Source organism: Schistocerca cancellata, chromosome 2 (genome assembly GCF_023864275.1).
Source record: "Schistocerca cancellata isolate TAMUIC-IGC-003103 chromosome 2, iqSchCanc2.1, whole genome shotgun sequence".
In the NCBI taxonomy this organism is placed as follows: Eukaryota; Metazoa; Arthropoda; class Insecta; order Orthoptera; family Acrididae; genus Schistocerca; species Schistocerca cancellata.
Window position 1 is genome coordinate 942,969,268 of NC_064627.1, and position 72,089 is coordinate 943,041,356.

Genomic DNA, 72,089 nt, shown 5'->3' on the forward strand with positions numbered 1-72,089 from the left:
ATAGGTGACACCTGCTCCTGTCTCCCAACCCTTGCTCAGAGTTTAACGCCCGTCCCAGGCTATTAAGCACACATTAAGTTAGCGTCTTTAGATAGCAGGAGATTCACGTGGGAGCACACGTGAGTGCAAAATACAATGTGTAACCAAAAGCTATGGCCACATTGTCAGGAACAATTCCTCCGACGTAGAGAAGGAAGATACGTTATACATTATACAATCATGAATCCGCAGTTCCTTACCCAACGATAAACATGTTTTACTGCCTCACACAGGCCGATGATTGTCAAGCGCCACTAGCACTAAGTGAGTGAAGTGTCTTCTCAGTTCGAGTTTGGAATCAGTCAAATGCAGGAGGACCCCTGAGATACGTGCTGTGCCGTATCGGCTAAGTGAATCCTTCCATCGTGGGTTCACCCTCAGCAAAACATTACGAGAATTCCACTGCTAAATGCAGAGGAGAGAGCAGATAGGTGGAAAGAATACATTGGAAGCGTCTATGAGGTGGAATGATATTTCTGAAAAGTTTTTTTTTTTTAAAAAAAAGGAAAAAGGTTTACTGTGCGCCGTATTTTCCCGTTCTCGTCAACCGCGCCGGCCACAGATGACAGCAAGGATTGTGTGTGGTGACCACTGTTACAGCGTGTGACTTAATACTTAAAATTCTAACCTGCGACGAGATCAATCGTAATTCTAAGTGTGTCGAAAATGAATATATAAGTCAAACAGTGTAAAATATTTTAACACTGCGAAACACTGTATCAATGTAAAACATGTTGGGCAGCCACATACTGATTAGAAACGACTACTGAAGCAGCCAAATCCTATTAGCAGTTGTCTATTAGGCCATGGTCACTTCAAAATTGAAGCTAGGCTGCTGTTTCGGTTAATAACAATCGACGTCATATTAGTCTGTAGTGTTTCAGACCGGAAACATTTTATTTCCATGTCAGAAATCAATTTCTACACATGTTACAAATGGAGCAGGTTCTCATGTAGCACTCTCCAGACAGTCACGTGATCAACATTACTTGTTGCAGCTAACTGCCTTACGTCGACACTAGAGTTGTCGTCAACTACCAGAAGAAGTTCCTCCAACACGTAAGGGTCCTCGTCTTTCTAGACCTCGCGCAGTCGCGAGTAGTAGGCTTAAACATACCATGATCAGTAAGATGACGTTCAGTTGCTTTAAACGCCATCCTGTGGGGGCACTGTCGTTCTGGAAATCATTTCCGACACAAAAACCGAGAGTTCCCGGGTTCGATTCCCGGCGGGGTCAGGGATTTTCTCTGCCTCGTGATGACTGGGTGTTGTGTGCTTTCCTTAGGTTAGTTAGGTTTAAGTAGTTCTAAGTTCTAGGGGACTGATGACCATAGATGTTAAGTCCCATAGTGCTCAGAGCCACAATAACCGAGGGCCACGGCCATTACCATCTGCTGGGGGAAATGGGCATCTGAACACTTCGCACTTGAACACACTTCCACTTCATTGTACCGAAGTCCGCGATAAAGACTGAAGAGTTGATGCTATGTAATTTACGCCAATAGAGCAATGACGTTAGTCACATGTAAACTCAACCAATGAAATGAGCCACACGTTAAGATTACCTTCGCTCACTTGGAACAAAAAACACTGGGGGTGAACCAACGAATTACAATTTACTGTTCATTCTAACCAAACGTAGCTAATTTGATGTATGAAAACGTTTCATGTAACGCCGGTGCGTTCTGTTCCTTTGTGTTACCCAAAATTAAGTCGATTATGAAGAGTAGTAGAAAATGAGTTTGTGACATTTCTGGTTTTGGAGCGATAAGATTTCATATCTACATTCAGTATGTAGTTTAGATGAGATTGCATGACGTAAGAAGTGGTGTGAGAGGCAGACAACCGATGCTAAGTGAGTACCAATTCCATGAGAAATTGCGCCATTGCTGTGGAATGATAATCTGATTGGCTGATGACACAGAAGCCAGGGCGTCAAACCTCATAGATATATTTATTAATCAATATACACTCCTGGAAACTGAAATAAGAACACCGTGAATTCATTGTCCCAGGAAGGGGAAACTTTATTGACACATTCCTGGGGTCAGATACATCACATGATCACACTGACAGAACCACAGGCACATAGACACAGGCAACAGAGCATGCACAATGTCGGCACTAGTACAGTGTATATCCACCTTTCGCAGCAATGCAGGCTGCTATTCTCCCATTCTGCCGACCACTGGCGACAACATCGATGTACTGTGGAGACCTCACGCCCCACGTGTTGAGCGATTCGGCGGTACGTCCACCCGGCCTCCCGCATGCCCACTATGCACCCTCGCTGAAAGTCCGTCAACTGCCCATACGGTTCACGTCCACGCTGTCGCGGCATGCTACCAGTGTTAAAGACTGCGATGGAGCTCCGTATGCCACGGCAAACTGGCTGACACTGACGGCGACGGTGCACAAATGCTGCGCAGCTAGCGCCATTCGACGGCCAACACTGCGGTTCCTGGTGTGTCCGCTGTGCCGTGCGTGTGATCATTGCTTGTACAGCCCTCTCGCAGTGTCCGGAGCAAATATGGTGGGTCTGACACACCGGTGTCAATGTGTTCTTTTTTCCATTTCCAGGAGTGTATATTATAACAGTAAGTGTACAATGTGCGTGCCGCTAAAACTCAGAAACGGGTCCCGGTACGATCAAGGGATGGTAGCCGTCATCCCCCATCCATGGACAAGGTTCCCGTTTTTAACTAAAGGGCGCGCTTTTGAAGATATAAGGGCTGGGAAAGTTCGCCCCATAGAAATTTCTAGTACATTCCAGAACATTCAAGAGCGTTCGACAACATTCTAAAACATTCGAGAGTATTCGAGAGCGTTCCACAACATTCCAGAATGTTTCGGAATGTTAACACAACGATCCGGGATGTTCTGAAATGTTCGGGAATAGTCTAGAACATTCGGGAAGAATCCAGAACGTTCTGGAACACCCCGGAATATACCACATCCTTCAGGAACATTCCAGAGCACGCTTGAATGTTCTGGAATGTTCTGGAACGTTGTGGATCATTCGAAGCCTTTTTGATATGTTCTGTAATTCGCCACTGTCGGGGTTATCCAATGGTAAGTGTATATAAAGCAATAACCATCGTCGATGCGAACGTCTGTTTCTTATCGGTGACGAAGCGAGAAACCGAGAAAGCAGTGCAGTGAGTGAATAAAAACAAACGGTGAAGTGTGAGTAGTCGAAGTGATACAATGACTGGACATAAATCGAAAATAAAGTTCGAAAAATATGTAAAGTGTACTTAGTGCATTTGTTAATAAAAAGTTTATCTTATTTATGTTTTAGCCAATGGCCAAACTTAAAAGAGGAGGACATTTGCCAGTTCTGAAGCAACAAAAACAGCAGCGAAAAAGCGAAATAGACGAAGAGCGCAAAGCACTGTTAAGTTCCCAACGAACGACAATGAGCACCGTGAGAAGCAAAGAAACCGAAGAACGAAATGAACTGATTGAAGAATCAACAATTGCAACATTAACTTATAATAAGAGACTGCGAACTCGACCAGCTATGGAAACATCACCCTACGAGTAGCGCGGACGAGGACAAGTTAACAGTACAGTGTAACAAATGAAACATTCCACTACGACCCGACTAAAGAATACAGGGTGTTACAAAAAGGTACGGCCAAACTTTCAGGAAACATTCCTTACACACAAATAAAGAAAAGATGTTATGTGGACATGTGTCCGGTAACGCTTAATTTCCATGTTAGAGCTCGTTTTAGTTTCGTCAGTATGTACTGTACATCCTCGATTCACCGCCAGTTGGCCCAATTGAAGGAAGGTAATGTTGACTTCGGTGCTTGTGTTGACATGCGACTCATTACTCTACAGTACTAGCATCAAGCACATCAGTACGTAGCATCAACAGGTTAGTGTTCATCACGAACGTGGTTTTGCAGTCTGCAATGTTTACAAATGCGGAGTTGGCAAATGCCCATTTGTTGTATGGATTAGCACGGGGAAACAGCCGTGGCGCGGTACGTTTGTATCGAGACAGATTTCCAGAACGAAGGTGTCCCGACAGGAAGACGTTCGAAGCAATTGATCGGCGTCTTAGGGAGCACGGAACATTCCACCCTATGACTCGCGACTGGGGAAGACCTAGAACGACGAGGACACCTGCAATGGACGAGGCAATTCTTCGTGCAGTTGACGATAACGCTAATGTCAGCGTCAAAGAAGTTGCTGCTGTACAAGGTAACGTTGACCACGTCACTATATGGAGAGTGCTACGGGAGAACTAATTGTTTCCGTACCATGTACAGCGTGTGCAGACACGATCAGCAGCTGATTGGCCTCCACTGGTACACTTCTGCGAATGGTTTATCCAACAATGTGTCAATCCTCATTTCAGTGTACATGTTCTCTTTACGGACTAGGCTTCATTCCAACGTGATCAAATTGTAAATTTTCACAATCAACATGTGTGGGCTGACAAGAATCCGCACGCAATTGTGCAATCACGTCATCAACACAGATTTTCTGTGAACGTTTGGGCAGGCATTGTTGGTGATGTCTTGATTGGGCCCCATGTTCTTCCACCTACGCTCAATGGAACACGTTATCATGATTTCATACGGGATACTCTATCTGTGCTGCTAGAACATGTGCCTTTACAAGTACAACACAACATGTGGTTCATGCACGATGGAGCTCCTGCACATTTCAGTCGACGTGTTTGTACGCTTCTCAACAACAGATTCGGTGATCGATGGATTGGTAGAGGAGGACCAATTCCATGGCTTCCACGCTCTCCTGACCTCAACCCTCTTGACTTTCATTTATGGGGGCATTTGAAAGCTCTTGTCTACGTAACCCCGGTATCAAATGTAGAGACTCTTCGTGCTCTTATTGTGGACGGCTGTGATACAATACGCCATTCTCCAGGGCTGCATCAGCGCGTCAGGGATTCCATGCGACGGAGGGTGGATGCATGTATCCTCGTTAACGGAGGACATTTTGAACATTTCCTGTAACAAAGTGTTTGAAGTCACTCTGGTACGCTCTGTTGCTGTGTGTTTCCATTCCATGATTAATGTGATTTGAAGAGAAGTAACAAAATGAGCTCTAACATGGAAAGTAAGCGTTGCAGGACACATGTCCACATAACATATTTTCTTTATTTGTGTGTGAAGAATGTTTCCTGAGAGTTCGGCCGTACCTTTTTGTAACACCCTGTATATCAAGCACAAACACGTTGTAATTGGAAAAACGGACGACATCTACCAATTCTGAAAAGCGAAAAGATCCAGTAGAGAAACACTAGTATTCCGTTGCATGAATGGAAAAATTCGATTATCACCCTGGAAGCACCTCCGCAGGAATTTTTACATTATATGACCAGGGAAACTTCAGAATCAAAACACGTTTACCCTAATGTAAAAGCTTCGTACCAACTGTGCGGAACGGATCCATTCGCGAAAAAATTACTACATGCCAACGTTTCTACTTACTATACGTGGAACACGACAGGAAAAATCTTTCAACGACGAAAACAAGGAATTCCAGTAGACGTTGATCAGAAAATCATGAAAACTGGCACACTAGGCTGAGTCCGAGTTTACACCCTACATCCCGAACAACACCGAAGGTTTCGGTCTCTGGGTGCTACACGAAACACGGGGACCAACAGGTTTCACAGTTGACGGTTATCTATGCGCGACGTACTGAGAAACATGTCAACGCTTAGGACTACTGTAAAACGGGAACCACTAGGAATTAACACTACAAAAGACCTAAGTCGCAGCCTCAGCTGAAAAATGAGAGACTTATTCGTCATTATTCTAACAACATGTAACTCATCGAATCCAAAGCACCTGTGGGACTCCCTTAAAGACAGTAAGAGTGATGACATACTGTACCAAATCCGACAAGCTCATCCTGAACTCACCGTCGAATTCAACGAGGACATCTTCAATGAAACACTCATTCGCCTAAAAGATAAATGTTAAGCAATAAACAACCAGACCATAGCATCAAGAGAAGATGCTATCAGTGTGCTAAGCTTTGAAATTACAAAGGAAAAAAGCTACAACATCACCGACCTACTTCAGTGCATTCTCACAACAAACCACTCATCAAAGATTATCAAAAGGAAATTTATAACGTTATAATGGAGCGGATCGACCACAACAATGGTCCGAAGCGACAATAACACTTGAGGAATTATTTACTTGGACGCACCAGACGGCACAGGGGAAACGTTTCTAATTAATGTATCGCCTGAGGAAATACGTGCTAAACAACACATCGCACTTGTACTGGCATCATTCGGCATTGCAGCCACACTTTTGGGAGGAGAACGAACTCCCCATTCCGCCATACAACTACCGTTGGATGTAGCCGAAGAACAATTCCCGAAAGGAAAAACTCAACAGCATCTGGAGGGGCGAACCTCTAAAGCAAGCTGAAATTATCTTCTGCGGCGGATGCATAATGACACCAAAAAAAAAAATCACTCAAACATATGGACAGAACATTAGAAGACTTGTGAGGAAACTCTGAAGTGATGGAAGGAGATCTGCTCATACTCTCAGGAGATTGTTCACAAACACTTTCAGTTGTCCCCAAGTCACACAAGCAGACGAAATCAATGCATGCTTCAAAAAATCACATCTCTCATCACACACGCAAATACTGAGACTAACAAAAAAAAATGAGATTTCGACCATCGAAAGATGAAACAGCAGCACATTTTGCTCAACAACTTTTACAAATAGGCGAAGGTACACAGACCAGACGACCGGTCCCTTTGAACTCAACACCGATTTCTGCAACATAGCCACTGCTGAAAGCGAACTAATCGACCAAATTTATCCAAACATTGTTCACAATTGTACCAAACCGGACTGACTATTTGAAAGGCAATTTTGGCACTTAAAAATAATATTGTCGATGATATCAACTTTATATTCAAAAGAAAATTCCCGGTGAAGAGGGAATACACTAATCGATCGACACGATGCTAAACGTTGAAGGAAGTGTGAACTACCCTACAGAATTTCTGAACACTTTGCAAGTACCAGGAATGCCATTACACTGCATTTGACTTAAAATTGTATCTCCGATCATACTGCTCAGAAATCTCAACTCACCAAAACTATGTAACAGAACAGGGTTGATCGTTATTGAATATCATCAAAGCCGAACTTATGACTGGAAAGTACAAAGAACACAGACTTTTCATCCCCAGGATATCACTGATCTCTTCTGAACTGCCATTCCAATTTAAAAGACTGCAAGATCCTATCAGCTTAGCCTATATTTTTACAGTTAACAAAGTGCAAGGACAAACTTTAAAATATTGCGGCATCAGCCTCAAAGACTCCTGCTTCTCTAACGGTTAACTATGTGTAACTTGCTGTAGAGTAGGAATTTCAAAAAATTTGTACATATGTACCCTCGATAACAAAATGAAAAATGTTGGTTACAAAGAAGAATTGTAAACAGTTAGAATATGTTTTTGATTAAAAAAAATTTGCCTGTTATATTTTAACAAGTATTGTAAAAAGTTCTTTTTCTTTCTTTTAGTGTTCAACCCTGAGGTTGGTTTGCAGCAGAGCGCCATTCCTCTCTTCTGTCTGCCTTCCTTTTCATTTCCACGTATGTGTTACATCCAACGTCATTCATGATCTGATGCATGTGAGATATCCTTGGTCGCCCCCGCCGATTCCTTCCCTCAATAGCTCCTTCTGCTATTGTTCCAATGATGTTGTTGTGTCGTAGGATGTGCCCTACAAGTTTGTCTCTTCTTGTTTGGATGTGCTTCCACAGGGATCTGGTTTCCTGTACTCTTCTAAGCACCTCTCATTTGTTACTTTGTCTTTCCAGCTGATCTTGATCATCCTTCTATAGCACCACATCTCCAGGGCCTCTAGCCGTCTTCTCTCTTCTCTTCCAATTGTCCAAGTTTCACATCCGTATAGGGCCACACTCCAAACGAATCCTCTTCATGATACGTTTTGTAAATATTTTTTAAAAAAGTTTTTACCTTTTATGCTTTAAAGTTTATCCTTCTATTCCAACCACCACAAAATCTCGTATCAACTACCTGAGCGTAGCCAGGTACCCCAGCTAATATTTGATAAAGCATAATTCAGATTTAATTGTCTATCTGGTTGAATACACTCAATAGGAAACTATAGTGCACTTACTTCAAGTCTCATTTTTATAGAATTTTTTTTATTAGCATTATACTAACGATATTCAGACGAAGTACTTTGCCCAACTTCGGCTCCAACTACAAGTTCATTATGAGGCGAAGTCATTCGGACTGTCAGCTGAGTCAGAAACACGGAGTTGAACGGTATGGCTCACGTAACAGGCCGCACAATTAAGATCTCGGATACACCCCATATAAAACTGTATTCAGATATCACGAGTCTGCGTGCAAACCAGGGAAGGACAAAGCAAAATTGTCCATTATCTTTGTAACCATATTTTCTACAACGTATTTAGTATTATAGACTTACCACTGAGTCTGACTTGCAGTGTGAAACATGTGCCTTAGTAGGCACCTATTAGCTAAACGTCTTGTTAGCAGTTTCCAGCCTTAACTGCTTCATGTGTTATGAATACACAGAAAGCACACACACGCACACGCACACAGCTAAGATGGGCACAGAAAACACCTCCCCCCCCCCCCCCCACACACACACACGGCTAAGATGGGCACAGAAGACACACACACACACACACACACACACACACACACACACACACACAAAGATGAAATGCAAACAAAATCTCTGGTGAACAAATGCACACTGATTGGGCTGGGACACACAACATACCAGAATCTCACTGTGTTTTGGTGAGGTGAAAAGTGTTTTACTACGTTATTTGTGGAAAATACTTGTTATAGTTACGTGTGCATCACAACACCTCAGTATGACGCGGAGAATGGAAGTGCTTGCCACACGAAAACGTAAGTAAAAACGAGTATAGGCGCGAAAACATCGCGGCAAACTAAATTACATTCTAGAAGATAGGTTAACTCCCAGCGAAAAACTTTCTCATCAACATCGTTTGGTTGCAGATGACAAGCTACCTGTAGTAATTAACACACAAGTGATCCAGAAAATTCATACACTCCAAATGTAAAGGTATTTACAAAAAGAAACGATCTGTTGTTTGAACTAAAGATGCACATAATTTTATAATCATTTAACAAAAATGTTCACATTGCAGAATAAATAAAAACGAAAACACACTGATGATGGCACAGTGGTGCCGAAACATGTTTGGGTACTGAGAAAAACGGCGTTTTGCATAACTGGCGGGCCTCACATCCAACAATGGAGGGAAATCGATTGCAGTGTGTGCGATATTGTTTAAACAATTTAGACAATGTGTGAAATATTGTTATTTAAACAGTTTACGCTACTCAAGGTGGTGTGTAGAATGTAGTTTATTTATTTAGTTAAAGAATCTGTCAGGCAATTGACTGCAGTGTATGGAATACAGTTTATTTGAACAATTTACAGGATACAAGATTGTGTATGGAATATGGTTTATTTAATGACTTTGTCAGGACATTGATCGCATTATGAGGTATTTAAACAATTGCGGCGTTTTTTTACTCTGAAAGCGCTTGGAAGCGCTGAGTACGCTTAGTTTATATCTGATGCTGGAGTCAGGGATTTTAAAGCTCTTATTATTTATTTTCCTCACCTATTGCAACTCACTGCTGTCTCAGCACAGACAGAAAAGTGAGAACAATTACATATCTAAAAGTTCATGACATATTTCGAAACAAACGGTTACTTTTTGCAGGCGGACAAATTATTAGAATCTCAGCAGAATACTATTTTGTACAGATCGAGAAACATACAGCAATCATATTGCACTGGCAGTTAAACCCTGCGAAAGTGGTTTCAGATCATAAACAGAATGAATAGTAGGCACCATTTGGGTCCTCCCGTGCATGTCGTCAGGGCACCGCAAAAAGAAGTCAGACCCACAGAATGACCTAAATACACATCGCGTTACCAAATACCACCGACCACAGACCACATATCGGCCTCCTTTGATCTTGCGGCCCCCATACAAATCATCAAGTGGCGGCATTCTGTTGACTGGAAAATTCCAAACTCGCTTCCTGTCTCCGTCTTTCTCAAGAGGCCACTCCCTGATTCTCTGTGTGAATCAACATCGGGAAATATGCAGACGGAGGTTTGCATCCCTCCTCAGAATACAGTGTTCCTATTGGCTACTGCTGGACACAAAGGGAGAGATGATACAGTTTCGGTACCAAAAATAGAGTGAAATAACCCATTTGCACAACACTTTAAAATTGATTGTTAGCAATTTACAGCAGTCAAATAGATTGATTGAAACACTCACCCCCATCTTACGATGATACTTCTTCATAAAAAGCATATTTTTAACGTTTGAGAATCACACACAAACATTATGCAAATCAAGTTATGAAATTTCCACGACAAAAGGATCGTAGAGCTACATACATCTGAGATCTTGTATGCACCAACGTTTGAGACCGCAAACACCCTCCTTCAGAACAACGCTCAACTAAACATACCTCATCTAAAACAAAACAAAAACCTACCAATCACACAAACTAGCGACTGGGAGGCGTGTGCCTTGCTACAGCGTAGCACCCTTCTGCACCAGCCGGGAGGGACATCAACACTCCTTCTGAATGTAGTGGAGAGAGGAAGATTCTACTGCATGATAGAATAGAGACAACAACAAATACCACTGCGAGACAGAGTCCATTGCGACGTACTGAGAAGCACTAAGCACAACATACTCAAACCGCGGTCCAATAGGTAGTAATAAGCTATTCACTGCTAAATGTCAGAGATCGCCAGCAATTGGGAATCTGACGTCTTCATTGCGTTTTTAAAAAGCGCTATATAACCCCTAAGCTGCTTCTCTAACACTACATTTGGAAGAAGGAGAAGAAGGAACGGCTACTGCATGAGAGGGTAGAGATAACGGCAAATACCGCTGCACGAAAGAGCCCACAGCGGTGTATTGAGAGTATTAAAAACAACTCATCGAAACCACGAGCCAGTCTATAATACACTACTGGCATTAAAATTGCTACACCACGAAGATGACGTGATAAAGGCGCGAAATTTAATCGACAGGAATAAGATGCTGTGATACGCAAATGATTAGCTTTTCAGAGCATTCACACACGTTTGGCGTCGGTGGCGACACCTACAACGTGCTGACATGAAGAAAGTTTCCAACCGATTTCTCATACACAAACAGCAGTTGACCGGCGTTGCTTGGTGAAACGTTCTTGTGATGCCTCGTGTAAGGAGGAGAAATGCGTACCATCACGTTTCCGACTTTGATAAAGGTCGGATTGTAGCCTACCCCGATTGCGGTTTATCGTGTCGCGACATTGCTGCTCGCGTTGGTCGAGATCCAATGACTGTTAGCAGAATATGGAATCGGTGGATTCAGTAGGGTAATACGGAACGTCGTGCTGGATCCCAACGGCCTCGTATCACTAGTAGTCGAGATTACAGGCAACTTATCCGCATGGCTGTAACGGATCGTGCAGCCACGTCTAGATCCCTGAGTCAGTAGATGGGGACGTTTGCAAGACAACAATCATCTGCACGAACAGTTCGACAACGTTTGCAGAAGCAAACTGTGATGCTTATTACAGCACATCGGTAGTATCTTTTGCGTCCCATCCGCCCACAGATACACTGTTGGTTGACTGAAATCGCTTGTTAGAGATGGACAAAGAGCCTTGGTGGAGGGGTAACTCCTTCTGGGGACGGCTTATAGCGAAATAGTGATCGTGTATGTGGTGTCACCGCCAGACACCACACTTGCTAGGTGGTAGCCTTTAAATCGGCCGCGGTCCGTTAGTATACGTCGGACCCGCGTTGCGCCACTATCAGTGATTGCAGACCAAGCGCCGCCACACGGCAGGTCAAGAGAGACTTCCTAGCACTCGCCCCAGTTGTACAACCGACTTTGCTAGCGATGGTTCACTGACAAAATACGCTCTCATTTGCCGAGACGATAGTTAGCATAGCCTTCAGCTACGTCATTTGCTACGACCTAGCAAGGCGCCATGTTCAGTTACTATTGATATTGTGAATAATGTACAGTCAAGAGCGACGTTCACCATTTATGGATTAAAGTTAAGTATTCCACCAGCTACGTCCGTTTTTCTAAATTCTAATTTCCTTGTCCTGTTCCAGACCTCACGCCAGCCTGCGTGAGCTAAAACGCGTGCCTTTCGGCTTCCTCTAATAACCCGCTGTTGGCTCTCCTGCCAACCCACAACAGTGTACATGTCTGCAATATCATGGATCAATCAAAACGGAACACTGAGCCATGAACTATCCCATCACTGTGAAAGATGAACATAAATGTAGAGGTCATCAACCACCTTTAGACAGCAGTTTGGAATTGCTCCACAATCCTGCAAAACTCTTCTAGTTTCCTTATGTTGTGACTGACTTTTATTTCAGTCATCCAGAATGTGTGTTGTGGGAGCAGCAGCAACATGATTTACACCGTGTGATGTCCAGTTTTCTGTGAGACCCAACGGGCTTTTGTCAAAGTTTCGAGAACATACCTTCACCGAAGAGTCAAGCAGTATATTGCTCCCTCCTACGTATATCTCGCGAAGAGACCATGAGGATAAAATCAGAGAGATTAGAGCCCACACAGAGGCATATCGACAGTCCTTCTTTCCACGAACAATACGAGACTGGAATAGAAGGGAGAACCGATAGAGGTACTCAAGGTACCCTCCGCCGCGCACCGTCAGGTGGCTTGCGGAGTATGGATGTAGATGTAGATGTAGATCTAAACATGTTGATGTCAGTTTAGAACCTAACACAGACCTCGAAGTCATGGCGGAAAAAACAAAAGTGAATGGCGGTGTACAAAGCATGTTACAGCAGGAAAAAAAACAGTGCATCAAACAACTAAACAGGGAACCTCTCTTGCAATCGATAGTCTGTGAGATATGGTCCTCCCACAGTACAGGTAATGAAACTTTACATTGATGTGTGCAAGCGACTTCAATCCCTGGCCACCCGCTCCCGTGGATGAATACGTGTATATTTAATAGGATCACTACGTATGCTCGATGCCGATGGCGTTTTGTTTTCCATATATTGGGAGTGAGAGTTGAGGTAAAAATCTTACCAAGTTCTCTGTCGGCTGAAGTTAGCGCAGCTTTTATAGTTCGTAGTTTTTTCCCCTATTGGATGGTACAAAATGAAGATGATAGAATGTTTGTGTGACAGGCGTGAATGTATCCTGAGGGACCAAATCTCGTTTAGACTGCAGTACCTGTATGTAGTTTGGAAATGCATTCCAATGCAGTGGCAAAATCCTCATCCTTCTTCCGCTTCCTGTATGATGCGGAGTATTCTAATTTTCCCAATAAGAAACATCACCGTAACTGTTCGTACTGTCTTTACCCCATGCTGCAGGAGAAAGCTTCGTTTTGGCGCTTACCTACACACCGTACACTGTTGGCACAGCTACGACAACATGTTCGCATTTTCATTCATTGGTCGAAACATGGCCCTGTCGCATTAATTAAGCTTATCCTGGTTCTACACCAGTCACACAAGATGGCAGATATAGCGCTCTCCGACTTCTGCTCAGTTCTGGCTTAAATTGGGACGATCATATGGATGAATGTGCAGATCTGGCGGGGAGAGACTGAGGAGCAGTTACAAAATGCATAGGAACTATTTAAGACTACGTTTGAGTTTTGCTGTAGCAGACAGGTTCGAAAAGGTCACTCGTTTCAGAACATGAGAGTGGCACGAATATTATTCACCAGGGGCTGTAATCATTAAAAGATGTCTCCATAGGATCCAACGCAAGTATGTGGTTGAATGGAGAGACTTGATTCCACATCGCAGGCAGCGTTTCTACCAGAAAGCGTTATACTATGAGCAATTCTTCTGTGTGCCTGTAGAATCTTTATGCGTAATGTCTGTTGCTGGCGATAGAATCCTTCTGTGGTCAGCTTCAGATATCGCTTCTCAATAGTTTTCCTCGAGAAGAGCATCGTCTTCCCTCCAGGGATTCCCATTTCAACTACTTGGTGAGTGTAATCCTACTATTGGAGAAGAAAAATTACTCGCCATGCAAAGTGACTCTCATGATCATTTTAATTAATCACCCTATCAATCTGATGTCAGTGACACGCCGCCTAGCGGGCGTAGGCGATGGGGAGGGCACCATGGATATGATTGTTCACTTGGCGCTTTTTTTGTTGCAGCGATATCTTTTAACGATATTTCAACTTTCCACATTTACAGGGAGAGACAACCATCGTAATAAAATCTGATGTGTTACCGAATTTATAAATTGATATGTAGTATAAAACTTATATTTACAACTGCTCTGTGCTGTCAGCTGAAGATAATTCATATGTGGAGAGGCGTTTGGTTACCTTAAGAGAGAGTTATCGTAAGAGAGAATTCGAAAGTGAGGAGGCGTCCTATGACAGTGGTAGATCTTAGCATTCCATCATGAGCCAAAAATGAGTTTAATATTCTAGTCCTGTATTGCTTGACGTGACAAATAAGGGAAGATATTTTTCTACCTAACGAAAGAACACTTAGAGTGAATATAGCCTATGACGTAGTCCTGTATAGGATTTTCACAACAAGTAACGATACTTTAGCGACGTGAAACGCGTGTATTGTCCGATTTCTTCTATCTTCGAAAATAACTCGTATAAACGGTAGAAATATACATTTCGTGTAAGAAATTCGAGGTTGACCATACTGTCAACAACATCGTTGCCTCGCATTGTGTGAAGTAGATTTCCTAAACTGGTGGGTCTATGGCAGGGCGGAATTGTTTAGACTTACTGTATACATCCAGGCTGCAGGAGCTTGTTTTGCAGCGCACCGCAGCTGTTTGCAAGTGCAGTTACAAGTCGGCAACCGGAAGTAACGGATTATCTCAGCCTTCGATGTGTACAAAGAATGCCCCTACCTGCCTGATCTTGCCCGCGGCAGCGAGGACTGCCGAAGAAACCAGTGTGCTGGTTGACCACGACAGAAACGGATGTGCGTGTGTTACGTCAGAGAAGATTTACAATTATGGATGTTTGATCTCGAGGTATTGATAACACCCGAATTCGTACCACTCCAATAATCCCCAGATGTCCTCCATGGCCTCCTCTGGCATACATGTGCGTCCACGACTGCGGCTGCGGCCGCACTGTTTCAGTGACCTCTTTATGCAGTGCTGGCAGTGTACATCGGGAAGCGCGTATTGTGTGTGGGTGTCCGGAAGGTGAGTACGTGGGATGTGCGAGTGTTTTCAGCTGTCTCTGACTTCTAACCCTGACAGCTTATTGCCAGGGACTGGATCATGGTTTAAGTGCGCCTTGTTCAGTGCTTCTCAGTATATCGCAGTGGTCTCTGTCTTGCAGTGGTACCTGCTGTTATCTCAATTCTATAATGCTATAGATACTTCCTCTCACCATCTGAGTGTAGTGAATCACTTTAGGAATTCTATAGTGCTTGAAAAAACCATTCGCGACGTCAGATTCCCGATTTATAGAGATCTCTGACATCTACCCATGACAACTTGTTACTATGGACTGGATTGTGGTTTGAATATGTTGTGTTTAGTGCTCTCAATACACTGCAGTGGGCTCTGTCTCCCAATGGTACTTGCTGTTGCCTCTACCCTATTATGCAGTAGACGTTCCTCGTTTTCCTTCTTCCGAATATTGCGGAGAGAACCAATTAAGGAATCCTCTAGTTCTTACAAAACCCAGTCGTTTTTCCAATAGTTGTATTGTGCGCATGCATGCAGATGGGGTGTGAGTCTCCTTCCTGGCCAGTGCGGACTGGGGCTACGCTGTAGACAGAAAACGGCGTGCGCCTCGCAATCGTGGGATCGGTAGGATTCCTTTCCCTTTTTTTCATAAGAAATGTTTAGTGGAACGTTGTGATGGAGGAGGGGTTTTGTGGTCTCAAACGTTGGTTCATACAAAACCTCGGGTATATTTACTGTTATGATCTCTTTGTGGTGGAAATTTCATTACTTGATTCGCGTAATGTTTGTGTGTGATACTCAAACATTGAAAATGTGTTTAATGACGAATAAGGATCAACACAAGGTCGAGGTGAGTGTTTTAAGCAATCTATTTGACGGCTGAAAATTGTTAAACAATCAAAAAAATGGGTCTGAGCACTAAGGGGCTTAACTGCTGAGGTCATCAGTCCCCTAGAACTTAGAACTACTTAAACCTAACTAACCTAAGGACACCACACACATCCATGCCCGAGGCAGCATTCGAACCTGAGACCGTAGGGGCCGCGCGGTTCCAGACTGTAGTGCCTAGAACCGCTCGGCCGCTCTGGCCGGCGTTAAACAATCAATTTGAAAGTGTTGTGAAATTGGGTTATTTCACTCTATTTCTGATATCGAAACTGTATCAGCTCTCCCTTTGTGTCCAGCAGTAGCCAATAGGTACACTGTATTCTCAGGTGAGATGGAAACCTCTGTATGCATAGCCTGCCGAAGTGGCCGTGCGGTTAAAGGCGCTGCAGTCTGGAACCGTAAGACCGCTACGGTCGCAGGTTCGAATCCTGCCTCGGGCATGGATGTTTGTGATGTCCTTAGGTTAGTTAGGTTTAACTAGTTCTAAGTTCTAGGGGACTAATGACCTCAGCAGTTGAGTCCCATAGCGCTCAGAGCCATTTGAACCGTTTCAATCTGTATGCATATTTCCGGACGTTGGTTGCCACAATCAAGGAGTAGCTCCTTGAGAATGACAGAGACAGCAAGCGAGTCTCGAATTTGCCAATCAATGGAGTGCCGACACTTAATGTTTTGTTTGGGTAGGTCAATATGTGGTCTATGGTCGGTGGTATTTAGTAACGTGATCTGTAATTTGGACTTTGAGTGGCTTTCAGTTTCTTTGCGGTGCTCTGACGATAGAGATATGCACAGGAGGCACCAAACAGCGGCTACTATACCGCACTTCATTCCATTCATGATCTGTAGACCACTTTTGCAGGATTTAACTGTCAGTGCAATATGACTGCTCAGTGTTTCTCGATCTGTAAAAAATAGTATACCTCTGAGATTCTAGTAATTTGTCTATCTTCAGAAAATGACAGTGGGTTTCAATGTATGTCATGAACTTTTAGATATGTAATTGTTCTTACTTTTCTGTAAGTGTACTTCGAAAAGTGAGGAAAATAAATAATAATAGCCTTAACATCCCTGACTCTGGCAGCAGATATAAACTAAGCCTTCTCAGTGTTTCCAAGTGCGATCAGAATAAATAAGAGCAGCAATTGTTTAAATATCTCATACTGCGATTGATTTCCTGAAAAAGTCTTTAAATAAATAATATTTCATACACTATCTCGTATCCTGTAAATTGTTTAAATAAACAGAATTCCATACACTGCAATTAATTTCCAAACCAATTCTTTAACCAAATAAATAAATAATATTCCAGACACCGCCTTGTATCGTGTAAATTTTGTAAATAAACAATTTTCTACACGTTGTCTAAATTGTTTAAACAATATTCCATTTACTGCAATCGATTGCGTTCCAAATGACAGACCAACTGAGTCTTTTTTCTGCCGATTTTCGGAAGAGGGAGCAGAGGGGGAGAACTGGGTGGTTTCCCAGAGGGTGGATTTAATTAATCGATCGATTCAATTAATTAGGCAATCAAATTGATATGAAAAGTGTGCTTGTACCGGCGAGGCGAATTCCCTGAGGGGTGTGGGAGTAAGAGGAGGAGGGGAAGGGAGGGGGAGCCATGGGGGAGCATCAGGTTAAGGGCCTGTCAGTCAAAAGGAACGATTTTCATCAGGGGGCCATAAATTGTCGATCTTAATCCTCTTAGGTAACAATAAGTTAAGAAACTGTCAATCAAAAGAGAACAATAGGTTCGCCCCTGAATGAATACATTCACCTGATATTGGCAACCAACAATGTGTGCTGACTCCGGTCTTGTCCCACTGCTTCTGTAAGCTCTAACATGAAATATCGGAACAGAAGTGACACGAAGCATTTTAGGTGTGGTGCTACAGCCGATTGTTGAAAATTAGATAAACTGATAAGTTGAGGATGAAGACATTTCCACAGAATCGGCGAGGGAAGGAATGTGTGGAAAACACTGACAAGCGAACGGACAGGATTACAGGACGTCTGTTAAGATATCAGGGAAAAACTTTCATGGTACTAGAGGAAACTGTAGAGGGTAGAGGAAGACAGAGACTGGAATACATCCAGAAAATAATTAAGGATGTCAGTTGAAAGTGCTACTCTGAGAAGAAAACCTTGTTACAGGAAAGGAATTTGTAGTGGGCAGCAACATAGCTTTCAGAATACTGATGACTAAAAAAAGCTCTAAGATGGAAATAAAGCGTTTCCAGACCCATGTCCATGTAACATACTTTATTCATCTGTGTGTGAGTAATGTTTCCAGAAAGCTTGGCTATACGTTATTATTACTTCCTATCTGTCTTGTTTGAGGACAGTTTCATGTTCATTTGTGTGGTAGTCCGACACATCACAGTAGGTCACTGTCGGGAACTATGTTACGTGCAGATGTCAAGAGTGACGTTGGTGGCCGATGGCCGAAAATTATTCGGACAGTGAACTGTAAATAATGCGAGCTCAAGGTATTACCTATGAACAAAGTTTACATCTACATGATTACTCTACAGGTCACACTAACGTGCCTAGCAGAGGATTCTTCAAACCACCTTCTGACTATTTCTCTGCTGCTCCACTCCCTGATAGTACTTGGGAAAACTGAACACTTAAATCTTACAGGTGAGCCCTGATTTCTGTTATTCTATTACGATGGTCGTTTTCCCCTATGTAATATGGCGACAGTAATATATTTTTGGGCTCAGAACAGAAAGTTGGTGATTGAAATTTCGTGAAAACATTTCGCCGCAGTGAAAGATGCCTTGGTTAAAATGACTGCCACCCCAACTCCCTTATCATATCAGCTACAATCTATCCCCTATTTCGCGATAATACAAAACGAGTTACCCTTTTTTGGATAGTTTCGAAGTCTTCCTTCAATCCTATGCGGTAAGGATCCCATTTCACATACCAGTACTAGCAGAAGACGGACAAGCATTCTCTTGACGGTCACTTTAGTACAGCTTTGCATATTCCAAATGCTCTGTCACAAAGTCAGACTTGCTTTAAACAGCAACATGTGCAGTGTTCAAAATCAAAGTCCAGATCCAGAAAAATGAGGTGACAGTCGTATTCGAATATCACTATAGCTCAAGTTTCAATGGCACGATTCTCACTGTCGATTCGGCAGACGGATACAGTGTTTATTTCTTTCAGCGGAATTACGACCATCCCTATCTGACGTGTTTTCTGCGACTTCCATGGTTGCTTCCACCACAAGCAGAACCATCTGCTTCACAGATACTATGGCTGCCACTGTCTAAGTCGGTTTCCATATCTTTGAAATGACCTGGTATTCTACTATTAACACTGAGATGGTAGCCAGAAGGAGGAGGGAACCCTGAAATCAGGATGGTTAAACAGCAGTTCGATGCATATCCTCGCGAATACGAAGCCAGTATCTTAAACCCTGAAACACATTGCTCTGTAAATACTGAATAGTGCAACGAAATAATATATAGGATGTGAAGTGCAGTATTTTGTATCCATCCTAATACTGATTTGCACCTTTAGATTACTGGTCTAGAACGCATAATATATGTGATATAAATATATTTACAGTCAATATATATGTATTTAGACTGTGTGATGGTGTTTTAGACATCAATTTGACGTAAGCATTGCACTTTCCGGTGTTGCTGGCACATTTTTGCTGATATTTTAGATCTGGAAAGAAGAAGGTGATGTTCGACAAGCGTCGTAAATGAACATAACTCGTGTCAACGTTCTGTGTTACTGTCTTTGTTATCAGACTAGTTTTGGATGTGTTAATAACATTGTTTCCTCTTGTTGACAAGTACACAGTAACCTGTAGTGTTCAATCACGTTTTACAATGCAGCATGCATGTCATATTACGCAGACTGGATGAGGCACTTGTTGAAAGATCCGTCAGAGAGTCCAGTCTTGGCTATGCCTGCCTGTCTGCCTTGTGACTCTTGACAACAATTTAGCTGTGAAAATAATTAATCTGAAGCTTTGTTCTAACTAGGCGCAGTCAAGTGCCATTGTACGTAATTTTTTTTGATAAGCATGTGAAACGTCCCCTTAGAAAAATTATTCAATTACTGTGCTGATAAATCTCTTACATTATTTGATTTTCAAACAGCTGAGCAAAACTGAACGTACTCAGACATTTCGCTCTTTACCTATTCTGATCAACAAAAAACTGACACACAATATTTTTTAGCGCAACGCAATCTGACTTTCAATAATCCCTACAAAAGAATGGCCCTGACTAACATTAACCTATACCTTTCACAAATCACTTACCTCACAAAAATCTTCGTTACTCGAACTACTGCAATACAGCGAGCGCCACTACTGCCAGCTAAAGAAAAGATTCAAACTACTGAAGGCACTAACTACTGATAGGCATAATTAGCAAATGAAAGATTTTGATAGAGAACAAACAATGTATTTACCTTAATAGTGTTCTAAAGTCATTATATATATATATATATATATATATATATATATATATATAGCAGTTCATGACATCCATTCTTACAAATGTACCGTTTCTGATGGACACACGTCCAGATCATCCGCTCTCAAAAATTCGCCATCTCACTACCCCACATCCACCAGTGCTGGGGGCTCACCTCCAACTGCGACTGCGCAACGCTACGCGCTGTTAACAGCCAACAGCCCAGCACTACAATAGCGAATATTACAACAATGCCACCCAGCCACAGACTGCACGCAGCACAGCCAGTGATTTTCATACAGAGCGCTATGTGGCGTTACCAATATAAAAACCTAAACAGCCTACTTACACATGGCGCAAAAAGGAAGTAGAGCATTTGAATACTTTTGGACACCTTATAAAGTAGTATGAAACATGGAAGTTACTCCCTTTACAAAATTTTTGGAGAAAACGTTTTTGTCTGTAATGTGTAAGGAATTTATTTTGTTTGTTTACTGAAACTATATTTTGATTGGGTTGCCTCATTTTAATACTACACAATGTTGGGTTTGTGTTTTCCTGTCCATTATTGAATGAAAGAACGGAAGACGATGAAATTCGAACTTACATACGCCAAACTCATTGGGAGTAGCACCAAGGGGATAACTGATCACAGTACCCTGGGTAGAGGTTTCTTAAGCATCCATGAACATTGGCGCATGCTCCCGTGTTCCGTAACTTTCCTCCACTTGGTTACCAAACACTGGTGATTAAAGTTGTTTTCTATTACCATGATTGGAACCACTACTCCGATCGACATGCAGTCGTCTGCTTCAATCTCCAGTCACTTCTGTTACAAAGGTGGATGGTTTTTAGGCTAGGTGATACAGATAGTACACCTTTGCGCCTATGACAAGTGGAAGGAAATTAGATCTGCTACATTGGTTGGTAATACGAGTATTGATATTGGCATAATAACCTTGTCTGTTTCGATCGACGTATTTGAACTGAGTCACCGCACACTTTTCAATACCCAAAATCAAGTTATTAAAATACTGGGAGGTCTAAGTGTAGGCTGTTCTCATCAGGAAAATCTACCGGCTACCAGACTCATCTCATATCCTAGCTGAGTCCATCCACAAAGAAAAAACAGAGACTCCTCCTCTGTTACTGCTATCAGTCTCTGGAGAAAGCTGTCCTGCACGCTGCATACAGTTCAGTGCCCTGTTGTATTTAAGAAAAAGCTGAGGCACTTCCTTTTGTCCATCTCATAACTTCTGCCTAGGAAATCTCTGTATATAAAAGGCAATGTCCTAACTGACTGACTCGTCATCCACCAGCCTACACCCCTAAGGATAGAAAGTTGAAATATAGACAGCGTGTTCATCTTATAACGTAGGCGTCGTCTAAGAAGGGCAGACAATACGGTCAACGTGAGCGAAGCAGACGGCACTACGCTAGTTACCCTGTAAGACCAGTTTCTTTCTGTGAAACGTTATAGAAAATACTTCCATCCTCTCCCAGTGACTCTTCGTTTTCTTTTCGTTTTCTCAGTCAGGCGCGCCACTTGTCATAACATCTCTCCATTGCCCTTGTTCTGTTCATCATCTCGCTCTTCCTCTCCCTACCCTACTCTTTATCTTACGTCCCTTTCTTCCCATTGTTGTTGTTATGTTCTTCAGTCCTGAGACTGGTTTGATGCAGCTCTCCATGCTACCCTATCCTGTGCAAGCTTCTTCATCTCCCAGTACCTACTGCAACCCACATCCTTCTGAATCTGCTTAGTGTATTCATCTCTTGGTCTCCCTCTACGATTTGTACCCTCCACGCTGCCCTCCAATGCTAAATTTGTGTTCCCTTAATGCCTCAGAACATGTCCTACTAACCGGTCCCTTCTTTTCGTCAAGTTGTGCCACATACTCCTCTTCTCCCCAGTTCTTTTCAATAATTCATCATTAGTTATGTGATCTACCCATCTAATCGTCAGCATTCTTCTGTAGCACCACATTTCGAAAGCTTCTATTCTCTTCTTGTCCAAACTATTTACCGTCCATGTTTCACTTCCATACATGGCTACACTCCATACAAATACTTTCAGAAACGACTTCCTGACACTTAAATCTACTCGATGTTAAGAAATTTCTCTTCTTCAGAAACGCTTTCCTTGCCATTGCCAGTCTGCATTTTCTATCTTCTCTACTTCGACCACCATCAGTTATTTTGCTCCCCAAATAGCAAAACTCCTTTACTACTTTAAGTGTCTCATTTCCTAATCTAATTCCCTCAGCACCCGACTTAATTCGACCAAATTCAATTATCCTCGTTTTGCTTTTGTTGATGTTCATCTTATATCCACCTTTCAAGACACTGCCCATTCCGTTCAACTGCTCTTCCAAGTCCTTTGCTGTCTCTGACAGAATTACAATGTCATCGGCGAACCTCAAAGTTTTTATTTCTTCTCCATGGATTTTAATACCGACTCCGAATTTTTCTTTTGTTTCCTTTACTGCTGGCTCAATATACAGATTGAATAACAACGGGGAGAGGCTACAACCCTGTCTCACTCCCTTCCCAACCACTGCCTCCCTTTCATGCCCCTCGACTCTTATAACTGCCATCTGGTTTCCGTACAAATTGTAAATAGCCTTTCGCTCCCTGTATTTTACCCCTGCCACCTTCAGAATTTGAAAGAGAGTATTCCAGTCAATATTGTCAAAAGCTTTCTCTAAGTCTACAAATGCTAGTAACGCCTCACGTGTTCCAACATTTCTACGGAATCCAAACTGATCTTCCCCGAGGTTGGCTTCTACCAGTTTTTCCATTCGTCTGTAAAGAATTCGTGTTAGTATTTTGCAGCTGTGGCTTATTAAACTGATAGTTCGGTAATTTTCACATCTGTCAACACCTGCTTTCTTTGGGATTGGAATTATTATATTCTTCTTGAAGTCTGAGGGTATTGCGCCTGTTTCAAACATCTTGCTCACCAGATGGTAGAGTTTTGTCAGGACTGGCTCTCCCAAGGCCTTCAGTAGTTCTAATGGAATGTTTTCTACTCCTGGGGCCTTGTTTCGACTCAGGTCTTTCAGTGCTCTGTCAAACTCTTCACGCAGTATAATATCTCCCATTTCATCTTCGTCTACACCCTGTTCCATTTCCATATTATTGTCCTCAAGCACATCGCCCTTGTACAGACCCTCTGTATACTCCTTCCACCTTTCTGCTTTCCCATCTTTGCTTAGAACTGGGTTTCCATCTGAGCTCTTGATGTTCATACAAGTGGTTCTCTTTTCTCCAAAGGTCTCTTTAATTTTCCTGTAGGCAGTATCTATCTTACCCCTAGTGAGATAAGCCTCTACATCCTTACATTTGTCCTCTAGCCATCCCTGCTTAGCCATTTTGCACTTCCTGACTATCTCATTTTTGAGACGTCTGTATTCCTTTTTGCCTGCTTCATTTACTGCATTTTTATATTTTCTCTTTTCATCAATGAAATTCAGTATTTCTTCTGTTACCCAAGGATTTCTACTAGCCCTCGTCTTTTTACCTACTTGATCCTCTGCTGCCTTCACTACTTCATCCCTCAGAGCTATCCATTCTTCTTCTACTGTACTTCTTTCCCCCTTTCCTGTCAATTGTTTCCTTATGCTCTCCCTGAAGTTCTGTACAACCTCTGGTTCTTTCAGTTTATCCAGGTCCCATCTCCTTAAATTCCCACCTTTTTGCAGTTTCTTCAGTTTTAACCTACAGGTCATAACCAATAGATTGTGGTCAGAGTCCACATCTGCCACTGGAAATGTCTTACAATTTAAAACCTGGTTCCTAAAGCTCTGTCTTACCATTATATAATCTATCTGATACCTTCTAGTATCTCCAGGATTCTTCCATGTATATAACCTTCTTTCATGATTCTTCAACCAAGTGTTAGCTATGATTTTCTTCCCATACCCTCACTTTAAATCTATCTTCTGCAGTCTGTAGCCTCACTTTAAATATATCTTCTGCAGTCTGTCTTTGTTCTTTCACTTTTTCTTACTTTCCTTCTAGAATTAGCATTGCTTTCAAATATGTATGTTGTATTTAGTTCCCTTGTTAAATCAAAAACTTTTTATAGCACGTGTGTTGCAAGTAACATAATCTAAAATTTATAGAGTGTCTCCTTAGATGTAACAGATGGACTGGTGGCCTAATGTTGTCCAGACAAAAAAATCAGTAAATAAAAACAAACGATCAAGTGTGAGTACGACTCGGGCTCTGAGGATTGCTTGCAAAATTAATTTTGTATCATCCAAAGGTTTTCATAAGAGGGTTTGCAACTGTCTAAACATGTGACATGAATGGCGGCATCTTTTGACTGCGCTGACTTACAAGCTTACATTTTTTACACCGCAAAGGCACTGTAGATCATAGTACTTGTCATAAATTTAAGCTTCATACCTCTACCTGTTCCTGAGAAAGTGGGGTCTAAGTAGACAGCCAGACGGAAGCACCACAGAATATTCCCATAAGGGTTCCATCTTTATATACTGAGGTAATGTTAGAATATTATTTCTCAAATGACTTTTATTGATTAAAAAAAAAAAAAAAGAAAAAGAAATCGTTTCATTTAAAGTTAGAGAAAATTTCCAGTCGGTTTTTCAGATATGATGAGCAACTACATGCTAACATTTCCGCCTTCTTTAAAACAGATTAGCAACTGAAGCAACTATGGATGGAACGCAAATTAGTTATTACTAGCCATTTGAACGTGCGAGATGGATCAAACAAGTACCTGTATATCATGAAGAGAGTGACACGCTAACTTAAAAGAGTACTAAACTAAGGCCGCGCTGTACAAAGCGTATACTGTCTCCAGAAACACGAAATAATATGTGCTTTTCCAGAAAGATGGCCTGAGTTTCGACACGCTATTGCGAAGATACTGCTACGAAGGCTAGAGAATAATTTATGTGTTTACGCCGAGTTTAGTTATTTATAGTGCACAGCGGAAGAAAACTTGATTTATGCCGGATTACGTTGTGTGGTGGTCATAGATACACACTAACGCAAACTAAAACAACGAGGTTGAACGCACAAGGAATATTTCGTAAATGTCAATTCTCGTACATTCTGGTGCCTCATGTATTCAGTAATTCACACATAAAAGTAAAAAAAAAATTAAATAAATCGGTCAAGTTGTGTGTATGACGAGAGACTACCTTAACGGATGTACTGAAGTTCAACGATTACATTCTCTGCTATGTAACAAGTCGGTATGACAAATTTCACAGAAACATTATGAGCTGTAGAGAGCACAGAAACTATTCAATCAAAAGGAAATGCCTTAACTGATTCTGAGACGAACCCAGTTTGAAGCTTATTAACACTATCTGTCCCGTTCTATTAAATCAATGCAGTGAAGCGTTCTGTTGTTTTGTCTTACTCGTGGCCACATCAGAGTTCTTTGCAGTCAAATATAAGTGGCAGTTCCTATTACTCCATATCAATAATTACATCGAAAAATACAAACTCAAACTACAGGGAACTTTTATAAGTAATAATGTGCACCATGTAGGCACTACATATATATTTTTATTTTGCAGGCCTATTTCGCTTTGTCGCTCTATATTGAATTGGCAATTTTGTGCAGGTGGTGCCCACAGCCCGAATGTTCTTGAAAAATACCATATTTCAGACCTGTCAAGGGCTGGCCGGCCAGAGTGGCCGTGCGGTTCTGGGCGCTACAGTCTGGAGCCGCGTGACCGCTACGGTCGCAGGTTCGAATACTGCCTCGGGCATGGATGTGTGTGATGTCCTTAGGTTGGTTAGGTTTAAGTAGTTCTAAGTTCTAGGGGACTGATGACCGCAGCAGTTAAGTCCCATAGTGCTCAGAGCCATTTGAACCATTTTTTTGTCAAGGGCTGCTGATAAATAAATATTTATAAGCTATCGGTTTCGATCGCTTGGTCTTAAGCAGACGTCAGAAAACTATGTACCACAGCCTGTGTAGCAACATCCTTACTATGCCGCAAAATAAAATTAACAATGTCCAGAGTCACAGGCATCAATGCATTTTACTGTCGACAACCTAAAGCAGTTTATGATTGGCGTCAGTGACACAGGATTGTGTTTATTTTACTTGTTGCCATAGTAAGAACATTGGCATAAAGTCTGCCGTAAATAATTTCATGATACCTCAAGATGATGCGAGAATCGAAACTGGTAGCCAGCAAAGATTTATTTCATCTCTTGCCGTTTCTGAAATATGACTCTTTTTGTAAAAGTCGTTTGGAGTTGTATGAGTATATATGTACAATTTCGAAGCATTTCCCATCTACAACCATAAAAATGAGTTCATTCACCATGAGAGATGCTAAATGATGAAAGAATATGAGAAAAATGTACACCAATATCCAATTCGAAAATACTCAGGTACATACCGTAGAACCGTTAAGATTAACAGAAACGCTAAAAACAGCAAATGTAAAAGATAACGTTCTAACCTTACTTAAGTACCATCCGAACATTGCTTTACTAAATCTTTCAGAATAGCATTATTTTCAGTAGTACTATTATTAAAACTCGACTTGCAGCTTCGCATACATACTGCAGTATAAGTACCACTCATTCATTTATCGTACCTCTTAGCGCGTCCAACTATACGCCAAAACGGTGCGAGGGGCTTTCAATAAGTAATGCAGCACTTCCTCCTCAGCCAATTTCAGTTTTGAAAAATGCGGAATATGCTGTAGAATATAGTGGAATATTCCGATTCAGCCCCTACAGTTTCACGAAGTACCGACAGATGGCACCGCTATATGTAGCCCTGAAAATGGCGTCTGTAACGGAAATGTATTCCAACTAGAGCGCTGTCACTGAGTTTCTTTTGGCGGAAACCAGACCATTCACAATATTGATACGCGCTTGCAGAATGTCTATAGAGACCTGGCAGTGAACAAAAGCACAGTGAGTTGTTGGGTGAGGCGTGTCGTCAACGCAACAAGTTTGCGCAAACTTGTCCGGTCTCTCGTGTGCAGGCGGGCCGCACACGACTGTGACTTCTGACATGCTGGAACGTCCGGACACTCTCTTCGACAGATCACAATCAAATGTTCAAATGTGTGTGAAATCTTATGGGACTTAACTGCTAAGGTCATCAGTCCCTAAGCTTACACACTACTTAACCTAAACTATCCTAAGGACAAACACACACACACACCCATGCCTGAGGGAGGACTCGAACCTCCGCCGGGACCACCCGTACAGTCCACGACCGCAGCGCCTGAGACCGCTCGGCTAATCCCGCGCGGCGGATCACAATCAAATAACTTGCTGCTCAACTGGGTGCCTCTGTTGATAGTGCTGACACGGGTGTGTACCCGCTGAGTTCCTCGCTGCGTAACAGAATACCATAATGAGTAACGAAGGACCATAAGTCCGGAACGGCTTGCGCATTACGATGCTGATCGTGACAATTTTTGTCGAACATTGTCACAAGTGATGAAACATAGGTTTATCTTTCCGAACCGGAAACTAAACGGCAATCCATGGAGTGGCTATATACCATCTCTTTTCCTAAGCAAGAGGTTCAAAGTCGCAATCTCAACCAGTAAAGTCATGGCGACGGGCTTCTGCAATTCTGGAGGCATTATTCTGTTTGATATCCCCCCACACAGTGCACTTTCTGAGTTGCAGTACGTGGATAATGGGGAGATAATTGATGCGGAAAGACGTTCGCTCTGACATCGACCAGCAGATTGGTACGATGCAAGCTTACGCGCCCTCCCCCCCTTCCCCCCCACCCCCACCCCCACCCAGTAAGATCGAGTAAGGCCGTCGCATTGAACAGAGATTATGTTATTATGTTGAAAAATAGTTTTTTGTTGCCAAAAGACTTAAGAATAATGTGATGTATTGCAATCTTGATTAAAACCTGCCTGCTTTCAGAAAAAACTGTGTATCATAAATTATTGAACGCCCCTCATGACGACCGACCATCACGAGACTGAATGCATCTGGTGGCTCTGTGGGCATGTGAAACGGCAAGGACACTGTATAAGAGTAACAGAAACGATTGGGGTATCACTTTAGCTATGATGCGGTCCGCAAAGTGAGAAATTTACCGACGTAAACGACTTTGACAAACGGCAGACTGTTACGGCCAGACGCCAAGAACTGAGCATTTCGGAAATTGCGAAGCTAATCGTGAACCACTGTTCGAGCAGCTATGAATAGGGATTGGAGGACAGTGTGATGATGATGTTGTTTTGTGGGGCGCTCAATATCGTGGTCATCAGCGCCCGTCAAGTTACAATCGTTCCATTTCTAGTCTCGCCACTGCCGGAATCACGATGAAGACAACACAAATACCCAGTCCCCGGGCGAAGAAAATCTTCGAACCGGCCGGGAATCGAACCTGGGATCCCGAGGCAGCAACGCTAGCCACTAGACTACGAGCTGCAGACTTGAAGGACAGTGAAAACCACGAGTATGTGCCAAGGTGTTGGATGTACACACCTCATCACAGGTTGAGGAAACTCAGTAAAACAGGATGGAGTGCTATCTGTGGTACACCTGCTCCAGAGTACAAAGCCGGTGCAGACACATGTTTTGGAGCACACTGTTCTGCCGCACTTTACTGAACATGAGCCCCCACAGCAGACTGCCACTGCAGTCTGCGTTCACTAACAACATTGCCAATTACGACTGCAGTGGGAACGGTATCATCGAGAGTGACCAGTGGATCAGTGGAAACGTGTCGCCTGGCCGTATTAATCACGTTTATTGCTACTCCGGGTCGACTGTTCTGTCCAAGTACGTCAACTAGGCGAACAGCTTCTCGATACATGCGCCACATCACGCATGCAGGCAGTTTGTGCATTCACGTGGTCGTCCATGAAACAAGTGCTAGTAATCGAAGGTACCATGCAGCTGTCGACAGCGAGAACTTTATTGCAGACCCTCATGCTTGGTGCTTCTTCACCGATAGCAAAGGCATCTTCCAACAGGATAAATTTTAGTGTCAAAACCCTAGAATCGTGCTACAGTGGTTTGAGGAATATGATAATGAATTTGGCTAACAAAACCTTGTGATCTGAACCCAATGATGCACATCTGGACGCTATCGGGCACTATACCCGCGACGGGTAACCACCGACCAGTGAATCACGGGAACTGTGAACTGCGCGCAGCCATTTGCTGCTACAGACCTTCAGAAAAGTACTGTGTACTTGTCGGATCCACGTCGCACGGTATCACAGCTGTATTGCGTTGCAAATGTGGACCAACTCTCTAATAAGCAAGTGATCGTAATATCCTGGCTCATGAGTGTATAAGGTGTGGTGTCACCGCCAGATATCACACTTACTAGGTGGTAGCCTTTAAATCGGTGGCGGTCCGTTAGTATACGTCGGACCCGCGTGTCGCCACTATCAGTGATTGCAGACCGAGCGCCGCCACACGGCAGGTCTAGAGAGACTCCCTAGCACTCGCCCCGGTTGTACAGCCGACTTTGCCAGCGATGTTTCACTGTCTACATACGCTCTCATTTGCAGAGACGACATTTTAGCATATCCTTCAGCTACGTCATTTGCTACTGCCTAGCAAGGCGCCATATTCAGTTACTACGAATGTATTCTGAACAGATAATATTGTGAATCATGTACTGTCAAGAGCGACGTTCATCATTAATGGATTAAAGTTAAGTATGAAACTAATTGCGTCCGCTTTCTGAATTCTCATTCCCGGTCATGTTTCAGACCTCACGTCAATATAGTTCTTCCCTCCTCACGCCAGCCTGCTTGAGCTAAAACGCGTGCATTTCGGCCTCCACTAGTAACACGGTGTTGGCTCTTCTGCCAACACAAGGAGTGATCAAAAAGTTTCTGTTCAAAGGCCGTACAGTCCATAATCGGTATGACAGTTAGGAAAACTTGCAGTGAACATCGAGGCAATCATCCCACTGACGCACCAGGTTGAAGATACACGTTTCGGAAAAGCACCGAGAGACACTGCCCGCCTGTTGCGCCTTTTCTTTCGACAGGAATCGTCGACCGTTTAGCACCTTTTGAAAGCGACCGAAGGCGTGATATTCACACGGGAGTGATCAGGGGTGGTCGAGTGTTTCCCTGTTGAGTTGGCGGAACTTCCGCGTTACGACCTTTGCGATATGGGAACGTGCGTTATCATGAAGCAGCAACATCCCTTGTAGCATTTTCACCGACGTTTAGCCTTTATTACATGCCGTAATTTCTCCAGCGTTATGCAGTACCGTTCCCCAATCATAGAGACACCAGGTTTCTTGAGATCAATAAGCAGTGGACCTGTGTAATCGAAGAACAGGGTGAGCATCACAGCAGATGGATGGCTGTTGAACTTCTTGGGAAGAGGCGACGATGCATGATACCATTCAAATCCTTCTACTCACCGACGGATGCCCACCAGTGTTTATTTTTTGGCAGCCAAGAAAAAAATAACAGCACATTGGTCCTGTTTGTACGAATTTGGTAATAACGTCACCGTATTTCACATTTTCGCTTTTACTGCACGCTCGTCGGAAAGACACGAATGCAACATTAATCCCTTGCCTATATTTCGGTGCTTATGTATTCTCATCAGAGTCGCACTACTTTGCATATGCGCTGCAGCAACGCCCTCATACCGAAACGTTTTGATCGCCCTTGTAATTCGTACTGTAATGTGAGAGTGAGCGACGCTCGGAGACAACATTTATAACTCTGGGGTTGGATTTACACTACAGACCATTAAAATTGCTACACCAAGAAGAAATGCAGATGATAAACGGTTATTCATTGGACAAATATATTATGCTAGAACTGACGTGTAATTACATTTTCACGCAATTTGGGTGCACAGATCCTGAGAAAGCAATACGCAGAACAACCACCTCTAGCCATAATAACGGCCTTGGTACGCCCTGGGCATTCAGTCAAACAGAGCTTGAATGGCGTGTACAGGAAGCTTCAACACGATACCACAGTTCATCAAGAGCAGTGACTGGCGTATTGTGACGAGCCAGTTGCTCGACCACCATTGACCAGACGTCTTCAATTAGTGAGAGATCTGGAGAATGTGCTGGCCAGGCCAGCAGTCGAACATTTTCTGTATCCAGAAACACCCGTACAGGACCTGCAACATGCGGTCGTGCATTGTCCTGCTCAAATGTAGGGTTTCGCAGGGATCGAATGAAGGGTGGAGCCACGAGTCGTAACACATCTGAAATGTGACGTCCACTGTTGAAAGTGCCGTCAATGCGAACAAGAGGTGACCGAGACGTGTAACCAATGGCACTCCATACCATCACGCTGGATGATACGCCAGTACGGCGATGACTAATACACGCTTTCAATGTGCGTTCACCGCGAGTCGCCAAACACGGATGCGACCATCATGATGCTGTAAACAGAAAAAATGACGTTTTGCCATTCGTGCACCCAGGTTCGTCGTTGAGTACACCATTGTAGGCGCTTCTGTCTGTGATGCAGCGTCAAGGGTAACCGCAGCCATGGTTTCCGAGCGATAGTCCATGCTGCTGCGAATGTCGTGGAACTGTTCGTGCAGATGGTTGTTGTCTTGCAGACGTCTCCATGCCTTGACTCAGGGATCGAGACGTGACTGCACGATCCGTTACAGCCATGCGGATAAGATGCCTGTCATCTCGACTGCTAGAGATACGAGGCCGTTGGGATCCAGAACGACGTTCCGTATTACCCTCCTGAACCCACCGATTCCATATTCTGCTAACAGTCATTGGATCTCGACCAACGCGAGCAGCAATGTCGCGATACGATAAACAACAATCGCGATAGGCTACAATCCGACTTTTATGAAAGTCGGGAACGTGATGGTACGCATTTCTCCTCCTTACACGAGGCATCACAACAACTTTTCACCAGGCAACGCCGGTCAACTGCTGTTTGTGTATGAGGAATCGGTTGGAAACTTTCCTCATGTCAGCACGTTGTAGGTGTCGCCACCGGCGCCAACCTTGTGTGACTGTTCTGAAAAGTTAATCATTTGCGTATCACAGCATCTTCTTCCTGTCGGTTAAATTTCGCGTCTGTAGCACGTCATCTTCGTGGTGTAGCAGTTTTAATGGCCGGTAGTGTATACAATACCACGCACAACGCAGTGCTATGCGTTGTGTAGAATACTTTCTAAATGAAACAGAGACATATCATTACCGTACGTGAAGGATATTCCAAACGACGTGTGAGAGGAAAATGTGTACACTTATTCATATTTAGTCCTGCCAGGCATCTCTCCGATTTCAAAACGTCCGTCACAGTCTTTGACTGTACCTCAACTCAGTTTGTCGTAACGGAAGATAATGTGTACAAGTGTTTACGGGTGTACTGCATACCCGGCACGTTACTATCCCACCAGATCTCCAACGTGTACAACATATACGAAAATTCACAAAACCAAAAACGAAGTAAATTGAGCACTCCATTCGACTGCACAGCCCTACACTGCTTACCTCAGTCAAGATAAGCATTAGGTAAAACAGATTAGTCACCCTCAGGATACATCATGCTAAAACCACCTAACATCACCTCTATTTTTGATAATGGCCTAAGTTCGATGAGGAAGAGTCTGAAAATATCTCCATATATATGAAGTCCTAATTGAACATTTGATGCCGCTGAGGTACCAAATTGCGTGGATGCTGAGTTAGTCCCTCTTTTAGCTATAACCTACCGTAGATCTCTCTAAGTAAAAACCGTGCCTAGTAGTTGAATGAAAGCACAGGTCACTCCCTATAAAAAATGTGTAACATAAAACTACCGTCCAATATGCTTGACATCCATTCGTTATAGAATCTTACACCATACTTTTAATACGAATGTAGCGAAGTAACTCGTACAGATTGACCTACTACGTGCCAACTAGCATGTACTTCGAAAACATCGACCTTGTGAAACCCAACTTACAGATTTCTCACATAACATCTTTTAAGCAGTCAGGTAGATGCAGTACTCCTCGATTTCCGAAAATCGTTTGACTCAGTATTACATCTACGCTTATTGCCAAAGGTACGATGTAAATGTCGTGTGACGAGGGCCTCCCGTCGGTTAGAGCGTTCGCCGGGTGCAAGTCTTTCGATTTGACGCCCTTCTGCGCCTTGTTCGTCGATAGGGATGAAATGAGGACAACACAACACACAGTCCCTGAGAGGAGAAAATCTCCCACCCAGTTGGGAATCGAGCCCGGGCCGTTCGGATTGACATTCTGTCACGCTGACCACTCAGCAACCAGGGGCGGACACCGAAAGTACGATCGTATGGGGTTGTTGTTGTTGTTGTGGTCTTCAGTCTGGTTTGATGCAGCTCTCCATGCTACTCTATCCTGTGCAAGCTTCTTCATCTCCCAGTACTTACTGCAACCTACGTCCTTCTGAATCTGCTTAGTGTATTCATCTCTTGGTCTACCTCTACGATTTGTACCGCCACGCTGCCCTCCAATGCTAAATTTGTGATCCCTTAATGCCTCAGAACATGTCCTACTAACCTGTCCCTTCTCTTCGTCAAGTTGTGCCACATACTCCTCTTCTCCCCAGTTCTATTCAATATTTCATCATTAGTTGTGATCTACCCATCTAACCTTCAGCATTCTTCTGTAGCGCCACTATTCAAAAGCTTCTATTCTCTTCTTGTCCAAACTATTTATCGTCCGTTTCACTTCCATACATGGATGGCTACACTCCATACAAATAGTTTTAGAAACGACTTCCTGACGCTTAAATCTATACTCGATGTAACAAATTTCTCTTCTTCAGAAACGCTTTCCTTGCCATTGCCAGTCTACATTTTATATCCTGTCTACTTCGACCATCATCAGTTATTTTGCTCCCCAAATAGCAAAACACCTTTACTACTTTACGTGTCTCATTTCCTAATCTAATTCCCTCAGCATCACCCGACTTAATTTGATAACATTCCATTATCCTCGTTTTGCTTTTGTTGATGTTCGGCTTATATCCCCCTTTCAAGACAATCTCCATTCCGTTCAACTACTCTTCCAAGTCCTTTGCCGTCTCTGACAGAATTACAATGTCATCGGCAAACCTCAAAGTTTTTATTTCTTCTCCATGGATTTTAATACGTACTCCAAATTTTTCTTTTGTTTCCTTCACTGCTTGCTCAATATACAGATTGAATTACATTGGGGAGAGGCTACAACCCTATCTCACTCCCTTCCCAACCGCTGCTTCCCTTTCATGTCCCTCGATTCTTATAACTGCCATCTGGTTTCTGTACAAATTGTAAATAGCCTTTCGCTCCCTGTATTTTACCCCTGCCACCTTCAGAATTTGAAAGAGAATATTCCAGTCAAGACTGTCAAAAGCTTTCTCTAATTGTACACATGCTAGAAATGTAGGTTTGCCTTTCCTTAATCTTTCTTCTAAGATAAGTCGTAGGGTCAACATTGCCTCACGTGTTCCAACATTTCTACGGAATCCAAACTGATCTTCCCCGAGGTCGGCTTCTACCAGTTTTTCCATTCGTCTGTAAAGAATTCGTGTTAGTATATTGCAGCTGTGACTTATTAAACTGATAGTTCTGTAATTTTCACATCTGTCAACACCTGCTTTCAGTGGGATTGGAATTATTATATTCTTCTTGAAGTCTGAGGGTATTTCGCCGATCCATACATGTTGCTCACCAGATGGTAGAGTTTTGTCAGGACTGGCTCTCCCAAGGCTGTCGGTAGTTCTAATGGAATGTTGTCTACTCCCGGGGCCTTGTTTCGACTCAGGTCTTTCAGTGCTCTGTCAAACTCTTCACGCAGTATAGTATCTCCCACTTCATCTTCACCTACATCCTCTTCCATTTCCATAATATTGTCCTCAAGTACATCGCCCTTGTATAGACCCTCTATATACTCCTTCCATCTTTCTGCTTTCCCTTCTTTGCTTAGAACTGGGTTTCCATCTGAGCTCTTGATGTTCATCTAAGTGGTTCTCTTTTCTCCAAAGGTCTCTTTAATTTTCCTGTAGGCAGTATCTATCTTATCCCTAGTGAGATAAGCCTCTACATCCTTACATTTGTCCTGTAGCCATCCCTGCTTAGCCATTTTGCACTTCCTGAGTATCTCATTTTTGAGACGTTTGTATTCCTTTTTGCTTGCTTTATTTATTGCGTTTTTATATTTTCTCCTTTCATCAATTAAATTCAATATTTCTTCTGTTACCCAAGGATTTCTACCAGCCCTTGTCCTTTTACCTACTTGATTCTCTGCTGCCTTCACTACTTCATCCCTCAAAGCTACCCATTCTTCTCCTACTGTATTTCTTTCCCCCATTCCTTTCAATTGTTCCCTTATGCTCTCCCTGAAACTCTGTACAACCTCTGGTTTTTTTCATTTCATCCAGGTCCCATCTCCTGAAATTCCCACATTTTTGCATTTTCTTCAGTTTTAATCTACAGTTCATAACCAATAGATTGTGGTCAGAGTCCACATCTGCCCCTGGAAATGTCTTACGATTTAAAACCTGGTACCTTTTAGTATCTCCAGGATTCTTCCATGAATGCAACCTTCTTTTATGATTCTTGAACCAAGTGTTAACTATGATTAAGTTATGCTCTGTGGAAAATCCTACCAGACGGCTTCCTCTTTCATTTCTTACCCCCAATCCATATTCACCTACTATGCTTCCTTCTCTCCCTTTTCCTACTACCGAATTCCAGTCACCCATGACTATTAAATTTTCGTCTCCCTTCACTACCTGAATAATTTCTTTTATTTCATCATACATTCCATCAATTTCTTCATCATCTGCAGAGCTAGTTGGCATATAAACTTGTGCTACTGTAGTAGGCATGGGCTTCGTGTCTATCTTGGCCACATTAATGCTTTCACTATGCTGTTTGTAGTAGCTTACCCGCACTCCTATTTTTTTATTCATTATTAAACCTACTCCTGCATTGCCCCTATTTGATATTGTATTTATAACCCTGTATTCACCTGACCAAAAGTCTTGTTCCTCCTGCCACCGAACTTCACTAATTCCCACTATATCTAACTTTAGCCTATCCATTTCTCTTTTTAAATTTTCTAACCTACCTGCCCGATTAAGGGATCTGACATTCCATGCTCCGATCCGTAGAACGCCAGTTTTCTTTCTCCTGATAACGACGTCCTCTTGAGTAGTCCCCGCCCGGAGATCCGAATGGGGGACTATTTTACCTCCGGGGTATCAAGCGAAATTCGTGACTGGATTGAGGATTTGTTCGCGTGGACAACGCAGCATGTTATCTTCAGTTTAGAGTCATCTGCAGGTGTAGAATTAGCTTTGGTTGTGCCTAGCGGAACTGTGCTGGAACCGTTGCTGTTAATGTTCTTAGACAGTACTAATAGCAACCTCAGACTTTTTCGGATGATGCACTTATATATAATGATGTACTGTCCGAAAAACGCGTCACAGTTATTCAAGTAGATAAAATTAAAAGTGGTGCAAATATTTCCATTTTGCTTTAAACGTTCGACACTAAGAAACTGTGCACTTCACAAAACTAAAAAGAAAAAAAAAACATTGTGTCAACGAGTCACAGTGTAAATGGGTCAATTCATACAAGTACCTGGTTGTACACTTTATAGGGATATGAGATTTAAGAATCACATAGTTTCAGTCATAGGTAAACCAAGTCTCGTGACATCATGCAGGAATCGCTGACATGGTACTGTAACACAAAGAGAAACATTTTTTGGATTAGATGAAGATTAAAGTATGGTACTGGAACTAGAAGGGAAATATTTTACATTAGTTGACGATTAAAATAAACTTACCCATATTTTGGAGGGTGCTAGATGTAGTAGTTATATGGAGTTCGTAAGTTTAGCTCAAAATGAATGAAATCACCATAATTTGAAGAGACAAGGGATAGGGATTTCAGCTTCTCTGAAGCCGAGTAGAGTTTCGTTGGGAAAGGAAAGTGGTGGTGCAAGAGTGTTTGTACATTTTAAAAGGAACGAATGTGTAAAAAAATCGCTAAAATTGCTGAACACATTGGGGACAAAACCTAAAAATGTGCACCATCTTCTACCGCACTCGCTTTCACTCGCACAATCATTCTATCTCAAACACCTTAAGACAAGGTAGAAAGGGTGAAAGTTGCTATACCAGCGATTAAAACACAAGTAAAACTAGAGAGGAGTTAAAACAACGTCACAGGCAAATGTGACTGGCTGACGACTTACAAAAAACTTGCGACAGCCAATCTCCCTGGCAACACATTAACACCATCTCCCTAAGATCTTCATCAAAATGTTGGACATTTAACAAAGCTTTAAAACTTTTACCACACTCGTCGATAAGTGATTTACAATAGAGGGCGTGTTTGTTGGCCAATCTGCCGCTAACCTCTGGTCTGGAAATACACTACTGACCATTAAAATTGCTACACCACGAAGATGACGTGATACAGACGCGAAACCGACAGGAAGAAGATGCTGTGATATGCTAATGATTAGCTTTTCAGAGCATTCACACAAGATTGGCGCCGGTAGCGACACCTACAACGTGCTGACATGAGGGAAGTTTACAACCGATTTCTCACACATTTCCTGGTGGAACGTTGTTGTGATGCCTCGTGTAAGGAGTAGAAATGCGTACCATCACGTTTCCGACGTTGATAAAGGTCGGATTGTAGCCTATCGCGATTGCGGTTTATCGTATCGCGACATTGCTTCTCGCGTTGGTCGAGATCCTATGACTGTTAGCAGAATATGGCATCGATGGGTTGAGGAGGGTAATACGGAACGCCGTGCTGGATAGCAACGACATCCTATCACTAGAAGTCGACATGAGAGGCATCTTATCCGCATGGCTGTAACGGATCGTGCAGCCACGTCTCGATCCATGAGTCAACAGATGGGGACGTTTGCAAGACAACAACCACCTGCACGAACAGTTCGACGACGTTTGCAGCAACATTGACTGTCAGCTCGGAGACCATGGCTGCGGTTACCCTTGAGGCTGCATCAGAGACAGGAGCGCCTGCGATGGTGTACTCAACGATGAACCTGGGTACACGAATGGCAAAACGACATTTTTTCGGATGAATCCAGCTTCTGTCTACAGCATCATGATGGTCGCATCCGTGTTTGGCGACATCGCGGTGAACGCACAATGGAAGCGTGTATTCGTCATCGCCATACTGGCGTTATCACCCGGTGATGGTATGGGGTGCCATTGGCTACACGTCTCGGTCACCTCTTGTTCGCATTGACGGCACTTTGAACAGTGGACGTTACATTTCAGATGTGTTACGACCCGTGGCTCTACCCTTCATTCGATCCTTGGGAAACCCTACATTTCAGCAGGATAATGCACGACCGCATCTTGCTGGTCCTGTACTCGCATTTCTGGATACAGAAAATGTTCGACTGCTGGCCTGGCCAGCACATTCTCCAGATCTCTCACCAACTGAAATCGTCTGGTCAATGGTGGCTGAGCAACTGGTTCGACACAATACGCCAGTCACTGCTCTTGATGAACTGTGGTATCGCGTTGAAGCTGCATGGGCAGCTGTACCTGTACACGCCATCCAAGCTCTGTTTCACTCAATGCTCAGGCGTATCAAGGCCGTTATTACGGCCAGAGGTGGTTGTTCTGGGAACTGATTTCTCAGGATCTATGCACCCAAATTACGTGAAAATGTAATCACATGTCAGTTCTAGTATAATATATTTGTCCAATGAATACCCGTTTATCATCTGCATTTCTTCTTGGTGTAGCAATTTTAATGGCCAGTAGTGTAAAACAGAATGCAACAAAATGTGGCGCACAGCGGTCTGCACGCCACAAGCCCCACACATTGTAGGGTCCTCTCGCTGGAGCAAGAAGCCATGCGACGTAGTGCTGTGGCCTATGCTAAGACGAGTGTGGAGGACCTCGTCCCGTCGTCGTGGCTGGAAGGAGGTGCGCTACTGCTAAGTTGAGGGCTTTACTACACGGAGCTTAAATGTCTGTCACTTCCGGCCCCTCATCCTCCCATCGACACAAGCCTCTGTATCTCATCAGCGAGACGATAGCGTGGAGGGGGATGGCACACCAAACTAACTGAGCACCGTGCCACGCCTTCTTCGCTGCTACATCTGCCCTTTCATTTCCCATAATACCCACATGGCCTGGCAACCAGCAGAGTGACACCTCCTTCCCAAACCGCGGTTGTTGGTGGAGGGCGTCCTGGCTATTCGGACTACTTTATCTGCTGGGTACAATCGTTGCAGCGAGTGAGGGGCACTCAGAGAATCTGCACAAACAAGAAATTTAGTGAAACTTCCTGGCAGATTAAAACTGTGTGCTGGACCGAGACTCGCTCTCGGAAGGTTTGCAGAAGAGCTTCTGTGAAGTTTGGATAGTGTGAGACGAGCTATTGGCAGAATTGAAGCTGTGAGGACTGGTCGTGAGTCGTGCTTGGGTAGTTCAGTTGGTAGAGCACTTGCCGGCGAAAGGCATTAGTCTTGTGTTCGAGTCTCTGTCCGGCACACAGTTATAATCTGCCAGGAACTTTCATATCAGCGCACACTCCGCTGCAGAGTGAAAATCTCATTCTGGAAACATCTCCCAGGCTGTGACTAAGCCATGTCTCCGCAATATCCTTTCTTCCAGGAGTGCTAGTTCTGCAAGGTTCGCAGAAGAACTTCTGAGAAGTTTGGAAAGTAGGAGACGAGGTACTGGCAGAATTGAAGCTGTGATGACGGGTCGTGAGTCGTGCTTGGGTAGCTCAGTTGGAAGAGAACTTGCCCGCGAAAGGCAAAAGACCCGAGTTCGAGTCTCGGTCCGTCACACAATTTTAATCTGCCAGGAAGGTTCATATCAGCGCATACTCCGCTGCAGAGTGAAACTCTCATTCTGGAAGAAATTTAGTACTCAAATCACGTCTCATCTGCTCCAGTGCCTACAAAACGACACATAATTCCATGTCGAAGTCAGTACAGTATTGAGGCAGTCGGCCGTTAAGGGCGCTATCAGGGAAAACAACAGAGTAGCCAACAGAGTCAAACTGTTACGGCCCAACAGCTGTAAAGCTGTGGTGCTCAGTTAAAATTTCTTATATACTGTATTGAAAACATAGGCAGGCGTGCAACATATCCTGTACTGTACTACATCTAAATTGCTCTGGGCCTCTGCAATAATCAGAGCGGCAGAGGGTTAAAACTGTGGACTTGGGATTGCATTTGCTCCACACCAAGTGACTCCAGTACATGACACACGCAGATCCCAAATGTCCTTATTGCTCATGGGCAACTGGAGAAAAGTCATTCCAGAGTTGGACGAGCAACAGCTTGGCATGCAGACGAATTAAAAGATATGAGGAACTTACACACCTGATTCACCACTAGGAGCTGCCGTCGGATTTTAAGTAGCAGTTCATTAGCCTTAAAACAGAGACCGGGTATGGGGTTGGCCCGATAAGCCCCCGTGGCCCGCCTAATCCACGTCATAAGGCCTCGCCGGTCGATGCACTGTGCACGCATAGTCTAGCCGCGAACGTACGAAAATCCTATAAAACGAGCAGACGCGACCTGTCTGCTGCCCACGACCTGTGGCTAAGACACTTTATGATATTCAGTGCCTTCAGGGTTCTGGCTTTCTGATCTCTCGGGTGTGGCAGCCACGACTATTTGGAGTCAAAACTGAGACCTGGAAACCTCAATGAGCCTTTAAAAAGTAGGTTAGTGCCTCTAATATGCAAGGCAGGTAAAATAAAAATATGATCAGAACGATAAAAATGCTAAAAACTGAAAACAGGTCGTTGCACGCCACTTCTCTAATTTGTGCACTGTAAGCTGCGACTGGCAAGTCACTATTGCAGCACTGGAGGAGGAACGGAAAACAGCAAAATCGTCCACAAGTAAGAAGCTTTTTACAGGAGTCCTCACTGTAGACATGATACTGTCTACCTTTGAGGCAGAGACTGTTACACAAAACAATGCCCTGAGCGACAGGATTCTCCTGCTCAAAACGATCTGACCATGTGTCCAAGGCGGGTCCTAAAAACCCGCTTAGACAGGTGAGACCGCATCAGGATGGGGTGGTAGCCACGAAAGGCCCACTGATGAAGCTACTCCAGAACATCATGTCTCCAAACAGTGTAATACACCTTACTGGAGTCAAAGTAAGGTCAGGCCGCCGAAAGTGGATCGAAACACCAGAACCCAGATTAAGAGCGGCTAAGGAGTTGCCTGACCAACCAGACCAGATGACAGTTTACAATTCGCTCCAAGGTCTTTACAACACAGCTCGTTACGGCGACACGAGAGTGTTTTTCTAAGGATGTGGGATGGATGGGTTTGGGAGGAAGACCCCTAACCAAACGTTTGGAAAGGGTGATAGGATAACGGGGGAAGGGAAGAAAAGAGCCCTGACGTGGAAGAGGAGTTCTGGGTTAAAGCTGGAAAGATGAGCAGAAATCTGGTTGGATCTCGTGGTCAGGTAGGGTGTGGTGAGTGAAATTTTCGTCGGAGGTGTATTGATACAAGTGCGGCACAACATGGTTGTTAATAAACTGTGATGAAACAATATAGTGATTCGTCTGAAGTTTGAGGGAAGTATAGAAAATTCGAAAATGTTCAGAGTAAGAGATGAGAGAGAGTAAATTAAGAGGCACATAAATAGTCCTAGTGGGTGGTGGTAGACAGATACAAGGCAGAGAGCAGGATGAGCAGGGTGTTCGAGAATTTGGAGTGACTGTTAAAATTTTCTTGGAGCGGATATCCGTGCGACTTTAGTGAAAAATGAGATGATCAGATGGCAGTGTTGGCCGGGAGGCCCCTTTCGGGGTTTTCGGCAGCCGTACTACAAGCCCTTTTTAGTTGACGCCACTTCGACTACTTGCAAGTCAATGATGATGAAAATGATGATAGGGGTGGTGGGACCACTCATGGGAAAATTCCTGTAGCAGTGGGTGTTGGAGCTGCACCTTTTTTAGACTGAAGTCAGCTGATAGGTATTCCTGCTTAAGGGAAGTCTCTCTAACAAAGAAACCACTTTCGACAAAGCTTAGGTATCCGAGTAATGAGGGAATTAGTATATTTCATCAAAATATACAAGGTATTGAGATAAAGTTAGTGAACTGCTTATAGATGTTGATTCTGAAATTATTGGTATATCTGAACATTTCTCAAATAAGGAGATAATTCAGAGGCTTCCTTTACCAGGATACAGGTTGGCTGGCAGCTTTTCTAGGAGCTCTTTACGGTGTGGGGGAGTAGCCATGTATGTGAAAAACGGTATCCCATGTGAGTCAATTGATGTTTCAAAGTACTGCACTGAAAAGGTGTTTGAATGTTGTGCAGGTGTGATTAAATTTAGTGGAGCCAAACTTCTAACTGTTGTTATTTATAGATCTCCAGACTCCGATTTCACAACATTTTTGCTAAAGCTAGAGGAGATTCTTGGTTCACTTTATAGGAAATACAAAAAGTTAGTTACATGTGGTGACTTCAATATTAATTGTATAAGTGATTGTGCAAGGAAAAGGATGCTGGTACACCTCCTTAATTCATATAATCTTATGCAAACCGTATTCTTTGCAACGAGAGTGCAAGGGAACAGTAGAACAACCATAGACAACATATTTGTTCATTCCTCATTACTAGAAGGGCATTCTGTTAGCAAAAAGGTGAATGGCCTTTCAGATCATGATGCACAAATTTTAACTCTAAAAGATTTTTGTGCTGCAACACATGTTAAATATAGCCTAGTTATCAACTGTTTAGGAAAGCTGATCCAGTTACTGTAGAGACCTTTGTAAACGTTTTCAAGAAACAAGAGTGGCAAGGTGTTTATAGTGCTGACACAGTAGACGATAAATATAATGCCTTCCTCAAGACTTTTCTCGTGCTCTTTGAAAGTTGCTTTCCGTTAGAACGTTCTAACAGGGTACTAGCACAAACAGGCAGCCTGGGTGGCTGACTAGAGGTATAAGAATATCTTGAAGAACAAAGTGGTAATTATATCAAAACGTTAGAAACAGTCAAAATCTAAATGCAGCAGCCAATTACAAATAGTATTGTAAGGTGCTTAAAATTTTTATTAGAAAGGCAAAAAGTATGTGGTATGCAGATAGAATAGCTAAGTCTCAGGATAAAATTAAAACCATATGGTCAGTCGTAAGGGAAGTGACTGGTCTGCAGAGACAGGTCGAGGATATAGAATCAGTGTGCAGTGGAAATGTCCGTGTTGCTAATAAGTCGCATAAATGTACAGTATTTAATAATCACTTTCTTAATATAGTAGGTGAACTTAATAGAAACCTAGTCCCAACAGGGAATCATATAGTGCTCTTAGAAAAAAGTGTTTCGAGACTGTTACCTGAAATGCTCCTCCATGATGCTCACAAGAGGGAGATTGAGTTAATAATTAAATCACTAAAGACCAAGAACTCTCATGGGTATTACGGGGTATCTAGCAGAATACTGAAGTATTGTTCTACGTATGTTAACCTAGTACTTAGCCATATTTGTAACTTTTCATTTAGAAGTGGTCGGTTTCCTCACTGATTAAAGTACTCGGTAGAGAAGCCACTTTATAGAAAGGGAGACAGGGATAGTGTTGACAATTTTAGACCTATTTCTATGCCATCGGTGTTTGCTAAAGTTATAGAGAAGGTTGTATATACAAGGTTACTGGAGCATTTAAATTCACATAATGTGCTGTCAAATGTACAGTTTGGTTTTAGAAATGGCTTAACAACTGAAAATGCTATAGTCTCTTTTCTCTGTGAGGTTTTGGACGGATTAAATAAAAGGTTGCGAACGTTAGGTGCTTTCTTTGATTTAACGAAGGCTTTTGACTGTGTTGACCACAAAATATTACTGCAGACGTTGGACCATTATGGAGTAAGGGGAGTAGCTTACAATTGGTTCGCCTCTTACTTTAAGAACAGAAGGCAGAAGGTAATTCTCCGCAATATTGAGAGTGGTAGTGATGTTCAGTCCCAATGGGGCACTGTTAAGTGGGGCGTTCCCCAAGGGTCGGTGCTGGGGCCGCTGCTGTTTCTTATTTATATAAATGATATGCCTTCTAGTATTACAGGTGATTCAAAAATATTTCTGTTTGTTGATGACACCAGCTTGGTAGTGAAGGATCTTGTGTGTAATATTGAAACATTATCAAATAATGTAGTTCATGAAATAAGTTCGTGGCTTGTGGAAAATAATTTGATGCTAAATCACAGTAAGACTCAGTTTTTACAGTTTCTAACTCACAATGCAACAAGAACTGATATTTTGATCAGACAGAATGGGCATATTATAAGCGAGACGGAACAGTTCAAGTTCCTAGGCGTTCCGATAGATAGTAAGCTGTTGTGGAAAGCCCATGTTCACGATCTTGTTCAGAAACTAAATGCTGCTTTATTTACCATTAGAACAGTATCTGAAATAAGTGACAGTTCAACACGAAAAGTAGTCTACTGCGCATATTTTCATACGCTTATGTCATATGGTATTATTTTTTGGGGTAATCTTCTGATTCAAAAAGGGTATTTTTGGCTCAAAAACGGGCTGTTCGAGTTATATGTGGTGTAAGTTCGAGAACCTCTTGTCGACCCCTATTCAATAGTCACGGAATTCTGACATTGCCCTCTCAGTATATACTTTCTTTAATGTCGTTTGTTGTTAGCAATATTAGCTTATTCCCAAGAGTTAGCAGCTTTCATTCAGTTAATACTAGGCAGAAATCAAATCTGCATGTGGAATGCACTTCCTTGACTCTTGTGCAGAAAGTAGTGCAGTATTCTGCTGCAACCATTTTCAATAAGCTACCACAAGAACTCAAAAATCTTAGCAGTAGCCCAAACACTTTTAAGTTTAAACTGAAGACTTTCCTCATGGCTCACTCCTTCTATTCTGTCGAGGAGCTCCTGGAAGAGCTGAAAATTAAACAAATTCCAGTGTTACATTGTTGATTTTCTTTATTTAAAATTACGACTTGTCGCCTGAATATGTTTCTTATATTTCATTTTATCTGTTTCTACTATCGTGTTATAGTTTCATGTTTTGACTCGTTCCATGACCATGGAGACTCCTTAATTTGGTCCCACGGAACAATAAATAAATAAATTAGGGTGCACAACACCTAGTCCCCTGCCGGGAAACGAACCTGAGCCGCCTGCGTGGTAGGCAGTAAAGCTGCCGCTACGCTACAGAGACGGACTGCGATTTTGGTATAAGAGAGAAATGATCCGAATAAGGCTTCAGAACAAGTTGGAGAGATGAAGCCTCCATATTAGGTCGGTTCGTTGATTTTTTTTTTGGGGGGGGGGGGGGAGCACGGGGGCTGAGGCGATGAGAAAACTGCACAATTTACAGATATGGTGGCTTGCAGGTCTCTGGGGGAACATTTGCGTCAATTTATTGAGGCTTAACAGGTAAGGGCGGGCTGTCCGTTCCCACAGCACGTCCGCCTTGTTTGCTCACACTGAACGGACCTTGCGGCCCGTGGCTAGCAGCAGCTGTCGGGCAGATCCCACCACAGGCAGGAATGTCACAAGCCGTGCCTGATCACATGCGAGTGTGTGTCATTAGCAGCTGCTGCTGAAGCACCACGTGCGGCCTACATGCAGGGGCGGCAATGCCTGCAGCGTAGGAGGACAGTGACGTAGTAATCTCGTATGGCGTAGCACCCTCCATTTAACCCGCCAACTACGTCACCGTCGCTTACTGAGAGCACATAGTAAACGGCACGCACCAGCAGAATTAAGAGGTATGCCTGCCAAAAGGTTCGTCGCTAATAAGTTTCATAGCGTGGCGGCACATGTATTTCAAGAGTAGTCAAGTGACTACAGCAATACCTTGCATTTAGAAAAGTAGGCGATTTAAATTAGGTTGGCTGATAATTTAATCAACAGAGACAATGGGTTTCCTTTTAGCAAAACGTGGAATCCTGTATTATCTCGCATCAAAACTGAACGCTCTTCGGTGCGGCCTTGATTGCGATATATCGTTGCCAGCAGTGTTTCACTAAGGGCGGCGCCACCTCCCTGTTTTGGAAGGCAGAAACCGTGATGGGCGGCGCATGCGCCGTGTACTGAACAGTGGCCTATATAGGACGTCGATTTGCAACCTGGCGTCATCCTGCTCTCCACTGGATTTTACCCTGACCTGTGGAAGACTTCCTGTGTCCTGCTGTTCCCTAAACCTAACAAACCCCCATCTGCTACCTCTTCCTATCGTCCAATCTGCCTCACCTCCGTGTTCAGTAAGGTCTTTGAGGCCATCCTCTCTCGCCGTATTCACCGCCACCTTAACCAGCACCGCCTCCTTCCTCTTACCCAATGTGGCTTGTGGCCTTCCTTCTCTGCTGATGACCAGCTCCTTAACCTTACCAATCTTCTTTCCCTCCAACTTAACTCCCGTCGCTCCGCAATCTTTCTTTCCCTTGATCTCCAGAACGCCTATGACCATGTCTGGCATCCCGGGCTCCTCTTCAAACTCCAGACCTATGCTCTCCCCATCAACTTCGTCCGTCTCATTGCTTCCTTCCTCTCCCATCGTCCCTCCTATGTGACTGTCCACAATTCCAACTCCCATACTTTCAACCCCCCTGCCGGCGTGCCCCAAGGTTCTGTCCTTTCCCCTCTCCTCTATCTCCTGTACACTGCTGATATGCCCAAACCTCCCCCTCCTGTTCATCTTCTCCAGTTCGCTGATGACACCGCCTTCCTAGCCCTTTATCCTACCCTTCAACGGTCCCAACATACCCTCCAAACCCACCTTGACCAATTCACCGCTTGATGCAACCAGTGGTTCCTCCGTGTTAATCCCTCCAAGACCCAGGCGATCATCATAGGCCGCACCACCCACTCCTTCCACCTCCATGATTTCTACCTCACCATTTATGGCCGTCCTATCCACCTCACTCCTACCCTCGAATACCTTGGCCTCCCACTCGACCGCCACCTCACCTGGACTCCCCATCTCCTTACCATCCAAAACAAAGCTCATAACCGCCTCCGCCTCCTGAAACTCCTGTCCGGCCAGACGTGGGGTCTGCATCCTTCCACCATTCTTCACACCTACAAATCCATGATCCGCCCCATCCTTTGTTATGCCAGCATCGCTTGGATTTCCGCCCCTCCCCAGTTCTATAAATCCCTCCAAATCCTCGAATGCCATGCACTCTGCCTCACCTTCCACATCTGCCTTCCATCCCCAACGCGCATCCTCTACGACCTCATCCCCTTCCCCCACCTTCTCCTTTTCCTTGAACACATCCGCACACTATATATTGTCCGCCGCCTTGATCCCCCTCACCCCCTGGTGTCTAACTTCCTCTCCACCCCCAACCAGTTGCCGCACCTTTACCGTTGTGTCCCTCCCTCTCTCCATCTCCACACCCTCCATCTCCTTTCCCAACACAAATTCCACCGTCTACCCCTCCCGGATGATGAGCTTCGCCCTGACATCCACCCTTCCTACCAACTCTAACACCCTCTTCCTGCCTTCTCCTCAGGGCTCCCTCTCCTCTCCCTCCCTCCTTCTGAACGGCTTTCCCCTCCTACTCCCCCTCCATCTCTTGTGCCTCCTTTCAGTGTCTCTGCGCTCCCTCCTGCCCTGTCTTCCCTTTTCCTCTCCCGCCCCACGTGTCTCCTGCCTCTTCGTGAACCCACTGATGCCCCTCCTCTCTTCATCCCGCTGCTTCCCCAGCTGCCCCTTGCTCTCCCCTCCTTTTCCATCATCTCTGACCTTCCCCTCGGCAGGTCCCACCTGGTAGTTTTATTCTTCGTCGTGTGTGCTCCAAGTGAGTTTAAAGTGTGTTGTTTTGGAGTGTTTTTAATACTGTGGCCAACTTTTAACCTGTGCATGCGCATTCAGTGTCTTCTCTGTGTTTTAAGAATCGCCAACTGTGGCTTTTTTTTAACTTTCTGGTGACTTTTTTAACTGTCCCCCATGAATGTCTACATGTCAGTGTATTTTTACCTCCATTTTCTCCCCTTACTCTGTTTTATGTTCCCCTTTTTTATCTCCTTATGTATGTATCATTTTATTCTTGTTTTAGTTGTCATGTCACTCGGCTGAAGAGCGGCGGATTGTGCCGCTGACAAACCCTCCCCTGCCCATATGGGGTGGGGGAATGAAATCACAATAAAGAAAGAAAAAAAAACCTGGCGTCAGTTCTCAGCGGGACTCATCAGCAGAAGCAGCATTTTTCTGAAGATGGCGACCAGTTGGATCGCCGAAATATCGAGTCAAGTTGATTTTAGGATCCGGCAGCAAACCCAAAGAGACTTTCATGCTGATATTTCTGCTGTAGATGCAGAACGATGCGCCACAGCTCACGCCGAAAATGAAGGTCTTTCGTCTCGGTAATGCCACCTGGCTGTCCGGACATGGTCTTCTTCCATGCGAACATTCTTGTGACCACCGCTGCCAGTGAGCACCTACAGTGGCTACATTCCTGCCAAGTATTTCTGCGGTATGACAGAAGGAACATGCAGCTTCTCACAGTCGTTGTCACCTTAAAGGCACTGTTGACTAACATCAACCCACCAAGTCCTTTATTTAAAGTAAACCTGATTTTCATCCTTATAGTGGCGCTACCAGCGCCACACTTGTTTGACCAGCTAGAAATCTGAATAGAGATTATCTTTCACTAGAAACAGGCCTACGATTGTTTATGTCGCACATCTACTTTTTTTCTATCAGTGTAGTATCATCGTCTGTCTTAATATTTCAGAGCTAACATTAATCTGGTTTTATAGTAAATTCATTTCTACGGCGGCACCCTGCACAATACTCGAGAACATTTCAAAGCAGTTTTAATTACTTTCTAGCACGTTTTCTTGCCGGCAAATATTAAGAGCAATGAGAAATAATGTGTTTCTTATGGATATCTTTACAATGAACAACTAATGAAATGTAAAGTTGAATCGATTCGTGATCAAATAAATACAGTTTTGCAGAACTCGCGCTGTAACGGTTGGTTTCCACACCTTTGATATGTTTTTTCCATTTTCGGAACTACCATTTTTGACTATGGGGACCGGCCCTAAACTAGTCCAAAAAAAAAATAGTTCAAATCTTATGGGATTTAACTGCTAAGGTCATCAGTCCCTAAGCTTACACACCATTTAACCTAAATTATCCTAAGGAGAAACACACACACCCATGTCCAAGGGAGGATTCGAACCTCCACCGGGATCAGCCGATCAGTCCATGACTGCAGCGCCCCAGACCGCTCGGCTAATCCCACACGCCTAAACTAGTCATCGAGTGAATAAAAAAAAGTGGAATTTGCAGTTGTGGGTGGTTTTTCATTGTACTGATTAAGAAAGTGTTTCGTTTTCATTTTAAATAATTCTTCACTTATGACCGGTTTCGATCTTCCGATCGTATTTTGTTATCATAAGTACTTATGAAGCCTACATGGAACCTTTCTTACCGCAGAATAATATAAAATAAAACTCTCACAAGATGGTTTTTAATTTTGTTTGAACTCTCAGTAAGAAAATTGGCATGTAGGCTGTTGTGAATAATTTGATGATAAATGAAGGCGATCAGAAGAGTGAAATGCCTAGTAAATCTTCTTCTTCTTCCTCTTCTGTCATGTGTTAGGCCTTGCTCGGCCTGTTGCAGGTAGATTTGTTCCTTCCATATTTTTCACTGGTCTGCCAGTGCATCGTTTACCTTGCGGAATATATTGTCAAAAATCTAGTGGTAAACTTGACTTCTCCATTCGCAACAGATTGAATTTTCATTCATGGAAAACATATTCAGTTCCTTCCGAATATCTAAACTTCTTTCATAATGCAACTTTTTGTATCCTGCTACATACTGAGTAATTTCATTTCATTTTTCACCACTCAAGAGTCGCTCCAATACAACATTGTTGGTACCAACATAACTCTATGAAATTTATAATATGTGTCTGTTCTTATTTTATTCTGTAGGGATCTTCTAATGGTACCGGTTAGTTAACTGAACTTCTCAATTTTGGCACTTTGATCTTGGTTTGCTCTGCACAATAGCATGGGCCCAGAAACTTTAATCTGTTTGCTTACACTATGGTCTTTTCTGTTACTTTTATTGTTTTTATTGCGTTTTTTCCACAGAAAGTCATGATTTCCCCTTTTATATTGATATTGACATGTTATATTTCTCGCACATTTTGTGAAGTTCTTAGGCAGCTCTCTGCAATCTATCTTCACTGTTCGAGATTTTTAACTGTATCATCTGCAAATAGCATTGCCATTACATAAAAATGGTTCAAATGGCTCTGAGCACTATGGGACTTAACTTCGGAGGTCATCAGTCCCCTAGAACTTAAAACTACTTAAACCTAACTAACCTAAGGACATCACACACATCCATGCCCGAGGCAGGATTCGAACCTGCGACCGTAGCGGTTGCGCGGTTCCAGACTGCAGCGCCTAGAACCGCTCGGCCACCTCGGCCGGCGCCATTACATAATATTGTTGGTTAAAGTTTTAAGTGTAATTTCTGCAGTTTCATTTTCCATTGCTGTACGATTTCTTTAGTGTATATATTAAAGAGTAGGCTGCAACATACATTAGAAAAAAGCCGGACGCAAACGATAGTAAATAAAGAATCATTTCACCAGCAGCTCGTGACGGTTTGGAAATGTGACTCTTTTGTTTCAGATGACACAGCAGTGGAGCGAAGAATACGTATATGCAGGAATCAAACTAGTTTCCTGCTTCTGACATTTATTGTATCTGCGAACAGTACCGTAACGCTGGTTCGCCGAAACCCAGTCAGTCGCGATGCGCCCTGAGACGTTTGTTGCTGTGCGCAGAAAACTGCGAGGGCACAACTGCTATCGTAATGAGGGTCTTCCTCGAAGCCGCCACTACCTGCACAGCCTTTGTTACGTGACGCTGTGTGGTTCTCGTCTGCAGCGGCTTGTGTCCGACGCGACACCGGGAGAAAGAGCGTTGTGTAAGGCGTCTGCCGCATGGCATGGTGGGGGGGGGGGGCGGAGAGGAGGGGGACAGGCACCATGCTGCGAACACAGAGGCAGGCAGCCGTAATGAGAGTTCCGTAACACCGTCTAGTCGCAGCAGAGACCTTCCCCGGTCAGCTATCATTGCCAGCCCCAAAGCCTTCATAGCATACAATCCAACACGGTTTTCATAGTACAGATTCGTTATCAAATCAACTACAGAGATCTTCAGTGTTGGAGACAGAGTGCTGCTGTTACTGCACAGAGTGAAATAGTTCGGGGTGAGACAGAACTGTTGTGTCATCTCATATTGTGACCCTCGCCGTAACTGTCGAAAGCAGTGTGGCGGAATTTTATCTGGACATTTCCTTTTATCTTAGTTTTCTTTCATTCGTCCCATTTGTGTACGAAATTGTACGTAAACTTGTGTACAAAATGTTATAGATGTATACTTTCTAGACTACTGGCCATTAAAATTGCTACAACACGAAGATGACGTCCTACAGACGTGAAATTTAGCCGACAGAAATAAGATGCTGTGATATGCAAATGATTAGCTTTTCAGAGCATTCACACAAGGTTGGCGCCGGTGGCAACACCTACAACGTGCTTACATGAGGAAAGTTTCCAACCGATTTCTCATACACAAACAGCAGTTGACCGGCGTTGTCTGGTGAAACGTTGTTGTGATGCCTCGTGTAAGGAGGAGAAAGGCGTACCATCACGTTTCCGACTTTGATAAATGTCGGACTGAAGCCTATCGCGATTGCGGTTTATCGTATCGCGACATTGCTGCTCATATTCGTCGATATCCAATGACTGTTAGCAGAACATGGAATCGGTGGGTTCAGGAGGGTAATACGGAATGCCGTGCTGGATCCCAACGGCCTCGTATCACTACCAGTCGAGATGACAGGCTGTAACGGATCGTGCAGCCACGTCTCATCGCTGAGTTAACAGAGGGAGACGTTTGCAAGACAGCAACCATCTGCACGAACAGTTCGACGACGTTTGCAGCAGCATGCACTATCAGCTCGGAGACCATGGCTGCGAGTTACCCTTGACGCTGCATGACAGACAGGAGCGCCTGCGATGGTGTACTCAACGACGAACCTGGGTGCACAGAGTGGTGTAAGAGCGGCGGTTCTTTAGGTAATGATTGTGTAGTGCTTATCTTATTAAATTGTTTTCCTTCTCTTGATGTACCGAATAAGCTGTCGTTATCGCTTAGCCTAATGCCTTTGGAAATTATATTACGCCCTGTATTTTCATTTGTGTACGTATCTTATTTTGTTATCACGTTATTTATTTTATCTTTTAGCTAGTTTTACTTGCGAAATCTTCCTGACCTAATCTTGCGAGTGTTTTCGATTCCTTGTATTATTTCTATTGTATTTTATCTTATTAAATTGTTTTCCTTCGCTTGTCTTATTTATCTAATTTTGTATGAAGGTTTGAATTTGTGTAACTATTGCGGAATTTTTGTTTTGTTTATCTATCAGTTTATATGTATGTTCTTTTGTTGATAGTTTTTTCCTGTATAGCTGTAATTTTCTTTTCTTCGTTCGTTTAATTATACGGCCCTTTGTAAACTTTTGTAAAAGTTTAATTTTTTCTTATGAAAAAAGTTTGCTTTATCGCTACATGTTACTACTTTCTTATTCATCACCGCTCTCTGGTGGTTTAAATTGCCTTCCTTTTTATCGCGTTGTAGCTAGCCAGTCTGCCGTGACATCTTTGTTTGTTACATGCTCTCTTTATATATCTGATTAACAAGATATATTCTTTGTATAGTTACATTTTCTGTTATTTTCTGTGTATTTCTGGTTTGCAGACAATCAGAGGACGAGTTCTACCGAAACTCTTCAAATAAAGTCGTCGGTTTATCAGCTGATGCTTTCTTATTAAATGATCAGCAAAGCAATTATGCGGCGCTCCTATTAAAATAATGTGGAATGAACACACTGTAAAGAAAATTTCACGTGCTAACATTGTACGCATGCACCGATTGATAATATTTCGTGTTTAGAGTAACTGAAGACAATGGCCGGATGAACAGTAAAAGATCCAAATAGAGGAATAGATATCACTTGAAGTGCCCTAAGTAAACCAAACAGGTTTTCAAAACTAAGCTAGTCAGAGGCAGGGAAAAGAGAGCTTACTATCAATGGGTGTTACCACTTTTGATGATTTATAGAATAATTTAAAAGCTGAGAGTTGCTCAGTATTCAGTGGGGAGATGCATGTCAGAAATTACTAACGGCAACAGGAAAGAAACAAACGCTTTACGGAACAGACTGGAGAAGAAGGCGTAATTACGCTCGTAATGAAACTGGAATATATGGGCGGTAAAATCATTCAGGCGACTTAATGGTGGATAGAACAAGGAAGTTCTCTGTTCGTTTCCTAGAGATAACTTGAAAGCAAGACTACAATCTAAAGGGAAGTTACTGGATGAAGTCACAAGGAATTAAGGGAACCTGACAATGACGAATGACAACTTCACGCTAATTACCTTTTGTCGTGTAGTTTCCATTTTCGAACAGTTTGTTAGTGTTGATTAAATACGTATTAAAAATAGCATGCCAGTAATTAGAATTTACAAGCTGCTTCTGAGTGGTACTGAAAGGAAAAAATATAATTAGACATTGTGTATTGGGTCCCATTGACCGTTATACCCAACCGTTGTACGTGCATATAATTGCTCTCGGCAATTAACGCTATTAAGTGATTCACTGAAGCTTCAAACTGCCACCTACACGCATGTTACATAAAAGCTCTTCACACGACTGGAGCATTCAGTAGTGACAGACGTTATTGTACGTTTACTTCCCAGTCAGGTACTTAACAAAAGACATATCAGTCCCTGTTTCGTTGTTCAGGTCACAGAATAGGAAGAAATCAGCATGGATATCTTCAGTTTTACGCAACATCTAGTTAACAATACAACATCATATGTGGAAATGAAGCTACCAACATCTGTTTGCAAAACACTTTTTGCATAATGTTCTCAGTCTAACACCTGCCTGAAGAGTTGACTGAAATGTTCATAATGCAGTAACATTCTGTCAGTATGAATTACCAACAATTACATAACTGACTCAATGGGACAGAATTATTCGTGAAATAGATATTTTCAGTGATGTTTTGATTGATTAGCAAGATTAGTTTTGTTGTACCTGGCAAACTGGCGCTATTTAGCATAAGCAGACTATAATGATCTAATTATTGTATAGTTATTACGTATAAAGAGGAAGCAAGGTTATCAGAAAAAATACTTTGAAATGTACACAGAGAAACGCCTTAAACTTCGTTGATCTTCCTAAAGAATGTTTTCTTTGAATGCGAAAACTGTCTTATTTCATTAACGAAATTGTTTTGGGTAGTACTGGGTACTATACAGCTGAGTAAAAAATCATGTTTCGCATAAGTAATGGAAAAATAACCAACTGAATTAATAGGTCGCACATTATGAACTAAAAGAAACTTCCTCATGTGAAGCTGCAATGGTTTCTACGAAAGAGCCACGGCGTTCTCCCAGAATCAGTGCAACAAATCCTGTTAGCGCCTCATTTCCAATTGTTATGGTCAATACCTCGAATTTAGCCGCGTTTAGAGAGAGCGGCGATATTTACACCAAGTGGAAATACTGTGAAAGCCGTTCTGATTTTCCTTACACTCACCCAGTAATAAATTAAAGAAAACTGACGTGCAAGCCTTTTTATTTTTAGGCCGCTTCGGAGACTTACGGCCACGTTTGCTGCTTATATATTATTCAAACAGCTTCGCATACAGAAAAAAAGGCTGAATACACATCACTCCTAACTTTACCATCGGATAAAAATCTGAGGTGACCATCAAAAACCGAAGCCATAACTTCCACATAAGTACTCAATGATATGAATTATTAGACTACGGGGTTTCTGATCTTTTATACTTGTATAATGTGTTTCCTCTTGGTGATACAAATGTAAATTTTCAGTTTTTATCAACTTTATTTCCAAAATCAGTCTACAGTCTGAATCGATATATGTCAGGATTTTTTTAGTGCACAGCTCTATTTGTTGTCCACATTTTTCTATAGCCAAAGATATATGAGAGTTATGTTACTTCCTGAATGCGGCCTGGAACGGCAGCTGATATTGTAGTCTTTGCATTCGCTCGAAATTGGTCGTTAATACTGACGATAGTCAGTGACGGGTTGCTATACTACAAGAGTCTCTGGAAATGAAATATAATTCGAACGGTTCATATAGGGATTTTGAGACAGGATGGATATTAAATGAACGCAGACATTAGTTTCATCAGTGTACGATTACACACCATTATATTCAAGCAAATGGGAAATCTTTATTAACTACAAGAAATTACAAGTAATCTTTCAATGTATAAAATGTATTGCATAACAGGTACTTTTTAGCTGCCTTCTTAAACAAATGTATGTTTGCAATTTCTTTAATCTCTTTTGTTAATTTATTGTACAGTTTTATTCGTTGGTAGAAAATGCTGTTTTGAGTTTTATGTTTAATTTTCTTGGTAAATGTAAGTTTAGTCTATCTCTTGTTGCATGGTCGTGGACAGAGCTGTTTGTGCAGTAATTACCAATGTTATTTTTGATGTGTACAACTGCCTGGTAAATGTATTCACATGGAGCAGTTAAAATCCCCAGTGTTCTGAACAGATCTTTACAATGAGCTCGACTAGTATTTTTGGTTACTATTCTTATGGGTCTTTTTTGGAGTTTGAAAACTGTGTGCATATTTTATGCATTTGTTTCCCAAAAAAGAATGCCATAGCTAAGAATTGAGTGTTCATATGAATAATATGTAACTAAAAGACACTGCATGTTACACACTGATGATAGGATTCTAAGGCATAACATGTTGACGACATTCTGTTTGCAAGTACCTTTGTGTGTTCACACCACTTCAACTGAGAATCAATATTCATTCCTAGAAATTTGCACTTGGTACATAATCTATAGAGGTACCATCTACATTTAATTAAACATTGTCATTTTTCCTCTTCAAGCTGAAATTCATGGCATTAGTTTTCTATATGTTCAATGTCACTTTATTATTTATTGACCAATCATAAACTTCCTTGAGAGTTTCATTTGCTTTCTCGGCAAGGAGTTCTCTTGTTTTCTCAGTGACTATAATATTGCTGTCATCAGCGAAGAGTATTGTTTCACCACGAGTAACACTACTGGGAAAGTCATTGATATATATCAGTAACAGTAGTGGTCCTAATATGCTACCTTGCGGAACCCCTATATTAATGATTTTGGTTCTGATACGTGTTTCACTAAATGTTTGGATCTATTTGAAGTATATGTTATCTCTACTCTTTATACCCTGTCTGTTATGTATGATCGAAACCAGTCATTAGCTACCCCGCTTATGCCTAATGCTTCTAATTTATTTAATAGAATCCTGTGGTCAACTGTATCAAACGCCTTAGAAAGATCCAAAAATATGCCTGTGACACACTCATCTTTATCAAGAGCATCAAGTACAACTTCTGTGAATTCTACTATGGCTAACTCCATATTTTTGCCACTTCGGAAACCAAACTGTGATTCGCTTAAAAGATTGTATTTATTCAGGTAATTCATTAATCTGTCTTTCATAATTACTTCTATTATTTTTGAAAATATCGACAGCAGGGAAATGGGACGGTAATTTTCTATGGCTCCTGCATTACCATTTTTAAGCAAAGGTACAACTGTTGCCTGTTTTAACTGCTATAGAAATGTCCCTGATGTGAAGGATTCATTTATTATATTTGTTAAGCGGCCTTGTATAATCCCTATGCATTGTTTCAGAACACACATTTGCACTTCATCTAAGCCTACTGACTTTTTATTTTTTAGTTTTCGAATTGTTTTACTGACTTCATTATCTGTGGTTGGAAGTAACATCATTGTATTTAGTGCAACATTATTTACAGGTGTTATATTTGTTTAGGGGAATTTTTGCTGTAACTTCTCTGCAATACTTGAAAAATTCCCGTTTACACAGTTTGATAAGTGTTATGGATCATTTACTACTTTATCCCCCTCCCTTAGCAGTATGTTATTCTGCGTTTGTTTGTATGAAATTAAAAATCAAAATTTATCTCCAAAAACTTTGTTAAAATATAGTTTAGTGTAATAATGTTCCAAATACCAAGTCTTTATGTTCTAGAGCTAACAGTTTAAGTAAAAATGCCGTTTCAAGAGAAAAATAAATGGCGCTAAATAATGAAGCTAGAAAGCCAGAATTTGGTCAGAAGGTGCAGTTAGAGCCGATATCCTCGTTTTCAGGAAAAATCAAAAGCTTAAAATAATGGACTTAGAAACATGAAAATTTGTTTTGTGCTTCAGTTCACCCCAAAAATAATAACTGAGGGACCGTGTTAAGCTACCTCTTAAAGTTTTTGAGTAATTAAGTAGAAACCAATTTTGTAACTAAAGTACACGCAGTCGTAGTAGATTAAGTACCTGTAGTTTTAATGATAAGAGAATTTTAGTTAAAGTGAATGATAAAACATACCAAATCATAAAACTATACCAAATTTGAGTGTTTTAGTATGAATAACAGCCAATATAAGTGTTAGTAAAAGTATGGTTCAGAGGTAACGATCTATCGTTAGTTCCACTATAAAAATTCTAGAAAGCGAAGTTTTCATTCTAGTGAGCTGAAACTTTTTCTGTGAGTCAAGCAACTTAACTGTATACAAGTAAAAATTAAGAAGTTTCTGAATTAATTTGTGTTTATGGAATTAAAGATTATGTTCCCGAGGAAGCGGTCGTTCGGAGGCTGCTGCAGTATGCAGATAGCCGTAAACAAGAGATGTTCCCTCGGCCGTCCGCTCCGGCACCTATAGAAATACAGCCTGAGAGACAGTGAGGAGGTTCACTTGGCATTCAGCTACTGTAAGATCCACGTCTGTTAAATGTCGGATCGCGCTCTGCCTCGGATGACGTCAGAGCCGAACGGTAACAAAGCGCGTAATTTGCGGTAAAAACGGAGAGTGAACTCGCGAGGACTGTACACCGTCCTGGATCGCTTAGAATTCGCCATAGTAACTGTTAGTGTGCCGTCCGTGTGAATTACAATTCCGCGTGCAAGTGGTGACTTTATTTCCACTTTTATGGCGAGCATTAATTTTGAGCATTTATTGGTTCAAATGGCTCTGAGCACTATGGTACTTAACATCTGAGGTCATCAGCCCCCTAGAACTTACAACTACTTAAACCTAACTAACCTAAGGACATCACACACATCCATGTCGGAGGTAGGATTCGAACCTGCGACCGTAGCGGTCGCGCCGTTCCAGACTGAAGCGCCTAGAACCGCACAGCCACAGTGGCCGGTCAGCATTTATTGCAAACTTTCATTTGGATAAGTTTAGTCAGGGCAAAATCCAATCTGGTGGGAACATACCGTAAAGGTCGCCTCTGAACTGCTAAATGTGCCGTTAGAATAGAAAGACTCGTTTTCAATTGAACATAGTAAATTTCCAAGTGTTGTATGTGAGGAACTTCACTTAATATAAATTTTGACGGGAACTTTAAACATTTTTTTGATATCATAGTCCTGATACTTCAAAGAAATAGGAAAATAGAAACTTTTATTTCAGTGGGATGGACCAGAAAGTGGCTGTGCAGACTGGAAACTAAAGTCAGTATGTTTCCCTTCGCTTTCTGGCTAACCACTAAATTAGTTGCCAGGCTCGCATGAGTAAGACGGCATGATTTAAAATTATTTAAACCCGCCGCCCCATATGCCGTTCATGAGATTGGTCTTCTTCCTTTGCAATGACAAAAGGTAGAAGCTGTGTGTCCGGACGACTTCCCCAGGCATCGGAAATCTGTTGACTGGTTGCTACAACGAGGATCACGACAGCCACATTTCTCTTAACATGTGTAATTTGCGGACGAGGCTTGCTTTCCCCATGAAGGCATTTTCAATTCACATAACCACCACGTTTGCGCACTACAGAATCCTCATACAACATACGTCCATGGTCATCACTAGTGATTCGCAGTAATCATGTAGGCGGGAATTGCCAATGATTCGCTGATTGGCCCCTACGTTTTACCTCAAAGGCTGACTGCCACCCACGAATCGTATAATTGATATCCTTTCACCCTGAATTTTAATTCCACTCTTGAACCTTTCTTTTATTTCCGTCATTACTTCTTCGATGTATAGAGTGAACGGTAGGGGCGAAAGACAACATCCCTACCTTACACCCTTTTTAATCTGAGCTCTTCGTTCTTGGTCGTCCACTCTTACTCCCTCTTGGCTGTTGTACGTAATGTATATTACCCGTCTCTCTCTATAGCTTACCCCCATTTTTCTCAGAATTTCCAGTATCATGCACCATTTTACTTTGTCTAAAGCTTTTTCCATGTCGACAAATCCTATGAATCTGTCTTGATTTTTCTTCAGTCTTGCTTCCATTATCAACCACAACGTCAGAGTTGCCCCTCTGATGCCTTTACCTTTCCTAAAACCAAACTGCTTGTCATCTAACACATGTCAATTTTCTTTTCTCTTCTTCTGTGCACCCAGAAAAAGAATCCAAAGAACTCTTCTTTGGATTCTTTTGCTACGCGGGATATCATTGCCTGGAAGACATTTAATATTATTCATCAGTCTAATTCGGCGTATGGTGGAAGCTATCTCTCAAGTGATGAACCTTTAGTCTTAAGAAGCCGTGTCTGTCGTAAAATTGAAAGTTCAGAACATGTATTTGTATGGTGTAAGAGCGGCGGTTCTTTAGGTAATGATTGTGTAGTGCAAGGAGATGTTATTTTTTATTATTGTAATGTTTGAGTTTAATAAATTTTGTATTTAATTTTCTTGTTCTATTATTAAACATACCCTACACATTGATCTAATACTAGATGTCAAGGACGCCGGGGTCTCGAACTCTCAAGAAACACATATAACAAAAATTACTAGTATGGGAAACAGCTGCATAGAGGTACAGATATAGAGTATGGGAAGATACAGGCGGGAAGGCTTAGAATTAAAGACCTAATATATAATGAAATATTTTAAAGCATCACTTGCTGTTCGTTCAAAATTAAAGATAGGTTGCGCTATTGGTGTACATAGATTTCTAATTCCTTTAACATATCCAGCTTGCGCCCTTTCGGCTCAACATGGAGTACTTGCAGCCCTTTGTCTACGGGTAACGCAAGGCAAGGTTCTCATTCAAATGAGCAAAAAATAGACAAAGTTTGCACATTTGTTTGAGGAAATGAAAAGATGTACAAAAGATCTGTTAGAGTATAATGATTGATCATATTTTGAAATTTATTTTAGCTTTTCAATACAAAAGAATGGTGCCCGAAATTATAGTCTGATCAAGAGCCTGCGTTTCTGGAGTACGCAGACTGTCTGCAGTGTAGTCCCTCGGGAGTTATCTGAACTCAAAAATGGATAAGATCAGCAGGTACTACATTAAATTTGTGAAAGCTTATACATAACCACAATGAAATAACATTAAATTGAACGACATATTGTTAAATCGAGCTTTGAGTTCGATTTTTTGTTTTTTTTCACTCTATATGGCTTTCCAAAAAACGGTTATATTAGCAAATTTCATATATTATGAATATAAACTCCTTGGAAAGTTTTTATTCTTTGGGGGGTCAAAGGTAGAAGCTAATAGGTTGACCCGGTTTCATTTTACGCTGCACGCAGTTTTGAAAAATCGCTTCTCTAGAAAAAACCTGTTTAAAGTTAGGGAAACTTATGTGTGTACTATTAGATCAGAGTGATTGAAAACTACATGTTATTACATATTTTTGATGTCGCTGAACACAAATCTGAAGTTAGATTTTAAAAATTAAAATGGCTAATCCAATATAGCGGACCAAACATTTTGGCCAATTTTGACCAAAATTTGACCAAAAAGAATTACGTTTAGTCAGCAGTTCCAGAACCGTATATTATTCCCTACTCTACCTCTGATTGTTCCTGGAGAGCAATTCCTTCGTTTCCAGTATGAGATTTTCAGTCTACAGCGGAGGTGCGCTGATATGAAACTTCCTGGCAGATTAAATCTGTGTGCCGGACCGAGACTCGAAATCGGGACCTTTGCCTTTCCTGGGCAAGTGCTCTACCGTCTGAGCTACCCAAGCACGACTCAGGCTGTGGCTAAGCCATGTCTCCGCAATATCCTTTCTTTCAGGAGTGCTAGTTCTGCAAGGTTCGCAGGAGAGCTTCTGTAAAGTCTGGAAGGTAGGAGACGAGGTGCTGGCAGAAGTAAAGCTGTGTGGACGGGCCGTGAGTCGTGCTTGGGTAGCTCAGTTGGTAGAGCACTTGCCCGCGAAAGGCAAAGGTCCCGATTTCGAGTCTCGGTCCGGCACACAGTTTTAATCTGCCAGGAAGTTTAAATTCCTTCGTTCTTCTTAGCGAGAAGTGAATCATGATATGCTGCGTTTGTCAACCTGCACACGTTATTCTCAGCGTTTCCAGCGAGAATGTTCGAAAGCATACTGCAACGTTAATCATGTTGTGAACCTGCGTCACGGCGTGAGAAGTTTTCTACCTGAGTCGGCCGGCTCCAGCTGCGAGCGTCCCACGGCGGCCGTGACACTGTTTCCAACAATGGTCTGTAGAAGCTTTTGTAACCATACAGATTATAAAACCTTTTCGTCCTAACATTCTAGACACAAATATCTTTCAAAAAATGCGATAAAAAAACGAATTTTCCAGCATTTTGAATGAAACCCTGACCTCAAAGTGCCACTCCTGTGATGAATAGCAACCAAGTTCAGAATTATTTTTATAAGTGTGTTCACGAAATCTAGTGACAACGTTCCTAGCGGTTTGCCCAAGTCAACTGAATCGCAGGAACTACATTTAATTTTGTAAAAAGCTGAGTTGTCATATTTATCAGGTTTGTCATCAACATAATTTCATAACAAAACACCCGATTTCTTCCGTGAACGAAAGCCAATCTGTATTTCACTTTCCTAAACGCACGAGCAGTAGTCTAACTATGTGGCTCTGAATAAGAGACAGAAGCATTAAGTGGTTTTTATGAGGCTACAGTACACTGAGGATCTCTCTTAGCGACATGGCGCGAATGAAGGAATCTGAATAACCATTGGCATGACTACCTGCATTATAATATCAATTTCCTTATTCAAGCAGTCAGTTTTGGGATATAACTTGAGCAATCAATCTATTGTGCGCTGTATGAAAACATACGTGCAAATGGATTATTAGAGTCATTACTGATAATAATGTCGGTGGCTGTTGATTTACGGTAGTTATCTAACGTAGGTGAGACACCGTTTCTCGTATCATAAGATCTAGAAAAGGAGGACTTATTATTCTCTAATTCAAAAGTGAAACAAGTTGTAGGATGCACTTGCTTCAGAGCCTGTGCGAAATTCAAATATCCTGTTCATTACCACGTGTACACAATTACAGTGTCATCCATGTATCTACGATAAATAACAGTTTTATCCGTGACTGACAAACTATTTTTGAAGCTGATGTTCTCTAAGTCGTTAATAAAAACACCAGATAAGCTACAACCCAGCACGAGCCCATATCTTTAATGATATATCTTACCACAGAACACAGTATAATTGAAGGAAAAGATCAGGTGAATAAGCTAGGGAAATTCGTGAGCATCGCCAATACTTAATTTTTTATGTTTCAAAAAATTTTCACGAATGATTTCCAAAGTTCCGTCGAGCGAAATGTTAGTATAAACATTGCTGATGTCAAATGAGGCTAACATGGACTCTTCTGGTGTAACATAATCCATAATTAATGCTACCATTTTGTAGCTGTTCTTTAATTTTTGCTTTCCAGCTATTGTGACGAAATCTAATGGTAGCAATACCACTGACGAATACATTTCAGTATACCAACATTATGTTGAATCAACGCTACGTTTCTCATGATTGTTAGTACAAATTTAATTGAAATCGAGACAAAAGCTTGCAACTTGACTGGCTGTTTGCCTCTACGTGACAACTCAGTAGGGACTGGATAATTACCTTGCTGTGGGCAATGTAAGACCTCATAATTCAAAATGGTTCGCTGAATTAATAGGGGTTGGTCGTACATCGGGGCTTTTAAGCCCGAATTGAGGTACCCGAATGGAGGTACTAATTAATCCTGACGCCCTTTTACTAGTTTCGACAATAGCGATACAAAACAAGAAATAAAAAGTAAATAAATAAAGGGTAAGTACAAGAGAACAATAAGGTAGGATAACGATGTGGTCTACAATGAGATGTCTAGATATTTGATCGTAGCTTTATTTCTAACAAGCGCACTAATGTATGAGGATGGTGACCTCATCTAAAATTGGTAAATTAAATGGTCCATAAGAAAAAGTACCAAAGCAAAATTTATTGTAGAATGTAGGCTTTCACGGCCGGTGCTGACTTCCCTTAAAACTTTTCCCTAATGTTTGATCTTCGACTTCGGGAGACGTCTTCAAAGGTAAAGCGACCTTGCCTCGGAAAATGTCTCTCGCAGTCGGAAATGAAACGTTAGGTTCAAATGGTACAAATGGCTCTGAGCACTATGGGACTCAACATCTTAGGTCATTAAGTCCCCTAGAGCTTAGAACTACTTAAACCTAACTAACCTAAGGACATCTGATAAGTAACGATTAGTTACTCAACATCTTAGGTCATTAAGTCCCCTAGAGCTTAGAACTACTTAAACCTAACCTAAGGACATCTGATAAGTAACGATTAGTTACTTGCTCCTGCATTCTTACGTATTTATCTATGTCTTAAATAAATGTGTTTTTCTTTTGTTTGCTACAGGTCGAGCGCAAAAGTTCGTGACAGTGTCGTCCAGTGGTTATGTACGAATTCAGCTTGCGGCAGTGCGGGTCACTACAAAGAATCGTCCGACGGTCAGCGACAGGGGGAAAATAGCTGTAGAAGCTTTCCATGAATGATTTATTGTAACCATAATTGAAAACAGCTATGAATGTGGTAAGCACCACCAGAAGTACAAATCAACCAAAACACCCGCATTAAACCAGCATGTTCAGATTTGCCTCTATGTATATGGTTCAAATGGCTCTGAGCACTATGGGACTTAACATCTGAAGTCATCAGTCTCCTAGAACTTAGAACTACTTAAACCTAACTAACCTAGGGACATCACACAGATCCATGCCCGAGGCAGGATTCGAATCTGCGACCGGAACAGCTCTCGCGGTTCCAGACTGAAGCGCCTAGAACCGCTCGGCCACACAGTCCGGCCGTCTATGTATATGAACAACTAATAGAATCTACATAAACCATGTAGTACGCAAGGAGTTCCTTCTCCAATGGAAAAAAGCTCCCAACTCACCCATCTTTTAGTTGTGGCCTTACACCTTTGAACTTCTAACACATCCTACATAAGGCAAAGGGCTTCCTAACACACCCATCTCTATAAGTACCCTTTCTGAAATGACCACAGCTCTATTTCTAGAATACACATTTTTTCAATGACACATAAACATCCAACTTCAAGGGATCACTGTACAATGTTCCTTATCTGTGATGGTCTGAGGCTGTGTCCAGTCGGGGCGCAAGACAGTTGTCTACCCCGCGTAGGTGCTGCTGTTGCAGTATCATGCTTTGTTGAACAGCGATGAATCCTTCTTTGGACAGATGCGATGACTGGAACTCTAGCAGCATGTGCGTCTGGTACTGGCTCTTGCTGAAAGCCTCGGCTTAACTCTATAGCACACACATGAAGACACTCTGCAGGAACCCTCTTGATTATGCTGCGGCACGAAACTTACATCCCGGGACATACTGATCCTAATCTCCGCACTATTTGTTCCACGTGATGTGCGACATGAAACATGTTTCTGGTCTATTAGCAAGCTTGATTGGAGTCTGTTTCAGTTTACTGGCGGACGCTTCGCCTGCGCGCTTAGGCTGTTCCGTTTAGCCTCTATTGGTGGAAGGAAGTCTAACGACCAGGAGTAGCAACTCGAGGTCACAACTTGCAAGAGGTCCACGACTAAGAAATTTGTTGCTAGCGCACTCGAGCAGATGTAATTTCGATGGATTTCTCACGCGCTGCCTGCGATATGTAAGCGATAAGAGAATCTCAGACCAGAGAGCAGTGTTGGCTGCAGTAGGAACTGTGTGGTAGTAGGAGTAAGTAGTAGCTAGCAGTCTGGTGTAGCCGGCCGGAATGGCCGAGCGGTTCTAGGCGCTGCAGTCTGGAAAAGCGCGACCGCTACGGTCGCAGGTTCGAATCCCGCCTCGGGCATGGACGTGTGTGATGTCTTTAGGTTAGTTAGGTTTAAGTAGTTCTAAGTTCTAGGGGACTGATGACCTCAGTAGTTAAGTCCCATAGTGCTCAGAGCCATTTTAACCATTTGTCTGGTGTATCGTGTTGGCTGGGTCAGTCGTGGGGAGCGATGGCGGTGCTTGAGCGTTGTAGTATAAGGTAAAAGCAGCCTCGCGCATATGTACTATTGTTATATCGAGTCCCATGTAAATGTTTTTCAAAAAATCTCTTAATAATAATCTTTCTTAAAAAAATTACCTTTTGACAATCATTCATCTCTATTTAAAGAATTTACTAGTTTCTCCAATCCATGGTCATCCCGATTACTGTAAAGAAAAATCAGTTGTTTCTATTTGTACATGACAAATCTATCGGCCAGCATTGCACTGGGCTGCGCCAGAAAAATTTCTTATAGGAGCAGATATATATGCGTTGTCCGGCGACTTCATCGAGGTAAGATTTTTCAATTTATTCAGAATGAATTTTCAGGGCCATGACGCAGCACTGCTGATGTCCAAAATTTACCAGTTTAAATTCACAGTCAATTATTGAAAGGTAGTAAGTGAGCCACAATTTTATTGAGAGGTTAGTCACATTTTTTATTGGTGGGTTACGGAATTTATCTATTAGTAGGTTACGCTGATTGTGAATGCTATACCTATAATTATATTTTTTTTACTGTTGGGAGGTATTTTTTTACTGTGGGGAGGTTACACTAAATCTGAATGATATATAATATTATTTATCTGTTGGGAGGTTACATGTGAATGCTATACATAATTATTATTATTATTATTATTTTTTTTTTTTTTTTAACTGTTGGGAGGTTACAAACTATAAGACTTGCTGGCAGGTCAAAAGGCCAACGGCCTTGCCGCAGTGGTAACACCGGTTCCCAGAGATCACCATAGTTGCGGGCTGTCGGGCTGGGCTAGCAATTGGATGGGTGATCATCAGGTCTGCCGAGCGCTGTTGGCAAGCGGGGTGCACTCAGCCCTTGTGAGGAGCTACTTGATTGAGGTGTAGCGGCTCCGGTCTCTTAAACTGACATACGAGCGGGAAAGCGGTGTGCTGACCACATGGCCCTCCACATCCGCATCCAGTGACGCCTGTGGGCTGAGGATGACACGGCGGCCGGTTGGCCTTCCAAGGCCTGCTCGGACGGAGTTTTTAGTTTTTTGGCAGGCAAAAACTACAGGCCAGACAGGAAGATGAACCTCGGACCTTTGCCTTTCGCAGACAAGTACTCTAACGACCGGGCTATCCAAGCACGACTCACGATCCGCTCTCACAGCTAACTTTTGCCACTGTCTCATCACCTTCCTTCGCACAAGTTCTGCTGCATACCTCGCGGGGCTAGCACTGCTGGAGGAATGGATAGTGCGGAGACATGGCTTAGCCACAGCATGGGGGACTGTTTCCAGAATGAATATTCAGTCTGTAGCGGATTGTGCTCCAATTTCAATCAGCACGCACGCTGCTGCAGTATGTAATACATTCTGGAATGTGTAAGATATTTGTATCCTGTTTTATCAATTTTCATTAGTGTCATGGTATATGGCTATAAAATAATTTTGGAAGAAATAATACGCACTCGTTGTAGAATACCTTTTATTAAATGTCACTACCGGTTTCGCGCCATTTTCAGGTGATAAAGATTCTTTGTAACAAGTCACCGTCGAAGAGTCACACCTCATAATTCACGTCAAGTTGTAAACAAAAAGGACGCTAGAAGAAGGTATTCATGTTTAAAACGAAGGGGATAGCAGAATTGCTCCACAAACAGGAAGGTGGCTGAGCGGCAGCAGCCAAACCAGTACTGTGTGCTTTTTGTTTACAACCTGACATGAATGATGGGGAGTGTTCCGAAGACAGTTACCTTTCGGTGATGATTCATTAAAAAGAATCTTTATCACCCAAGGATGCGGCTACTAGTAGGGCGAACCCGGTCGCGACTTTCAATAAAAAGTATTCTGCAGCCAGTGCTGATTATTTCTTTCAAAATGTGGAGATTTGGCTGCGGTTTCCCCGAATTAAAATAACATACAAAATAATTTTAGTAGTGCTATATTTCATGACGTTTCGGCTTTGCGACCAGATTAATTCGACTCCTTACCACGATAAGATGCCTGACAGTCACTCAGGTGAGTATTTTTCTGTGCAGATTGCTAGTTCATATCGCTAACTTCCTCGGGACGTCAAGTAGTAAAGTAGCATAGCCTTCAGCTGATAGGAAGCAACCTCTAACAAGGTGCTTAGTAATGTATGGCCTAAGTGAGGCCTCAATAGCTATCTGTTTATAAATATATGTATGCAGCCAAGAAGAATCCTGTATAACCAGTTAAGTACAATATATATTATTTTTTACCAGCGACTTCTAATTATTTTACTCGTTGCAGATCCAGGCCATGCAGCCAGCACCTTATCGACGTTACTGACAAACCTGCTGCGGTTTATATGTTTGCATTTAGCATTGGCCACCAGTCAACATTGGCGACGACTCGTTCGTCGTCATCATAACATTAAACTACATAAAATATTTTCATACTGAATAATTATAATATTTTACTTTATTAACAACAATTTGAAATCTTCTTTTCTCCATCTGTCTTTAGCAGAACCAATCCAGAAAACGTTCGCATCAGTGAAAAAAATTAATTCCCCTCAAAACTAAAAAATATAGTTTTACGCGGTAGGTAACTACGCTGAAGATAGTACGGCCATCTCTCCCAACCGGCAGGGAGAGAAGACCTTAGCGTGACGTCAAACAAGGTGTACGAGAACGCAAAGAAAAACAACGTGACAGGAAGCAGCTAGACCTATACAGCCCTGAAACATTAGTTTCATTAATTACTCACAACCTAACTTACGGGAAAATGGAAAAGTATTGACATGCTATATAATATTATGGTATATGAAAAACCTAAAATGATGAAAAATACCTATTTGTGTACAAATAAAGAGTCAAGGAAAGCATCAACGTGTCACTCTCGGCAAAGGGTCACCATTAACTGACGGCAGCGTTGTAAAGAATGTAGCTGGAGAATCACAGCGGTTGGCCATCTTCCCCGTATGGTTATCTATCCATGTTTTACCTTATGTCTCGCGATATGATCAGGTTGACAGCTTCAAAGATACTTGAGTTCATACGGAGTGTGGCCGAGCTGTTCTAGGCGCTACAGTCTGGAACCGCGTGACCGCTACGGTCGAGTAGTTCTAAGTTCTAAGGGACTTATGACCTCAGCAGTTAAGTCCCATAGTGTTCAGAGCCATTTGCACCAACTTCATGTGGAGTTCTGTTGACAATCGGTCTCCCCTCGTATCATTTGTGAATGGTACAGGGGAGGGAGAAATTAACAGTTTGAATGCCGTGTGTGTGATTAGGGAAGGAGAGAGTACTCCCACAAGAAGTGCTAATCAAGCCCTGATACCGTAAAGCTACGCAAATGTATAGTTCTCACGCCGCAAAGAACAATCTGAAAACGCTATCTTAGCTAATACTTGCGTATTCCACAAAGACTATCGTTTAGCAAAGGCAGTAAACCAAATTGAACATGTTTTAGCTTTCTGTTTATAGCTTCCAACTGCGCAGAGGCCGGCCGCGGTGGTCTAGCGGTTTTAGGCGCTCAGTCCGGAACCGCGCGACCGCTACAGTCGCAGGTTCGAATCCTGCCTCGGGCATGGATGTGTGTGATGTCCTTAGGTTAGTTAGGTTTAAGTAGTTCTAAGTTCTAGGGAACTGATGGCCACAGATGTTAAGTCCCATAGTGCTCAGAGCCATTTGAACCATTTTTTGAACTGCGCAGAGAGGATGTCTTGGTTTTGTTACCACCGATCCCATTTGATAGGCATAAATAATTAAATCATCTGAGTGGGCGTCTAATTCCTATCGTTATTGCATAATATCGTAATAGTGAGTGAGATTATGTAGCACGATCCTTAACAAACCGTAATCAGCACCTGACGACCTACTTTTAACAGCACGTGAAAATTTGTAGCGTGCGTAGAAGAGTCGCTTATGATTGTGTCTCGTGAGGCCAGAGTTCAGTGATAGATTTCCTATATAACTTGAGTGGTTGTGTGTAGTAAAGCGATACCACAGATTTCAACAATATGGCGCCCATGCAACGTGCCACGCTCCAGTGACCTAATACAAAAGATGATACGTTATATTTGGAAGAAAATCAGAAGGAAGTGGCCTGGTAAGCAATTATATTGTCACTGAGTACAAGAAAATAGCCTTAAAGCCCAGCAGGGGCACTCAAATATACAAATACGAGATTTAGATTTATGACAAACAAAAGAAACATTGTTTTTCCATCTCCCAGTTTCTGAATAAGTGAAAACTATTTTGTACTTCAGAAGGGTATAAAATCTTTGAATTAACTCTATGACGACGTGAAAAATAATATATGATTCGACAATCAGCTTACATTAAACTAATTATTAGCAGCTTATGAGCTATCACTTTGCTTAACATAAGCACACGGCCCATTTCCTACTCACGGAGTGATCGCAACCTAGCAATGCCAATCAAACATCGCCGCAATAAGCAAGCTTCTGCGCAGCAACTAAATTGAAACGATCTCAGCCAATATTTTTATTCATTGTACAGTCTCTACGACACAGCACACCTCCGTCAGACAAGCAGCCAGCCGGCTCGGAACGGCACTCAGACTCGAAAGTAAAATAATAATCGGGAATATTCTTCCAAACAAGTAGGACCACATGGTCTACAACCTGCGAACAATTCCCACTGATCGAAAGCAAACTGACTCGCCAAAAACTTAAAATGGCGTCAGTGACCAAGAAGAGACGTTGCGACAGCGCTTGTGTCGATTAATCGAAACTGACTGTAGCAGACTAACGTAAAGTGTGACAAAGATCAATACCCCGACCTACTAGGAACAAAATGTGATGTGAAGAAATGAATGTTTCGAATGAACAGGCACGTCTCATGTGGTACCAGAAGTACCTTCTGCCACATTCATCAAAATACACTCCTGGAAATTGAAATAAGAACACCGTGAATTCATTGTCCCAGGAAGGGGAAACTTTATTGACACATTCCTGGGGTCAGATACATCACATGATCACACTGACAGAACCACAGGCACATAGACACAGGCAACAGAGCATGCACAATGTCGGCACTAGTACAGTGTATATCCACCTTTCGCAGCAATGCAGGCTGCTATTCTCCCATGGAGACGATCGTAGAGATGCTGGATGTAGTCCTGTGCAACGGCTTGCCATGCCATTTCCACCTGGCGCCTCAGTTGGACCAGCGTTCGAGCTGGACGTGCAGACCGCGTGAGACGACGCTTCATCCAGTCCCAAACATGCTCAATGGGGGACAGATCCGGAGATCTTGCTGGCCAGGGTAGTTGACTTACACCTTCTAGAGCACGTTGGGTGGCATGGGATACATGCGGACGTGCATTGTCCTGTTGGAACAGCAAGTTCCCTTGCCGGTCTAGGAATGGTAGAACGATGGGTTCGATGACGGTTTGGATGTACCGTGCACTATTCAGTGTCCCCTCGACGATCACCAGTGGTGTACGGCCAGTGTAGGAGATTGCTCCCCACACCATGATGCCGGGTGTTGGCCCTGTGTGCCTCGGTCGTATGCAGTCCTGATTGTGGCGCTCACCTGCACGGCGCCAAACACGCATACGACCATCATTGGCACCAAGGCAGAAGCGACTGTCATCGCTGAAGACGACACGTCTCCATTCGTCCCTCCATTCACGCCTGTCGCGACACCACTGGAGGCGGGCTGCACGATGTTGGGGCGTGAGCGGAAGACGGCCTAACGGTGTGCGGGACCGTAGCCCAGCTTCATGGAGACGGTTGCGAATGGTCCTCGCCGATACCCCAGGAGCAACAGTGTCCCTAATTTGCTGGGAAGTGGCGGTGCGGCCCCCAAGGCACTGCGTAGGATCCTACGGTCTTGGCGTGCATCCGTGCGTCGCTGCGGTCCGGTCCCAGGTCGACGGGCACGTGCACCTTCCGCCGACCACTGGCGACAACATCGATGTACTGTGGAGACCTCACGCCCCACGTGTTGAGCAATTCGGCGGTACGTCCACCCGGCCTCCCGCATGCCCACTATACGCCCTCGCTCAAAGTCCGTCAACTGCACATACGGTTCACGTCCACGCTGTCGCGGCATGCTACCAGTGTTAAAGACTGCGATGGAGCTCCGTATGCCACGGCAAACTGGCTGACACTGACGGCGGCGGTGCACAAATGCTG